This window comes from Megascapheus bottae, chromosome 1 (genome assembly GCF_031878675.1).
Source record: "Megascapheus bottae isolate mThoBot1 chromosome 1, mThoBot2.hap1, whole genome shotgun sequence".
Lineage (NCBI taxonomy): Eukaryota > Metazoa > Chordata > Mammalia > Rodentia > Geomyidae > Megascapheus > Megascapheus bottae.
Window position 1 is genome coordinate 89413229 of NC_143509.1, and position 72089 is coordinate 89485317.

Consider the following 72089-nt stretch of genomic DNA (forward strand, 5'->3'; position numbering starts at 1 on the left):
TATGTACCACAAAATTAAGAAGAATGAGGAAGGGGTGGATTGAAAATGGGCGAGAATATGGAAGGGGGTAATATTGATCAAGATGTACTGCACTGATAAAGTCCTTTGTGAAATGGCACCTTCCTTGTTTGACTACTTATGGGTACTAATTTTTTGAAGAGGAATTGTCATCTATGGTGGAGTGATATTAGAAAGCACTGGAGGAAAGGAGGCTGACGAATGAATTCTTCCCTACTTTCCTTCATCTTGGGGAATAATAGGAGAGCAAAGACACAGGTTCTGTATACACATATTTTTTTTTCAAAGCACAGAGCCAGGATGGAAGGGATAGACAGGGGTTATAGAGGATAACTGGAATACATATAGCCACACTAAAACTAATCGCACTCAGGCCATTTGCAGCCAGTTCTTCAGCTTGATTGCTTTAGCCATCTCAGCCTAGAAGGAAAATATTTAACTTGTATTATAATCAAAAATCATGTTCTCATATATTCTCCAAATTAAGACAGGCTTTGGGACTGAAAACAAATACATCATTTATCAAGTATTTTCCTCATTTCCAATTAAAATGTGTATGCTCAAGTCAAAAAAGAGAGTCTATGGTTTGAAACATCCCACAAATAGATAAGTACTTTAAGATGTAAGCATTGAATGCTCTGTGGTGTTTTGATACTTAAAATGCACATAAATGCATTTCAAATATTCTCTGTCTTATTTGTAAAGTAGAAAGATTATTAATGTTCAAAAATTGAATTAAATTATAGGACATTATTTTTAAACAATTCCTAGAAAGGATTTTTTGGTAAGTGTAGCATATTAATGTATCTTCATTTCCAAGCACTAAATGATATTTGGCAAATATTTACTTAGCTGAATTAGACTGCAAATAGACAAGAGCTCATTTTTTCCAGGTATATAAAGAATGTACTAGAAGATGTTTATTTGAATATCTGTATGTATTTTAGGCATCTATGTAACAGAAGGTGGATATTTGGGTTTATCACTATCCTGCTTTTTTACCATATGAACTCCTTGGACACTTAATATCAATATATTCATCGATTAAATAACTGAAAGGATTCTTTTTACAAACTATCTCATATTAATATGTACATTGAATTTCAAATAATGTTTGGCATTTTGATAGACAGTTGACAGATATATCCAAGAGATTCACATCAAAAACTTTCTATCTCTTGGTAGAATTCCTGAAAAATAAACTGATATATTTTGATTTATTTTCCAGGAACAGATTATGTGGAAACTGTATACAATTATCATTTGTGGAAAATTCTGCTACAATTCCATCCACTAAAAATAGCTCACTATATTTTTGAAGGATTTCACTTTGTCTAGTAGGAAGGCTGTCTTATCTTGTTCTGTAGGAACTGTTCTTCTGAATTCAAGCAGAAACCTATGTGCATACTGTTTTAACGACATATTGCTGGAAAGGATTCTACAAGCTGACAGTGAATCACCTAGGCAGAACAACCCTGAAAAATTGACCACTCCAGAAACTATTCGAACCAACTAGCTGAACAACAAACAAAATGTTAGCAGAAAATTCCTTCTTCAAAACTTCACACTGCTTATGGCATCTGCTTTCTTCTCTTGGAAAAGGAATAAACGTTTGCTCCCTTGCTTGCCACTCTGCCTTTTAGTGAATTCTTCCTTCTCCATGTATCAAGCAAAACTCCAAGCTATAGCAAGGAAGAAAGGAAAACAGAAAAACAGAGAGAGAGAGAGAGAGAGAGAGAGAGAGAGAGAGAGAGAGAGAGAGAGAGAGAGAGAGAGAGAGAGAGAGAGAGAGAGAGAGAGAGAGAGAGAGACAGAGAGAGAGAGAGAGAGACAGAGAGAGAGAGAGAGAGAGAGACAGAGAGAGAGAGAGAGAGAGAGAGAGAGAGAGAGAGAGAGAGAGAGAGAGAGAGAGAGAGAGAGAGAGAGAAAGATGGAAGAAGGAAGAAAGGAAGGAAGGAAGAAAGGAACGAAGGAAGGAAGGAAGGAAGGAAGGGAGGAAGGAAAGGAGGGAGAGAGGGAGGAAAGGAGGGAGGGAGGGAGGGATGGAGGGAAAGCAAGGAAGCAAGGAAGCATTTAAAAGAATCAAGAGTCCTTGAACTCTAAGGAAAAGTATGAAAGTCTCCATAAGAAAGTAGCCACTAGAGGGCAGTGCTGCTCTTTATCAAACCTCGCTTGGAGTCATAACAAATACTGAAGATTTAAAGTGGTCTCAAAGTGGAAATTTAGATTGTGATATGAAATGCTCTAAAAGAGGAAAAATAAAATTATTTAATTTAATATAATTTATTGCATGGCTTAAAAACTCTGAGCACTTAACTTGGCATTTCCATCAAAGTAATTTTCCTAGTTTTTGAGATACACATTTGGGAAAAAGTACATATAAAGGAAAAGACTTTATTGGCATGCCACAGTAACTTTTTGTAGATAAACCCTCAGATATATTCACTGTAAATGTTTCTACTTATCATAATGTCAAATAATAGTGGTATTAGTAACATAGATACCCAGCCTAGAGCTCCTTAAGGTTCTGTGGTATATTTCACAGGCAGTTAATATTCACAACACAATGTTCCTTCGTGCTTCATATGCACAGTGACAAGAGACTTTTGCCTGGCAGAAAATGAGGTGCAGAATAACATCACTTTTCTAAATAACAAAGGAGTTAGGGTAGAAATTTACATGTGTGTATGTGAAAAACGTGAGAACAAAAGTGAGTGATTAGTTTTGTTGTAAAATTAGTACAAGGAAATATTCATGATTAAATATTCCATCATACATACACAAAAGAACATCCATAGGTTTTGAGCAGAAAAGAATTATGCATACTGCTTTATTATTATTATTATTACTTTTATTATTATCTTCATGTACAGGCAACTTAAAACACAGTTGGGTGCTGGTTGTTCATGCTTGAATTTCTAGGAACTCAGGAGTCTGTATTCTGGGAATCATGGTTTGAAGCCAGCCTGAATAGGAATGTCTGTGAAATTCTTATTTCTAATAAACCATTAGAAAGCCAGACATAAAGATGTGACTCAAGTAGTAGAGGTCTATCGTTGAGTAAAAGAAGTCAGGAACAGGATCCAGGTCCTAAGCTTAAGCCTCAGAACTGGCAGCATAAAAACAACAACAAAATTTAAAAATAGAACAAAAAATCCCAGCAACAGTGCAAGTGGTAAAATACTAGCTTTCAGCAAAAAAAAAAAAGTGAGGTAGAGTGCCCAGGCCCTGAGTTCAAGCCCTAAAACTAGCACCAAAAAAGAAGATGAAGATGAAGAAGAAAGAAAGAAAGAAAGAAAGAGAGAGAGAGAGAGAGAGAGAGAGAGAGAGAGAGAGAGAGAGAGAGAGAGAAAGAGAGAGAGAGAGAGGGAGAGAGAGAGAGGGAGAGAGAGAGAAGAGGAAAGAAGTAATAAGAAAAATGTCAAAGAAAAGAGAAAAGAAAATACAAATGAGGGGCTGGGAGTTTGGCCTAGTGGTAGAGTGCTTTCCTAGCAAGCAGGAAGGACTCAGGTTGAATTCCTCGGTACCACATACAGAGAAAAGTCAGAAGTGGTGCTGTGGCTCCAAAGGTAGGGATCTAGCCTTGAGGAAAGACCAAGGACAGTGCTCAGGCCCTGAGTTTGGTCCCCAGGACTGGAAAAAAATGACTAATATCAAAATGTAACATATATTTTCAGAGGTAAAACAATCAAAATAGAGTTAAGGAGATAAAATGATATCCAAAATAGCATGTATTATACAATTCTACTTGAACTTGGTTTTGAAATATAATAAAATTCAGATTAGTGGAGAAAATATCATATGCAAAGAGACTCAAAGGTCTGGATGATTCTAGTAGATACTGTGCCACTCATCCTCTTGATCTGGCAGTTTTAAAAAGATAGAGAGGAACAGTTGGAAGAATTTGAAAAGATAGATTTTGGATGATCATGTGGTTCTGATCTTTCCTTTTGTTGATGTGTTATTATATTCCAGCTTTGTATTCCTGGACTAAATTCTCTTTAATCACTAGTGTGTGGTTTTTTTGTTTTTTGATTATTTATGGAAAGCAGTTAGCTAGAATTTTATTGAGAAGTTTTGCATCGATGTTCACCCAAGAGGTGGGTCTATGGTACTTTTGCTTTTAAGAGACCTGATGTGGTTTTGGGATGAGGGTTACACTAGCTTCAAAGAATGAGTTTGGTAGTGGTCTTTCACTTTCAATTTCATTGAAGAGTTTGAAAAGTATTGGAGTTAGTTCTCCTCTGAAAGCCTTAGAGAACTGGGCTGTGAATTCATCTGGTCCTGGGCTTTTCTTGGATCGGAGGTCTTTTACTGCTGTTTTAGTTTCATTACTTGTCATGAGTCTACTTAGTTGGTTTAAACCTTTTTTAAATTTAGTTTTGATGTATCAACGTTGTCTAGAAATGCTGTCATATCCCACAGATTTTCCATTTGTTATCATAAAGATTTGCAAATTTTCTGAATTTTGCTTGTGTCTGTTGTTACGTTCCCATTTTTTATATTTGGGTGAGTTCTCTTCTTAGTTTACTCAGGATGTCAGATTGTATATTATATAAACTATACTCCAAATAGCTGAAACTGAACAATCTGTTTCATATCACAAACTTGAACTGACAAGAGCTTTAATTAGGACAGGGGTGAGCTCAAGATGTGGCTCACAATTAAAGTGCTGGTCAAACAAGCAAGAGACATTGAGTTCAAACCACAGCACCATAAATACAACAACAAAAACAGCAACAAGGTTAGGGCTGATGAATGAGCAAACTAAGGGACTACTGCATAAGTCATTTGGAAAAACAAAACAATGTTGATTTTGATTAATTAGATGAGGAGACTTCAGAATAGAAAGATTAAAAAATGACCAAATGAATTTAATCCCAGAGGACATAAAACAAAAAGGAGAAAATATTTTTGTGTCATAGAGAAGTGGCACAGAAAAATCTGCTTAGTTTCAGCAATCCTAATATGCATCTAAATTTATGATTAAATTACATGATTTTCCTCAGTTAAATTAAATATATGATTTTCCTGAGAGGTACAGAACAAGGCTGAAGAAAGGAGTGTGACATAATAAATAAATTAAACATAATATATAAATATATTAACATAATAAATACATAAGTAGTAATAAACATAATAAATACATTAATTTAACTGACAGCTAATTAAAACATAAAAAGACAAATTTCTATCTAGGCAAACAAAAAACTGCAAAAAATAGATTAAGGCTAAAATGTGAGGTAATCCTTATTTTAGAGTGAAAATAATTGCCATTGAGATATTCCAAATAATTATCACATATATATTTACAGATACATATATACAGAAAATATGAAGCCAATCACTTGAGCCAAAGACTTAGGTATTGCCTGAATAAAACATTAAAATAAGTCAGGATACAGTGGTAAAAATAATCACAGAATGAGGAAATTAAAAAGGAATAAATTCTATCAGAAAGTGTCATTTGCTCATGATATCGAAGATTGAAGTAAGATGAAATGGGCTTTAAATGGAAATGAGACAGAATGGATGATGGCAAAATTAATTGTTTGATAATATTGACTATGAAATTAAATCAAATAAGAAATTTGGGTCAAATAGTTAACTTCTCAGGTTAAATATCATGTTACAGTATTTAGAAATGGAAATTACAAGTGACCAAAGAATAATAAAAGAGAAGGCAGAGAAATGAAAGATTCAAAATACAAGGAACACAGGACAGAGTGTCAGAAAAGATAGAGAAGGGACTCAGTAGAAGCAATACTTTGAAAATCTTGTGAGAATGCACATTCTTCTAAGTCCAAAGAGATATGTCACACTATGGATTTAGATGGTGATGTTACACACTATCTCAAATCCATCTTGAAGTGATTTTTGAGACAAGTCAATCAACGAAAACCAAGAAAGCTCCAATCATCTTTGTGTTGGAAAGAATAACAATGCACACACACACACACACACACACACACACACACAAGCACACACTCACAGCAGATGCAAATAGAAAACAGAAAGTAATTTTCCCCCTAATATTAATATGAAATCAGAATCCCAGCTATCACATGTAAGTCATAGCTTACCACAAGATGTCCATATTTAAATCAAATAATGAAAGGAGAAAAAAAAAAACCACAGTAACATTGTGTGTGTTTACCAGTAGGCTAAAACTACTTCTATTGCCATTTTAGCCCAAGGGTTTTCTCCATTTTGAATGGATATTTCCTAAAAGACTGCAACAGGCAATCATTCCCAAGAAAGCCAGCAGTGAGGAGCCAGTTTGTACTTGATTGTGGTGAGGGGAAGAAGAGCTGGTAAGATTTGCTGCTTGTCAAATTTTCTCATCATGTGCTGATCCAGGTCAGATGTGTGTAGGACTTAGTTCTGCTCTTTCTTTTCTGATTCCTGACTACATGCTTGCCCTTTTACTCATCCAGCATCTTTTCCAGGTACTGCTTACCTCTCTGCATTTAGTCTTCCTGTCTGTCTAGCTGATTGACTAGTATGCTCTGATCTCTCATACCAATAATGCTGTTGCTGAAATACTATTCACTGTAAGTGCTAAATTGTCTCCTTCAGCTTGATGGACCTCCGTCCATCAAGGCTGTGTAGACACCCTTCTGAACTCCTGTAAACAATCTTCCTCTCCAAATCCTTTTGTCCTAATCTAGACTCACCAACTTCTTTCAGAAAAATAAAGTTTTTCTATGAGTCCTAGCAGGCAGCAGTAAATGAGGATATTAAGATTTTCAACTTAAGGTTTTCAGAGATCATATTAACAGTTTAGGATACAGTAAAATGTTTAATGTTTCAATGTGAGATTTTATTTATAATAGATGTATAATGCCATATTTAATGAGGATGTGCTAAGAGATAGGTCATTAGGTTATTTCTGTGTCCATATACAGTGTCGTTCTACAAATGAAGACAACTACAACATGAGCAGGAGAAAGGATCTTACTGGCCCATCTTCCAACACATAGCTAAACATTGAACACAATTTGGTTATTCCTCTGTGTATAGTATTCAATTTATTCATTAAGAGATTTTAAACACATAAGCTTTTGTTTTACTATTCAGAGAGAACTATGTCACTTAAACTTGTTCTACTATATTAAATATGGTTGATGAGAAATTTATTGCAAGATCATCATCATAGAATGTTAGAATTCAGTACTCTGTGGACATCTATAATGGAACATTCTAAGGACAAAATCACAGTAGACATAACTGTGATTGATCCTCAAACTCATGTGTATTTTACTAGTATGGACTTGGTAAATGGAACGTCTACCATAAAAATTTGTTTGTTGAAAGAGACATGGCATCTTCGATTGGAGCTAATAATTGTTTTTCTTGCTGTTGGACAAATTCTCCATAATATTTCTTCCCAGCCTACTCCTCTGCCACAGGACTCAGGAAATAAACACAGACCACACATTAGAAGAAGTATCTGGGGATTCTCCACACCAGGGGTGAGCTGCAGAGAAAGTCATTTATCCCAGCCTTGCTAATCATGCTGAAATCTCAGGGTGGCACTACATGTGTGGAGCCCTGATCTGTGAAGGTTCTTCATCAAAACACAGAAAACAGTTTTGGATCTCTTTCTCCTCATTATGCCTTGTTTTCCTGTTCTAGTCCAGATAACACTGTTTCCCCAAACGTTGTCCTATCTTGATTTATTTGTGGGTTTATATATTCATTGTGATTGTGGTTGTATTGGGGCTTGAAGTTCAGTTTGAGCTGGCCTATCTCACTTGAGTCACTTTCAAGCCCTTTTATTTTCTTTAGGGTCTTGATCCCTCCTCCAATCCAGACTAATTTTACGTGTGCTTCCCTCATAGCTATGATGCCAGGTGAAGGATCTATGACCAGCCTTTTATTTGCTGACATGGGTCTGGTATATTTTTTTTTGCCTTGAACCATGATCCTCTCGGTCTTAGCTTCGCAAGTACAGGTATGAGACACCATATTCTAAACTCTGGCTGTAACTTCTTAAGTGGACATCTTGATTTTCTGTTGTGGTTTCTCTCCATGGTGTCTCTGTTTAGGACCAGTTATTGAGATTAAAAATCTCAATTTATGACTTCTATTTGTGGCCCCCACTGAATGGAGAGTCTCACTACTTCCTTCCTTGGCTTTCTTTTCTATTGCAAATAAACTTACTCTGTTTACGTTTAAAAAATAATCCCAATTTAGGAAAGGGTCACCTCACTGACTTTCTGATTATTCTTATCTCCATATTAATTATGAGATGCTGACAGTCTGTGTACTTTGGCTGTTCTGTACAACCTTGTCTACATCTGTCATTATAATCATTCAGTCACGCTTCTGGGAACACTTTTCCGATGAAATTCAAAGGTTCTTGAGAGCAAAGAACATACGATATTCATCCTGAGGCTTACTTAATGTAGAGGATGCATTCAATACATACTACTAAATAAATATATTTCATTTTTATGGCAAAGAAAGGTTTTATTTTTATGCTGTTTGTCAGAGAAACAAATAGATGGCAGGGAATGAATAAACACTTGTTTGACTACAGTATCAATAGAAGAGTTTTTCATCTCTCATTTTTCAGGGTTGCTGTGAAAAAGGTCTTTGCATATAGATCTTCCCAATACTTTATATTTTGTGATAAAATTTCAGGGAAATTTTATATAAAAAAGTGGTACAGATAAAGTAAAAAAAATATTATAGATCATTTGGGAATTTCTAAACATTTCTAGATTCTAGACAGCCAACATTGTAAATTCACTAGGATCACTAGAAAACTACATGGCATTTCCATTATCTCCCTAAATGATGATGCTGTACACCATGATGACATATTATACAGTAATATAATATACAATACCATAAAGCATATGATTGATATGATGTAATGTAATTCATTGGAATCTCTCCTTGGACAAAGAGATATTTATGAGGAGCTTGGTATAAGTCAGTAAAGAGATTGATAAATTGCCTCTGTACCTCCAATCATCATTTTCTATTCTGGGAATCTAGAGTTAACGGTAATTGAGGAAGTGGGCAGATGGTATTATTTCAGTTCAATTTAACATTTGCCTCATTTTCTTTGCAATTATACTCATAGCATTCCTAATGTGCGTACGACTTCACCAGACCTCTGAGTGCCTCAAGTCCAGTTTCATGTGTTCCCCACTTATAAGTTGGATACATAACACAGTTGCCAAACCTGTGTAAGGTTCAAGAAATACATTTTATAAGAGGTTAAATCATCTAGAGCTCTACCATTTGAACCACAGCACCACTTCTAGCTTTTTCTATGTATGTGGTACCAACGAATCAAACCCCGTTCTTCATATATGCTAGGCAAACACTCTACCACTAAGCCAAACTCCTGGCCCTAAATCAGCATAATTTTTGACCATTATTGTTTAAGTCACTCTTCTGTTTTGTTTCGTTTTGTCGGTTTTGGGGCTTGAACCCTGGGCCTGGGCACTGTACCTGAGCTCTTCAGCTCAAGACTACCATCCTACCCCTGGAGCCACAGCTCCACTTTTGTTTTCTAGTGGTTAATTGGAGATAAGGTCTCATGGTCTTTAGTGCCCAGTATGGTATTGAACTGTGATCCTCAGATCTCAGCTTCCTGAGTTGCTAGGATTACAGGTGTGGGCTACAGAACTCGGCTTTAAGTCACTTGTACATGTTGGCAAGTGTGCGTGTATAGGAGACATCTCCTCTCTGGAGTTCAGAGGATGAGAAATTGGGGTGTGTATTGCACATGTTTAAACTTGACAAATACCACAGGGATATATGTAATAGTTCAATAAGTTATATGGAAAATTTATGATTTTGTATAGCGTTCTTATTCATACTGACAGGCAAAGTCTAAAATTCCTTCAGTGCAGAGGGGTTTTTTTGTTTGTTTTTTTTTAGGAGGTCATGGACAACTAAACGAGCTTCTGGATTAAACATCAGATTCAAAAGTAATTTGATATGTTGGATCTGTAAGGTGAGTAAACATGTAGCATTTAATGGATAAATAGCAAGTTGTTAGGTATGCAACCAAATCAAATGTATGGTTAAAACAACGCTGACAATATTTTTAATCCTAAATATAATCCACATCAAGGATAACTTAGTTTCTAAAATTTCTAAAATGGCTGCCTTTATTATTCTTTTTCCAATATTAGTTCCAGACAAAGTCAAATAAAGAAAACTCCAAGGAACCAAATCTGATAAGCAGCCAAACTCAAATCTACATTAAAGTGAGCAATTATTAAACAAGTTTCTATACATTTGTTAATCATTAACAATTTCATTAAGCAGATATGTTTTAAGGATGTACCATACATTCCTTTAGGAAATCCTGCAAAGGCAAGGTAAGTTATGAGAAGGCACATGCGTTGTGTTCTTATATTGTAACTACATATGGTGACTACTATCACCAGGCTTGTTTAAGAAAGTCAAAGGTATACAGGGATTTGGTAGAGATAGAGACAGGTAAAGATTTGGTGGACAAAGCCGAGTGGGTAAGTACATATCCTTTAATCCACCCTTTATATATAGATGAATAATTTAACTATGCATTTCCTGTGACCAATGCTTTTTATCAGGGAAGGCAAAGAAAAGCAAAGGAAGGGAGGGGAAGGGAAAGGGCTATAGGAATCAAACAGTCTAATTTACATAGGTGATTGATTTCTCTGAATTTAACTAAAAACATAGATTCTATGTATAGGATATAGATAGTTTGATGATTTCTTTGCAGCTCTACTTTTGTAGTACAGCTTCTAATCAATTCATTCTTACATAGAGTGAGAAAATTAATGCATTATGGCCTATCCTTACCATTAGTCATAAAAATACAGTATATCTTTGGCACAAATATCTTGTAAAGATATTTGAATTTACATTCCTGAGTGAAATCAGAATATTATTTTTTTTCCTTAGGATGTCTGTCCTGTTTTCATTATATCAGGCTTTGTAGTGAGCTGTGGAAATTTCCTCTGTTTCACTCTTCTGAACAAACTTGTATAAGATTGAAATTCTTTTCATGCTTTGGTGTTTCACATTTATAATCCTGGTTACTCAGGAGGCCCAGAGATCTTTAGGAATGAGATTTGAAGTCATCTCTGACAACAAAGACTACAAAACTCCATCTCCAATCACATATGAAAATGCTGGAGTAGAATTTGTGGAGTGCCAGAATTGAGCATGAAAGCTGAGAAATGCTCACATCAAAGAATTCAAGCCTCAGAGTTGAATCTCCAAAATTCATGCAACTTTAGTGCCGAGAGAGAGAGAGAGAGAGAGAGAGAGAGAGAGAGAGAGAGAGAGAGAGAGAGAGAGAGAGAGAGAGAGAGAGGCGGAATAGGTTCACACAACTCATGTAAAATCTCTATAGACTCTGGGCCTCCATTAATTTAGCATTTTTAGTCTATATATGAACAATTGTGTAAGCCATGGAAAACAATTTTTTAATTATTTATTTTTAAACATATCTTTTACACCTTGAAAGAACATAGAATTGCAAGGATGATTATAAGTCAAAAAGAAAATCAAGCAAATTTGTAGCAGATGGCTTTCTTGCTCTATATTAGATTTCTATTGACCTAATTCTGATTTCAGTTGTTCTACAGGCTGTGCATGTTGATTCTAAATTGCTCAATTTATCTCTGTTTCTGTATCTCAGGACCTTCTTGAAAGCTGCAGAGTGTTTCTTAACCTAGAAACAGGGAATTCCTGAATTGAAGAAAATTAACACTAGTAGGAAAAAATCCTGATCCAATGGGGAGCACTGGGTCTGTTGCTTTTATAGCATGGCCAGCTAGAAGTTGTATTATATACCAGTCCTAAGAATATCTCCAGCTGGACACACTTCAGTTGCCAAAAATGTTAACCAGAACTATAATTGATGAGTTTTCCTATTTTCTGTATTTTTGTCTTACTCTTCTTTATCTTTATAGATCCTAGAGTCACTTGTCAAATGTCCATGCAAGCTTTTTGTTTCAGGATCCATATTTAGAAAGCCTGACCCAAGGTAAGACACAGACAACTATGAATGTGATCTGAATTAAGGGTTGGGATTAATTAATCTGTGTTCAGTATTTCTTCTAAAAAGATATTCTTCACACTATATTTAGTGGAAAAAATGAAGTACACAATGTATTATTCAATGTATTATTAATTAACTAAATATAAACAAACCAAAACTACATGTGCAGTGCAGCTAATTTATTAGTGCAACATTGGTGATTGAATTTTGAAAATAACAAATTCAAAAATACAACTGGGTATTAATTTTAAAAAAGATTTACATTAACACTATTGTTTTTAGTGTTCACCAGTCCATATTTTTAATAATAGAACAGGTCAGATTGTTTTAAGAGTGGGTAACTCCTTTCCAGGTATGGTTGGCTCATGTATGAAAATCCTAGCTACTTATATGTTAATTTCTGATTAACCAGTTAAAACCTAGACTGAACCATGTTATGATAGGAAACACTTGAGTTCAAATTTAGGGTACAATCAATAATAAACACACAAAGAGTTGGAAACTTCAGTACCCTAAAAGAGAATCCCCAGTACCACCAGTTATTAGCTGCTAGTGTTAGTGAACTTGTGTGTACATGGAGATTTCCCAACTTAAGAAATTTTTTCATATATTTTTATTGTAATTAATAGAAGGGTTACATTATATTCACCACATAAAAGGTGCATTACTTCACAAACATTGATACCCTTTCTCATGTCTTGGTTCCCATTTCCCTCCCCACACCCCCGCCTCTCATTTTGTTTTCCTCCCTTCCCTATCTTCAAATAACCAAATACGCATATATACAATACATCAGATAACCAAGTGAAATACTGTAACAATATGAGATAACCAAGGGACAGCGAAAGAGATGAGAGATAACATAATACATTAAGGACATCAATCACTCATTATATGGTTTTAGTTTCTATATCCTGGAGGTCCTTTCATTTAGCAGCATACTATATGGCCTATGTATCTTGGTTTTACTCTATTGTAAATCTCTGCTAGGAGAGCCCAAGGTTTCTACTGATTATAACAAATGAGGGAAATCATTAAGCCTATGTTCCTTTGAATCTGGCTTACTTCACTTAGTATGATTTTTTTTTCAGTCTTTCCATTGCCTCACAAATGGGGCAATGTCGTTCTTTCTGCCAGCAGCATAGAATTCCATTGTGTATAAATACCACATCTTGTTGATGCACTCATCAACTGAGGGGCATCTGGGTTGGTTCCATATCTTTGCTATGGTAAATAGTGCTGCAGTGAACATCGTTGTGCTAGTGGATTTCCAACTTAAGAAATTTTTATGGTGACAGAGTAACTCATCATTTGTATTTACTATGCTTAAAACTCAGTAGATTCATAGACCTAGTAAAATTGCCTGCCAAATATGCAGTTTGACCTCAAATGATTACTGAATTTATAGCATTTTATTGATTCTATGAATTCATTTATCTATCTCCATTTCCATATCTTATAGAAATAAGATATATATATATATATTTAATAGCCCAAATTTGGCATACATTTGACTGTATTAGGGTGGTGTCAGTTTGATATTCATGACCTTTATTAGTTTATCAGTATAATTTATGTGTTATGGAGTAGTATATTTAAAATAATGCTGTGAGGAAACGGCAAAAGCTATGTTTCTAAACTTGCTTCTGTCTTTAAGTTAGTAGTTACAATATTTTGGTACTCATTTAATTGATTTCTAGAGATTTTACTGCTGGGTTGTGTTTCATTCATTTTTTGATGCTTTTCCAGATTCTACCTCCTAATTTTTAAACTCCTTAATGAATGGCTAAAGGAAAAAAGTCTCAGCAAAACTATATTTCAACCAAAATACTTATTTTCTATTATTCAGACATTGAAATAATAAAATATTGGAAGGGATATGATAAATAATAAAATCATAATAAGTAAGATATTAAAAAAAATCTGTACCCTTATAGTACTTGCATGCTTTAAAAGTAGCAGTAGGTTAAAATGTTCCATGATTTCTATTTCTGAATTATATATATATATTTAATAACTTAAAGGCTGAACTTTTAAAATGATTCATCCTAAGAGAAATAATCTCTAAAACTGAACAGTGAGTAAAACTAATCTGGACAACAACAGCTATGACTACAGACTAATTTTAAAATTGCATTGGCTTAATAAAATCTCTACTGAATCACCATGATTAACATGTCAGTAGCATCCCCCAAAATGGAAAAAAGGCATAATTTGCAGTAATCTAATCTAAACTCTAGAAAAATAAACAACACAGTCTCTAGTTAATATTATTAAAATGGCATGTTTTTTTTCTCCATCAATGTTCTGATATGAATGTGTAAACGAAAATAACTATCTTCTTTAACTGAATTTGTTTTTCTTGTCACTGAAATGTAGTTTTTTCCTTGTCATTATACTCATTTGGAATTGCAGATATGGAAAGTTTAGAGAAATAGCAATTTACAATCTAAAACATGAAACCAGTGTTAGATTGTTTTTTTAGTGTTTCTTTTCTGTCTGAGGTTCAAATGTGTTACCAGGAAAAGACTCTAAAATAGTTGCACTTCTTTTTATTTGGCTATCACTAGAGAAATTGTAAATTTGTGGATATTAACCTCTTTTGGCTCATAGTCCTTTCTGTAACCCAGGGCGCCCAGCAATAGATTCGGCTTTTAGCAAGGTCAAAGTACATTTCCTTCGCCTTCAACCTCTATATTAGTTTATAAAAGTGAATTTATGACATAACAAAGACCATGTTATTTAAGCATGCATAGCTCATTTGCCACCTTTGGTACTTCATAGTGCACTTATTTTCCAGATATTTTAATTTTCTGCAAATGTCTTATTATACCAGAAGTAAAAATTACAACATCATAAGTATTTATCAAATAGATAGGTTTACAATAGTAAGTAGTAAGAGAGACAACAGTCGAATTTTCTCTTTTGCATCTAAAATTACCTGTTAAAGGCAATTTAGAACAATATTGTTTCATAATTCATCTTTGCAAACAAAATCTTTTGTATCATAGCAATAAAGCCAATTTTAGTAGATTAGTGTATTTTTATAAAGTGAGAGTTTAATTTATCTGATATCTTGAAAAAAATTAACTATAAGAATTAGAAATTTTAAACTTCCTTGAGAACATTGAATCATATGACTTGAATGACTAAACTGGACAGGTATCAGCCTTCAGATAGAAATGGGGAGGAAGTCTATACCATGTAGAGACAGAAGAGCTGGCAGTTGATTCCACTCAGCCTCCTTTTCATGCTAGCTTTTTGACTTTTCTTTCATTTCAAAAACAAAGGGAATTTGTGATTTTATGTGACTTTTTCAATTTCTTAAAAAAGCTATTTAGTTTATTAAAGCAAAGACCACACAACGAGTTTGCAGGCTAGGCTAGTTTAGGCATTGGTACCACTACTGAGAACACAGTTGAGGTAACTGAAGTAGGGGGAAACTCAAACACTCCAGTCCCTTAGTTGAAGGATGGAGACCAAAACTAAGTTACTGTGGACTGTAATGAAGTCCAGAGAGAAGTGAAGACATCCAGACAGAACCATGTTAATCCACTTGCAGAAGACATTCACAAGCATTCTAGCTTGTGCTGTTAATTAGATTACTGTCGGTGACACTGAAATTAATTTACTTGCAATTTTATGGTAACAACTTCTAAACCTCCACCAATGTATACATACATGCCAAATACACACAATCCTTGATAGCATTTCTTCATAATCTTTGCCATTTTTCATCATGTAATAGTTTCTGTTTTTCTCCATGGTTTCCTGAAGAGGGGAGTTCATTTTGGAAGATCAAAAGTCATGTAAACCTGGTATCACTTTCTCCTAACTGAACAGTATAAGCCATAACCAGTTATATAATGTCGTTTTGTATACAAAACAATGAAATGTAGTTTACATGAGTCCTAACAGATGTATAAATGAAGAGTGAATTTAAGTGGCATCCACTTGTTCAGCTTCAGGCTTAGCAGGGGTACATAGTGATCCCCTGTTACTGTTTAAATTGCTCTTTATATGCTCCAGTTTGAAATATACCTCCATGTATAGCAATCCTTGAAAGAGGAAACCAAAAGCGTGCATAGTAGCATTCACTAATTGTCTCCAATCTCATCAGAATTTACCTAATTGTCCCCTGGAGTCAGAGCATCCTAATCTAACTTCTTTGTGGCTCCACTTCACAGTTATGTAAAGTGAAGCCTTCCTGCCATTAATACCCATCACAGGAGCCAACTAAGAGCACTGCCAGGACAAAGTTTGTCTTTGACAATTGATCTCAACCATATGTTGTTGTTTTTTTCATGTTTCTTGTAGCTGGTGTTCGAATTCTTCATTGTCAATTGCAGATTACAGGCAAGACAACACTCGCTCCAGAAAAAGGGTGCACCATGTGAAACCTGCAATTAGGGAACAAGCACAGCTGACAGAACTGAGTCTCAGACACTTCCAGAAAGCATGTCATGGAAACATTGCTACTGGAAAAAGTTAGGAAGCCAACACTTAGCTGACATTGCAGTAGCAGCAAATGTACTCGGATTCCTCCTCTCTCCTGCAACCATTTCATCCTTTATTGGAACGATCAAATTAGCAAGTGTGTTAGCGTGAGTACCATGCTCCTGGGAAGGGGCAATGATTTTCTTCTCCTCTTACTCAAATTCCTGGCTGACAGTTCCCTAGGGGGACAGCAGAAGTAAATTTAGACCTGCCCGGACCGAGGCAAGTCAGCTCATTAGCAGCTGCCATCACAACACTTTACCTTCAGCTCACAGATGGAGACAAGGGCTCTTTGAAGGCGAGTCTGAGGCAGCTTGGCATGGAGCAGCCTAAGTGGGGATTCTGTAAAGTGTCGTTTCCCTGGAAACCAAGTGCAACAAATACCCCGTTGTCATCGGTTCAGGATGTGTCTAGCTTCAACAGAATCGTAGGGCTTGTGGAGAAATTTGCATAGTGGATGCCTGTGTTATAGATACATGTAAGGGATAGGACTTAAGCACCATCCATCATCTCTTTAACGTCTTGAAGCTCCTTTGAAAGAGAAGTGTGTTTAAAAATATATATTAATTACTCGTATATGATGTATGTTATACAGAATTTCTGTGTGAAATACATATTTCCCCTTGCAAATCTGAAATAGTTATCCATTTCAATTGGGTTAGTTATTACTTGGTTACTCCCCTCCCATTCCCCAAATATATTTTCCTTACTTAAAACTCTTGGATTTTAACCATGGAATCACCCATAATGGGATATTTCTTTTTTTTTTATCATACTTGGTTCAATTTTAGCCACACTCATTTGACACAAACTACAAATGCAAGAGGGGGTATTTTTTTCTGCAAAAATTTTTGTTAAAGTTCAGTTGGGTCTCTAGTTGTGCAGCCTCTGCATCTGCAAATTTAACCAACCACAGATAGAAATAGTTGGAAACGTATTTCTGTACTAAACATAGATACTTATATTTTCCCTGTCTTTTTCCCTAAACAATACAATTATTTGTGCCAAGTTTATAATTTATTTGATATCATAAATACTTTTAATGATTATTTATTATACACAGTAAGATGAATACAAGCTATATGCAAATAAATTTCCAAGTTATCTAACAGATTATCCACAGGTGTCTACAAACGGTTTGAGAATCAGTTCCATTATAAAGATCTAGGAACAACTGTGTGTGAATGAAAAAAAGAATGTAAAATATAGGTGCTAGATTTTCAGTGGTGTTTGGCTTTCAGTTCATTGTACTCCTAACATTTGGATAGCTAATCTTACATTCCAATGAAAAGAAAAAAAATTTAACAACAGAAATTTAACTGGATCTTTTGACATCTCTCAGTACCAACGCTGAGGTGTAGGAGCTTCTCCCAATTTTTTAGTTCTTAATAATTTCATGTTTTAACTACAGATCATTGCTGTTCAGTAAACATTCTTGTATTTTTGAAAACATGTCCATGATACTATCATTTTTATGTTGTTTGTGGAGTTATTTTCCCCCATATTTCCAACTCCAACCTTCACTTATTTAATTGACATCTGAATGACACCGCCTTTACTAAAATGGATTCAAGCTACTTGATTCAATGCAGATATCCATTTGGTATTAATACAAAGAGAAATGGACACATAAATAATCTACATTATTCATTCACATTCCCATGGTGAGCTATTAATAGGCTGATCTCCAAATACAAGTTCTTACCACCCAATCACCATTTTATGATGGGCTACAATTCAACTCTACCTAATTAATCTATACTATTTTAATGGTTGATTAGTTAATACAGATCCATGTACTTCACAGTAATTTGATCTACTTAGGTTTGAAATATGGTCTTTTAGTCTAGACTGTCAAGAGAATGAAAGTCTTTCATTTTCATTTTTTGCACATAACATGTTCCCTTGTTCCAACATTACTGGACATGACAGAGTCCAGCCCATGGATTGTCTGTACAAGTTAAGTCTTCATTTTATAGCCTTTAGTCATTCACTTCTAAGTACATTAAGTACATTACAAAAATGCTGAAGTTGAATGTTTTTTTTTCATTCTACTGTGTGTTACTAATGGGATTTTACCAAAGAGCATGACCTCTAATCATATTAATATTTAATCAAGCAATAAACATGCTTTGCTGCGAAGCTCAAAGCCAAAGAAATTCTCTCTAGTGATGATTTTTCTATTAAATTGACAAGAGTTTCTTTTGTTTTATCTCATTATTGCAAAACTGGTGTAAATGTTTCGCAGTCCAATTCCCTGTAAAAGCCCTAAGGCCTCTCCTTAACTCTCCTACCTAACTAAGTGAACTATTCTAAATTGAAATTTGATATATTTCTCCAAGCTTTATTTCTTTAGAATTGACCTAAACAACAGAGATCCATTATATCAAGGGTTTGAGATGAGAGGAAAAAAGGAGTGATAGTAAGTGTTTTCTAGTAAGTGCCAGTATGATAAAACATTGTATTTCAAAGAAAGCATGTCAAGGAAAGTTAGTATAGTTTTAATGTAGTACAAAAGTGTCCGTCAAGTGAAATCACTATTGTTAGGTTGTATTTTGGTATTTAACCTAAGGAAGTTGAACAAAGGCTAGTTTGAACTCTCACTGCATGCTTTGTAAGAAATATTAAGAAACTTATACTCCTCCTCCTTACAAACCCTACTAAAATATCCTTCTGACTTCTCCTCTTCATCCATATTGACTATAAAGCTAGAAACCCAGGAGCAGCCCAGGTCCTTCTGGCTTAGGAGTATCATGACATACTGTAAATACCTAAGGGCTACAGCAGCTTTTAAAAGTTAGATTAATTTTAGCAATTATTATAAAATCAGCTCAAATGAAATACTCAAGTGTAATCCTCTCTAATCATCATCTGGAAGATGATTTAAAGGGTGAATCTTAGTTGTAGCAGAGGCTCATTTTCTTCGATTGATCAGCCTTCGTGTCTTTTATGTTTGATTCCGTCCTCCCCCAAACACACTGAATTTCCCTTCTGAATCATAGTTCAATATCAGGCATATTGGTGTGTGTGTGTGTGTGTGTGTGTGTGTGTGTGTGTGTGTGTGCTCACACGCACATGTGCATTCTTCCAAATGGTTGTGAAGTGAGATGAAGAGATGAATGCTTGTCCTGACAGACTTGATACTGTACAGGACTCAAAAATCCGGATCAATCACTAAGTCTGACAGGAGGTAATCCAGAAGAATTTAGCACTCATGGTGTTCTTCACGTTTAATGTTTTCTCAGAACTTGGGATATTGTCATGACTTCTCCTTCTTTGACATTCTGGAAAACAATGATTCTGTTTACCATCTGTTACTACAACAATAATACCCATTCATGTATAACAGTGAGTGTCATTTTGGTCAAATATTTGGATCTTTTTTGTTTGGCTTGATTAATGTCTCTAGACTAATCTTCTCCAAGATCAACTCTAGAACAGGAGAGGGAAAGAAATTCCAGAAGAACTCATGTAGAAATTACACATTTCTTTGATTATTCTAGCAATGATTCTTTTTGTCCATTTCAAATTATTTCCAAAATGAATACATATGACAAGAGTTTGAGTATTGCTATACTTTGTTCATTTTCTAACCTCTGCTCATCTCTTAAAAGAGTTGAGAAATACATTTCTTGAGGAACTTACAGCCAAAAGACACATAATGAATAAGAAACTAAAACTATTGCTGTAGATTTGTTATGTTCCAGTTGCAAACAACTATTGTGTAGTAGAAGAGTAGTTGCCAGCATTTGTGCTCTTAATTTCTTCAAGAAAGAACAGCTGAAGACAAGCTCTTAAAAATCGATTACCTGTTGTTTAAAAACCAAGTAGCATTTTTCAGAAATTTTTCATCAAGCAATGGGAGGCACAGACTGCTGATGTGTACTGGGGTGTGCGTTAGACTGGCACTGACATTTTATTTCTTCACTTAAATGATTAAAATGTTGCTAAATTAGATCAAGAATTTAATTCTTCTCAAGCCTTTATGAATTTTCTCTAATACAGAAATGAACCTAGACAGAACACTCAAGAAAATTAAGCAAGACAACAGTTTGTAAAAGTCAGCATTGCACCCTGTGGAGGGCACTCATGGACCACAAAACACATTGCTTTGAGTTTTTTTTTTAATCTAAATCTATCCTTTTCAAGGCAAATGCTGACTTATTTTCAATATATTCAAAATGAATCCATGAAGAAGCATTGGATTGCAAGCTAATATTAAAATGGAGGCAGCTATTCTTTCTTAAGGTTTGAAAAGCACATTATCTGCTGACAAGCAAGGCACAATTTGAATTGGGTAATTAAGTGCAGATAAGTTTTTAATTCAGATCTGACATGAGCAGAACTTAAATCGCAATGAAAAAATTTATAATGAAATGATCATATTTCAACATAGGTCACAGTGCTAAGACAAATAAAAGAGGCCTTAGGTTCACACAGTGTTTTTAGATCAGCTAAAGCCTGGTGTCCTTGTATAAACAAAGCAGTCAGGTCTTTCCTTGGAAGTTGAGAGGAGAAATATCCTTTCCTGTCTTTGAAACAAATGTGAAGGAGGCATAAGTCACCATAATTAGAGCAAGCCTGAAGCATAAATCCCTTTAGAACTTAAATAGGGAAGATGCCAAGTGATACGTTCTTAAAAGATTCCAGAACTTTCCAGGAAAGTACGTTGTCTCAATTAGCTTTACAAGAATTTGCTGGAGGAAAAAGCATCCTATTGCACTGTTGGTGGGAATGTAAACTAGTACAACCACTCTGGTTGGCTGTCTGGGGGTTCCCCCCAAAACTAAAAATATAGATTGTCCCTATGATGCAGCCATACCATTCAGGGTCATCAACCTGGCATCCATCACAAGTCAAAATACTGTAAGGACACTTGCACAGCCAGAACAAAGCATGATAAATAAGGAAAGTCAAACTCAATAGAGATCATCAGTGCATATTTTTTCTCGTAGGTGGAAGCTAGATCTCGAATATACTGGGACATGATAACCTCTACAAGATTCTAGGCATTTAGACACAAACAAACTACAAGGAGATACTCTTAGCAGGGGAAATCAAAGATGTAACTCCTCTGAACATCTATAATTCTATTTAACAAAATGAATTCCAGAAAAGAGAAACATGGGGTTATTTTTTGTTGCTATTACTGTTCTTAGGTTTTCTTTAATTGTCAAAATGTAGACATAGAGGGGCTGAGAGTTTGTCCCAGTTATAGAGTGCTTGCCTAGCATGCACCTTCGAAGACCCAGGTTCGATTCATCAGTACCGCATTTGTAGAAAAAGATGGAAATGGTGCTGTGGCTTAAAAGGGCTCTAGCCTTGAGAAAGCCCAAGGACAATGCTCAGGACCTAAGTTCAAGCCCCAGGACTAGCAAAACATATGTAGACATTGAAATGGAGGGGAAGGATGAAGATATTCAATATGCATTATGTAAAAAATGAACTATGCAATTTGTAGGCAGGGACAGGAGTGGGAAACTGGCGAAAGCAGAAAAACAAAAGAAAGAACATTGTCCCCAAAATAAATGTTCATACTGCTTGAATTACATAATGCTAACCCCTATGTGCAACATGTAAATAATAAACACAATAAAGTTTTATTTTCAAAAAAGTTACTAAGATTTTGTTCTGAATGCTGTTTTGGACTGTTCAAATAAATGTACTGTCTAAAATAAAAAGACAAAGTGCATTCCTAGTAACACCGATGGAAAGATTCTTTACAAAACAAGTGCCCTGAGAATTCATCTCATTTCCATGAAAACTGTCCACAGTCACGTGTTTCCTATAAACAGTCTTACGTATAAAATAATCCACAAAAGGAAGAATAAGTTCTTCAGAAAGAAAAGAGAAAAAAAATTAGAGTATATCAAGGATTTTGACATTTTAAACTATAGCATGTACAAATATTTGCAAATTATAGATGGACTTTTTATCTGTGAAGAGGAAGGTGGCATTATCTAAGTGACATACAAGTAGATTTAATTATTAAAAATAATGTAAAAGGTCAGACGTTCTTCACCGAAAGTTGTCACGGTTTCCTCCTTCAGCAGTACTTGAAGGGAACTAGGGGCTTGACCCCATCCCAGGCATGCCACTTCTTCACTGTGTCCTTGGATGGCTGGCCCTGCACCTCCACAGCCACTCCTCTGGGTCTCTCAGGTGTGCCAGAACTACCACCAGGACTGGGAAGCCTCCAGATCAACCTGGAGCTTGAACGCCTCCTACGTCTACCTGGCCATGTCTTACTACTTTGACTGAGATGAGGTGGCTTTGAAGAACTCTGCCAAATATTCTCCTCCCCAGTCTCATGAGGAGAGAGAGAACATGGGGAAAAACTGATGAAGCTGCAGAACCAGCGTCTTTGTGCTGGATACCAAGAAACCAGACTAAGAAGCATGCTGAATGCCATGCCATGGAGTGTGTGTTACACTTGTAAAACATGTGAATCAGTCACCACTGGAACTGCACAAACTGGCCACTGAAAAGAATGACCCCCTGCCACTTGTGTGACTTCATTGAGATGCATTTACCTGAGTGAGCATGTGAAATCCATCAAAGCATTGGATGACCATGTCACCAACTTGTGTAAGATGGAGCCCCCTGAATCTGGCACGGTGGAGAATCTCCTTGACCAGCGGACTCTAGGAGACAGGGATGAGATAGGCTGATCCCCCAAAGCCACAAGTGACTTCTGGTCCCCAAGAGAGTGCATGCGTGTTGGGGTTACTAATACCTTTGCTATAAGTTGTACTAGAACACTCTAAGTTCTTTTTAATTTGTACCATGCCTTCAAATAAAGAAATCCGGTACCAAAAAATAATTATATACTAATCCAGTGCAACTCTACCTACCTGGTAAAGAAAAGGAAGAGAAGCATTCAGGTTACATCTTCCTCAAATATTGGGTTGTCTTTGATTAGATAAATAGATATTATTGAAGTGTGCTAGTATTATAACAAGTGAATACTGAGATTACTTTTGTATTTTCAATTGACACATCCATCTAGTTATAGAGTTAACCCGAAACAGTATTTTTTTTTTGTAAAATGTTAAGGAAGCCAAACGGAAGATGGCGCCAAGACAATAGGGACGCTGCCTAGCTCTCTCCCACAAAAAGGGAGAACCAGGGAGTCCCACGAGCCAATTACCTTAAGAAATCCACAACAACAAACTCAAAAACCAAGGAAGAAGGACTCAAACCAGAAAAGAAATACAGATAAAGCTCACATCCAACTTTCTCAAAGAGTTCCGGAACGTGAGGACCCCTCCCCTACCCCTCGCCACCGGCTCCAAGCCGTGAAAAGCAGCAGCAGAGGGCGCCAGGCCGGGCAGCACGGACCACTGCAGAAACCAGCATAGGACTGGGCCAGCGAGCCGCAGAAGCAACGGAACCCAGACACGGAACTAGAACAGCAAGCAGCAGAACCCAGACGCGGAACACAGGTGGCAGAGGGGACACGAAGGTAGTAAAAGACTCCCCACCACTGTGGAGCACCCACAGAGAATGCAGAGGTGTGAATAGCGCAGCGGGTCCCCAAACCGGAAAAGCAGAGCTGGTGCCAAGCAATAGAACTTAACTCAGACCCCTCCACCCTGCCCAAGAAAGACTGGCAGGAGCAGGGGGGCAAGGAATTTAGAATCCTGTCCCTCCCCCTCCCCCAGGCCATTGACTGGCGACTGACAGGTGAGCAGCGCTAAGACCCAGCACCCCACCAAGGGAGGCAGAGGTGACCCAGCCCCAACATGCCCACCAGGTTCCTCTCCCAGGCCTCTGACTTGAATCAGACAGGCGGGCTACGCTAAGACCCAGCACCCCACCAAGGGAGGGGGAGGTATCCCAGCTCCCACCCGCCCAACAGGTTCCTCTCCCAGGCCACTGGGTCTGGAGAGTGGGGGGCGTTGAGACCCTGCCTTACAACAACGGGTGGGGTGTGTGGGAAAATAGGAGCCAGCATCTGTCCCCCTCAAATCTTGAGTCAGGCATCGTCCATCTGGGAATCCTGAGCAAGATAGCACTGAGGGCCCCCCCACAGTCACAGACTCTCAGATAAAGCAGCAGGGAACTGAAGGGCCAACCCACAGCCCGCTCACCTTCTGAGAATCAAAAAGGCGCGGCTCCGCCCTTGGAGCCCATGTCCTCAGCTGGGCCCCATCCCTGGGAACAGAGCGGACACCTGCTGGTCCTGCTGAGAGCCCCTGGAAACTCCCAAACCCCAGACCCTTGGCCGGGGGCCTGCCCCTAGAAGCAGCACAGGAAAACCAACCATCTGCCCAGCACGCTGAGACTGAAGCTCTCAGATTCATCCCAGCCCACTGTGAGGCCACTGGTTGGGCTGAGAGCTAGTCATGCAGCAGCACACAGCCTCTGGGAACAGGCCAGAACACCTGCAAAAACTGCAAACTCTGACCTAGTCAGCAGAGGAATCAATTTGGCCGAGAACCACAGGTTTACACAGATTCCCAGAACCGCTGGTCCCAATCCAAGTAAAGACCGCTACCTACTGACCACAGAGTGAACTACAACAGTTCTCAATGCCGAGGAGAGTGCAAAATGAATTACGACATGTAAATAATCAAAGTCCCACGCAAAGCCCAAAAGGGAACAAGAGCGAAGGGACGAGAGAGATGTCACCATCCCAAGAAATGACACCTGAAGAGACATGAAACATGACCCTATTCAAGGAGATGATTGTGGACATGACTAAAGAGATTAAAACAGAATTCCAAAAAGAATTCCAGGAACATAAGCAGGAAATCACCAAAGAGTGCCTCGAATTCAAAAGAGAAATGGAAGAAAAGATTAGTACCCTCAGAGCAGACATAATCAGCTCAGTGTCCACACTTCAAGCAAAAATGGAGGCATTAAGCAGCAGAGTGACGGAGATGGAGAATAGAACATGAGAAACGGAAGATAAAACACAAGAGCTGGAACAGAGAATCACCACCTTGGAAAAATCAGTCAGAATCTACCAGAGAGAGCTCCAGGAACTGGCAGATGCAGCAAAGAAGTCTAATCTTCGTATAATAGGGGTTGAGGAGGGGGCCGAATTTCAGGACAAAGGTATGCAACCTTTATTCACCAAAATCATAGCAGAGAACTTCCCCAACTTCAAAAGGGAATATACTCACATTATTGAAGATTTCAGGACCCCAAACAGGCAAGATCCTAGAAGTAACCATCTAGACATATCATAGTAAAGACGCTAGACCCGAATACCAAGGAATTGATCTTAAATGCTGCAAAAACAAAGAAGGAGCTATATTATAATGGGGAGGAAATTCGAATTACAGCAGATCTCTTCATGCAAACCCTAAATGCAAGAAAAGCTTGGAAAAACATCCTTGATGTCCTGAAGACCAACAACTGCCAACCCAGACTGATATATCCAGCAAAACTAGCATTTACATTTGAAGGAGAAACAAGAATATTTCACTCCAAAGAGAAGCTTTATGAATACATGCACACCAAACCAGCATTACAAAGAATACTAATTAATCGAGAACAAATTGTAGAAAATCAAGAACCCCCATCAAGAAGCAAACATCTATAATTCACTAAACACAAAAGGGTAAAAAAGAGAGAGAAAGAAACCTAGAAGTAAAAATAAATAATGACAATGGACACTGACCACTTCTCCATAATCTCCCTAAATGTGAACTGGCTGAACAATCCAATCAAAAGACACAGAGCAGCAGACTGGATTAAGAAACACCACCCATCCATATGTTGTCTCCAAGAGACCCACCTCACTGCCAAAGACAGAAACAAATTCCAAGTGAAAGGCTGGAAACGAATTTTCCACTCCAATGCACCATGCAAGAAAGCAGGAGTAGTAATCTTAATCTCCGACAAAATTAACTTCTCAGTAAAATCATTACATAAAGATAGAGATGGCCATTATATATCAGTAAAGGGTACAATCCATGCCCATAATGTTACAGTTATAAACATCTACTCCCCCAACATGGGAGCACCCAAATTCGTCAAACAAACTCTTAGAATTACAGAAAAAGATATACTCAAACACAATCATAGTGGGAGACCTCAATACACCACTCTCAACAAATGACAGGTCAACTCAACAAAAGTTAAGCAGAGACACCATCGACTTAAATGACACCATAGCCCAGCTAGGCTTAACAGATAGTCACAGAGTCTTCCACCTAACGGCGAAACTTTTTACATTTTTCTCAGCAGCACATGGAACACACTCCAAAATAGATCATATAATAGTTCATACAGAAAACTTAAGCAAATACAAGAGGTCTGATAAAATCCCATGCATTCTATCAGACCACAGTGGAGTCAGACTAATTCTGAACAATGCAGTCAAAGTCAAAAAACATTCAATCACATGAAAACTGAACAACACACTTCTGAATAACTCCTGGGTAACAGATCAGATCAGAAATGAAATTAAAAACTTCCTTGAATGTAATGACAATCAAGAAACATCACAAAGGAACTTATGGGACACAGCAAAGACAGTTCTAAGAGGCAAATTTATTGCACTAGGAACGCATATTAAAAAGACAGAACAAGAGCATGTAAATAACCTTAAAAAAAAACTGAAACACCTAGAGGAGCAAGAAAAAGTTAATTCTAAAACAACTAGAAGGACAGAAATAGCAACAATAAAATCAGAAATTTCAGAGATTGAAATAAAATCTACTATACACAAAATTGATAAATCAAAAAGTTGGTTCTTTGAGTCAATGAAATAGATAGACCCTTGGCAAGATTAATCAAAAAAGGAAAGGGGAGACTCAAATAAACAAGGTTAGAGACCCCATGGGAACAATCACAACTGATTCCCAAGAAATCCAGTCCATAATGAATAGGTACTACCAGGGCCTATATTCAAAGAAACAAGAAAGTCTAATAGAAATGGATGATTTCTTAAATAAATATAGGCTACCCACACTGAACAACGATGAGGTAAACAAATTGAACAGACCAATTTCTTACAACAAAATTGTGGAAGCAATCAGGGAAATGCCAACCAAAAAAAGCCCAGGTCCAGATGGATTCATTGCGGAATTCTACAAGACGTTTAAAGATGAAATAACACCTATACTTTTGAAACTCCCCGAGAAATATAAACAGAAGGAGTAATACCAAACTCATTTTATGAAGCTAATATTACTCTCATCCGCAAACCAGGGAAAGACCGAACAACAACAAAAAAAAACTACAGACTTATCTCTCTAATGAACACAGACACAAAACTCCTCAATAAAATATTAGCCAACAAAATCCAGAAACAAATTTAAAAAATCATACACTATGATCAAGTGGGCTTCATCCCACAAATGCAGGCTGGTTTAGCATTCACAAATCAATCAATGTAATACATCATATCAATAGAGTTAAGGATAAGAATCATATGATAATTTCTCTAGATGCAGAGAAGGTATTTGATAAAAGACAACATCCATTCATGTTGAAAGCACGAGAAAAAACAGGAATAAGAGATACATTCCTCAAAATAGTGAAAGCCATATATGAAAAACCTACGGCCAGTATTATACTAAATGGTGAAAGACTGGAACCATTCACCTTAAAATCAGGAACTAGACAGGGATGCCCACTCTCTGCACTTCTCTTCAATATAGTGCTGGAACCCTTACCCAGAGCAATAAGGCAAGAAAAGGACATAAAAGGGATCCACATAGGGAAAGAAGAAATTAAACTATCCCTATTCGCAGATGACATGATCCTATACTTGAATGACCCAACAAACTCCACTCCCAAACTTCTAGAATTAATAAACTACTTTAGCAAAGTAGCAGAATACAAAATCAATCTTCAGAAGTCAGTAGCCTTCTTGTACACCAACAATACACAAACAGAAGGCCAAATCAAGAAAATGATCCCATTCGCAATAGCCCCCAAAAGAATAAAATAATTAGGAATATACTTAACCAAAGATGTAAAGGAATTATTCAATGAAAACTATAAAAGCCTAATGAAAGAAATTAAAGAGGACACTAGGAAATATAAAGACATCCCATGCTCATAGCCAGGGAGAACCAACATAGTGAAAATGGCTATACTGCCAAAATTGATATAGAAATTCAATGCAATCCCCATCAAAATCCCAAAGACATTCTTTACTGAAATAGAAGATATAATCCAAAGATTCATATGGAACAAGAAAAGACCTAGAATAGCTAACACAATTCTAGGCAAAAAAGAGCAATGCTGGTGGTATTACAATACCAGAGTTCAAACTCTACTATAGAGCCATAATAACAAAAACTGCTTGGTATTGGCACAAAAACAAACCAGAAGATCAGTGGAACAGAATAGAAGACCCAGAAATAGAACCACATACCTATAGGCAACTTGCATTTGGCAAAGGATCCGAAGATATACAGTGGAACAAACATAGTCTATTCAATTATTGGTGCTGGCAAAACTGGTCAGCCACATGCAGAAAACTAAAAATTGACCCTAGCCGTTCGCCATGCACAAGCATTAATTCAAAGTGGATCAAAGACCTCAACGTCAGACCGGAAACCGTGAAACTGCTACATGATAAAGTAGGAGAGACACTAGAACTCATAGGCACAGGCAAAAGATTCCTGAACAGAATCCCAGGGTCTCAACAGATTGGAGAGAGTCTCGATAAATGGGACTACCTAAAAATAAAAAGTTTCTGTACAGATAAAAACATAGTTGCAAAAGTAGAGAGACAGCCAACCAACTGGGAAAAGATATTCACCAACAATACATCTGACAAATGTTTAATATCTAGTATCTACAAGGAACACAAGAAACTAATCCCCCGAAAATCCAATAAACCATTCACTAAATGGGCAAGGGAACTAAAGAGAGACCTATCAGAAGAAGAGATTAAAATGGCAGAAAAGCATATGAGAAAATGTTCATCATCTGTGGTCATAAAGGAAATGCAAATAAAAACAGCCCCAAGAAACCACCTTACCCCAACAAGAATGGCCAAGATTTTGAACTCAGACAATGACAGTTGCTGGCGGGGTTGTGAAGAAAAAGGAACCCTACTACACTGCTGGTGGGAATGTAGACTATTCCAGCCACTCTGGAAAGCAGTGTGGAGATTCCTTAAAGAACTGAATATAGACCTTCCCTATGATCCCGCCATACCATTTTTGGGCATCTATCCTCAACAGCATGACCCAGGATATTATAAAGACACCTGCTCAGCTATGTTCATCTCTGCACTATTCACAATAGCCAAGCAATGGAAACAATCCAGATGCCCTACTGCAGATGAATGGATACAGAAAATGTGGTATATATACAAAATGGAATTCTACATAGCCAACAGACAAGATAAAATAATGGCATTCGCAGGGAAGTGGATGAATCTAGAGCGAATCATGTTGAGTGAGACAAGTCAAGACCTAAGGAACAAAAGGCGCATGGTATCCTTAATATGCAGCTATTAAATCCAAAGAATACAAGAGTGAGGACTGAATAACTGCATACCCAAAGCTATGGACATGGTAATGGAAATACAAACATAACTATATAGACATAAAAACCTATGACTCTACAGACATAATATTTTATTTCATAAATTAATATGTTTCTATGACATACAAACCCTTAGCCTAATTTTAGTTAAGTTCTAACTACTAAGTCCCAGTGATTGTAATTAGAGATTCCCTCCTTGAACACTTGTTTGTTAAACTTGTCATTTAAAATGTGATGCAAACATAAGCCATATAATTAATGATAATAATGTTGCTCTTAAGGTACTATGTTATCACTCATCACTTTTGCTGTCCCTTGGTTATCTCATATTGTTACAGTATCTCACTTTGTTACCTGATATATCGGATGTATTTGTATTTGGTTATTTGAAATTGGATAGGGAATGGGGGAAAACAAGATGAGGGGTGGGGTTGGGGGGAGGGAAATTGGGACCAAGACATGTGAAAGGGTATCAATGTATGGGAATTAATGCACCATCTATCTGGCAAATATCATGTAACCCTTGTATTAATTACAATAAAAATATATGAAAAAAATGTTAAGGAAAAGTATATGAATATATAGTATAACTCCCTAAATAAATACAACCACCACTTCTAACACCGAAACCACAAAGAAGAGGGGTCGCATTCAGAAGTTGCTCTAAACCTCAGTGTTCCGCTCAAGAATGTTTAACTTTGATTTCACTTACTGCTGCTTATATATTAGTTGAGGGCTGTTTTACGTGAAGCTTAATTAAATTGAGGCCACTAGGGGCTGGTTTGCATCAGTACTCCTTTCCTCCAGGGCTCCCATCATATCAGGGCACCTTGAAGCTTTCTTGGTTAATGATACTTGCCAAATGAGAATTTTCTCCTAGTAGAATATTTGGTAGGCAAATGACCAAAACTGCTATCAGGCTCCCCTTGCCACTTTTAGTAATGCATTTTTCCATAGGTTCTTCAATTAGAAACTCATTGGAAAGCCTTCATTTATAGATGAAGCTATGCCCAAACAAATGAAAATGCAATGCATATTTCAAAATATATAATTTAGTCTCATCCTATATGACCTTATGAATCTAGGTTTTGTGCTATTGTAATCATCTCTCTAGGATATGGAAAGAAGAGCTTTATTTTGTGTGATTGTTGTTCTTAATGTGCTATGTTATTTCTCTTCTATTTTGTTTCCCTTTGGTTAATGTCATATTGTTACTATACCTGACTGTGTTAGCTGGTATATTGTATATACATTTGATTATTTGAAGTAGAAAATGGAAGGGGTGTAAACAAGATGATTGGGAGGGGGTAAGGGGAGGGAAATGGGGAAAAAGCATGAGAAGGGGTATCAATGTGTGAATGTAACTGTAACCCTCTACAATATTTACAATAAAAATTATAAAAGAAAAAATAAAAATATGTATATCATTTAGTTGAAATCTACAAAATATGTAAATCATAGTTCATAAAGGTGTCCTGATATTGACTAGCTAATTTTCTGAATGATAATTCACACCTGAAAGCATTCTACATGGAGATGTCTATGTCACTGACAAGGACTTTTCTTCTACTTTTAGGCTGGAGGAGATCTGCCTGCCAAATAATACATCAGTCATTACCCGGGGTGAGTCACACCTCCTCTTCTTGGCCATTGTTAACAATGTGTTTATTGTTAACATTAGCATCTTTGGAAACCTCCAAGGCATTAGTCCAATCCTATTTTACCCAAAACTTTGGGCCAAAGGAAAAGTGTTAACTTTTCTTACAGCTTTACAATAAATCCTAAAATGTTTTTAAGGCTAAAACTAGAAGAGAAATTGTATTATGTAATTTTAAACATGTAAAAAAAACTGAGGGTGTTGTAGGATGATTTCTCATCATAATGTACATTGAAATGTGTGTTTCAATGTATGCTAATTATCTTAATAGCTTAAGCTTTGTATAATTTTTTTCTATAGCAAAGCATCAGGCACTGGGAATTTAAGAAGAGAAGAGGTTTGTACACATCACAGTTTTATAGACTGTGGGTCAAAACAACCTGGATCCTGCTCTGATAAGAATGTTATGACTACGTCACAAATAGTAAAATGGAGTTACAGTGTGACATGAGAAACCATATAGTTAGGAGTTCTGGTGGGAAGGAGTGAGTCTTGCAAAATAGTTTGCTTTTGCAAAATTACTGTGAACAAAAGAATTACTGATTTTTTAAACCAATGACCCTGCCACCTTGCATTAGACCTTAACATCTGAATTTTCCACCACCTCATAACATCACCTCATAGGGACCAAGATTCCATCACACAAACATTAGGAGAGCACAATTAATTGATATGAAAATCCCATTATTTATATCCTTTTCCATTCCTGCTCATGTTTATCTCCATCCCCAGTAGTCTCCAAGTCTTAACTCATACCAACATCTCTTCTAAATTCAGGTCCCATATCTTATCTGGGATTAAAGAGGATACCTTCCAGCTTTGATATGTAAAATTCAAAAGTCAGGTGATCAATTTACATGATACAGGGTATGACAGAAATTAAATAGAGAAGTAGAAAGGAGTAATGGGAATAATAAAAGCCTGAAATCAAGCAGAGCAGATATTAAATCTTAAAACTTCATTAAGCATAATCAAAATAGGGAACCTCTTGGCAGGTCACAGATCATATAGCTTCTTACTCTGGCTTTATGTTGTTTATGGGGCTAAGTGGATGTTCTACATTGACTGGTGTTGGTAAATATTTGGTCATCTACCATTTTGGATTGAGTGCCCCTATATTTTCACTATTTTGATATCATTAGTGTAGAATCTGCATTGGGTTTACTCTTCTGAGCTGCTACTCAACTTCTTAAGCGTTTCTTTGAAATCCTATTGGAAGTTTATCACTTAAGATTCTTCTATGTTGCTTCAGAATTAGCATGGACAACATAAAGGTCTGATGTTATCATGAAAAGTGTTTGAGATTGAATAAACCACAGTTAAAGGAGTCAGATCTTGCTTTACCATCAAGTAGAAAGTAGAATCGAGGTGTAACTCTGGGCTCTGAAACCAGAGCAAATGTCTCTGGCTCAATCCTTATAATAAATTTGTGTTTGTAGACCCCTGTTCCTGTGAGGAGAGAGGTGACTTGTAGTTTCTGAGACACATCTGGGTCTCTCTTTCATTGTCCTGACAGAATACAACTGGCTCACTTCAGTCAGTGTCAATCTCTTTAGCTGAGTTATTTTATTCTGCTGGGCATATTTTTCCCAACTTTGCCTACATAGGCTGAAAATATTCTCAATCTTCCCACTGTTTGTTTGTTTTCTCAAATTGAACTGAAGACTGACAAAATTATAGCAACTCCATGCTCTATTTTGTTTAGAAATTGTATTTTATTTTTCAAATAGCCTTTAGGCCTTGGACCTAAGCCATTTGCAACCTGCACAACAAAATGATAAGAATAGTCATTACCAGTTTCCACTTGGATCTTGATTTCCTTCTGACAAAAGTTCTCCAGTATCTTTGTGTTTTCATTTCTTGCTACATGCATTCATAGTTTATGTAAAATTCTCTAAAGCTCTTTCAAACTCTGCCTTTTAGTTCCAAAACCACTTCTATATTTTCTAGCACACTTAGATTAAAAATGAATTCTTTGCTGGGGTGCTGATGGTTCACTCTTGTAATCCTAGCTACTCAGGAGGTTGAGATATGACCATCAAAGTTCAAAACCAGCCAGGACACAAAAGTACCTGAGACTCTTCTCTCCAATTACCCACCAGAAAATGGGAAGCCACACTGTGTCACAAGTGGTAGAGCCCTAGCACCGAGCTAAAGAGCTTCGGAACAGAGCCCAGGCAGAGTCAAGACTCATGACCAACAGCAACAACAAAAAGCAGATGAAAAAGGAATAAATTCTCAACACAAATTTTAAGTATTAGTTTTCGACATAACATAATATTAAGACTTGATATTTTATAAAGAAAAGAGGACTATTGAGTTTAGTTTTGGAGTCTGAAAATCTCAAATTAGCCTGAATTACGTGTTCATTTTCAGTGAGGGTTTACTGGTGAAGGACAACATCACAGCAAAATGTGTGATGCAATGGAATTCTATGCTGCCCTCAGAAAGAACGACATCGCCCCATTTGTAAGGAAATGGAAAGACTTGGAAAAAAAATCATATTAAGTGAAGTAAGCCAGACTCAAAGGAACATAGGCTCAATAGTTTCCCTCATTTGTAAGAATTAGTACAAATCTTGGATTCTCCTAGCAGAGGATTACAATAGGGCAAAACCTAGATACATAAGGCCATATAGGACGAGACTAAATGAAAGGACTTCCAGGATATAGAAACAAAAGCCATATAATGTGTGACTGTTCTTAATGTACCATGTTATCTCTCATCTCTTGTTGTCCCTTGGTTATCTCATATTGTTACAGTATCTTACTTTGTTATCTGGTATATTGTATATACGTTTATTTATTTATTTGAAATAGGAAAGGAAGGGGGAAAACAAGTTGAGGGGAGAGGGGTGGGGGAGGGAAATGGGAACAAAAACATGAGATGGGGTATCAATGTGAAGTAATGCACCTTCCATCTGGTGAATATAACTGTAACCCTTCTATTAATTACAATTAAAATGCATAATCTAAAAAAGAAAGAAATATGAGTGATGAAGACTAGAAATGGAGAAATTGAATTGTGTTCAGTCTTACTCTTTTATGATAATCCTCTCATAAGCAGTACCTGTACTCCATGAAAGCCACGGAAGTCCCTTCCACAGACATGATCATAGTGACCTGACTGCCTAGTCGGCCTTGACTGTTAGAGGTTACCCCAACATCTTAACCTTGACAAATCAATGATCACATTTGTAGCCTCTCTATCCTGCATACCTATCCTTGGGGGAACAACTAACCTTTCATTTGAGAAGGTTTAAAATTATGAAAATAATTTAGAAGCATTTACATTAGTAGAAAACACTTAGGAACTAGAAGGTTTAAAGAGTCCTCTGCAGCAGATATTTTCTCTTTAACAACTTTCTATAACCTAAGACTAGAAATAGTTTTTACACAATATTCTTATAGAAGACATTAAATGTTGCTCTGTATTAAACGTTTTCATATGTGTTTTGTGATTCATTTTCAAATGTAGGATGAAAATCATTGAAAAATTAGTGATTTCTACAAATCTTAAGATGTTATAACCTTATGCTAAGTATAACAGCAATATTTGGTGCTACATTTCAAATACTTTATAAGTCTAAAGATATGTAATATTTAAGTTAGCTCTTTAATACTTTGAAATATTTTTCCTGCTAAAGTAACAATGCTTAGAATATCAATCATGGAAGGGCACTTAACAGTTCAATTCATTAGATTAAAATTTAATTAGTAGTCAATAATGAGTTCAAATTATTACATAAATGTTAATGCTTAGTACCAAAATAGTGACATCCCTTCCTTAGCAATTATTGCACAATCTATTGAATAATATTTAAATTGATGTGCTATGTGCGGTCTTTTGAGTGAGAAACATTCACACGTATATTCATAGTCTTAAATGTCTACAAGAGGATGTTTGATCTTCTTAGTTGCTAATGTACATGAAAGTTTTGACTGATGTATGTGAGAAGACACATACATCAAAACCGATCAAAGATTACTAAAAACCTCAAACAAAATTAGTCCCCTCTCTGGAAATGTGATATATGTATATATATATATTTAAACCAGAAAATCTGCCAAGAATATAAGAATATATTGAGTATTGCAATATATCTGAATATATCTTAATAATAACAAATATTACAATCACTCTGTCAGAAAGGTACTGGTTCTGCAGAAAGAAAAAGCAAATGAATCTGACATATCAATCAATTTACACATTTAATAATCAAGTTATTTGATAGTTTTCCAGTTTTCAAAATCAAATATTTATATTTGATATAAAATATTATTTAAATAAGAAAGACCTTTTGGAAACTTATATAGTGAGCACCTAGTGTGGGCAGGAGGAATTGTACATTTCCTTATAAAGTAAAAAAAATCAAATGTGAGTCGACAGTGTAATTTTTTAAATGAAATAAAATTTAGAGAATTTGATACTTTATTAAAAGTGAAGATGAGGGTAATATATGACTTTTCAGTGGCTGACTTCACACACAATCATTACTTCAAACATTTTTCCTATACAAAATACTTCCACCAGAGCTAAGAAAACCACATGAGAGATTCTAATACCTAGTTTGGGCAGGATAATAAGGAAAGAATCACTGAAAAATACAAGAAGAAAAGGGTTGTGTCTACTGACCTTACCCTACCTCTAAGCAATACAGGGTAGAGAGGCATGCCACTGACAGAGAAGGGTGAACTCCCAAGACCAGTCTAACATGGATTCAACACATCCTCAAAGATACAGGAGTATAGAACTATTACCTATCATCATTCTTTCCTTCTCTTTCTTTTCCTTCCTCCTTTCTTTTTCTTACTTTATCTTCTTATTTATTCTAGACCATTCTGCCAATTGAACTTAGAGCTTCCTACTTAGTAGGCAGGTTTTCTACTGCAGCTGCTCTAATAAAATTTCAGAAAAAAAATTAGCTCTTATTTACCTATAATGTTTTACTTCATTTGGTTACAGAGCTGTACCATCATGCCTAGCTTATTGGGTGTGAGATAAGAATTTCTAGCTTTTACCCTTCAAGTCATGACCTTCCTGATCTCCAATTTTTTTTTCTGATCTCCAATTTTTGAGTGTGGGAATACAGGAACATGCCACCCATCTGACATTTACCATCTTATATATCTTCTCTGTGAGCTTGGCAGTTTCTGTCCTTGTAATGAACAATAATTTTTTATCCTTGTTAATGAACAACAAATTGTGTATTGTTTGCATTGTTCTTTCCAACTTGTTTGGGACTTCACAGGACTTTGAGCTTACTTTATTGGGGATTCAGACATTGACAAATCCGTTTTATTTCTCAGACTGGAGAAGTTCTTTTAGGGTCAAGTCTACAGAAAGAAAATAGGGATACTAAAACATACATTACTCAGAAAGAGAGGGACATAAAACAGTTGTAAAGTAAGAGACCAAGGGGGCCATGGTACTGGGAATAGCAACAGTCTATTTTCCTATCCTAGCATAACCTCCTCAGAATTCGCAAGGTTGTGGAGAACCTAAACTTTCGTTGAAACATCTTGCATGCATTTTCTCAATGCTTTAAAGTCATAAACAGCTTGTGAATTTTGGAAGACAATATCCATATCATTCTAAATTTCATTGCTTAATGCAAACATACATCCTCATGTATAGGAGCTATTAAAGAGTGTTATAGGTTGTCCTAATGGTTATCTTCTCTTGCTTGCAGTACCTAGAAATTAATGAAGTGATTTTACACTGTAAATCTAAAACACAAAATGTTGATCTACACCCTGTTATTGAATCCATCCTTAAGTACCATGCATCTTTTTGAGAGGATTTATTCAGTCTTTGGCCTAGCATAGTTGCTTAGACCAATTGTAACCCAGCTTCACAAGTTACAGAATACTAGGCCTTTATAGAGTTAAGTGGACAGTAATTATCTTTTCCCATTTAAATTGTTATCTACTGAATCGCTTTTGCTATCTACGTATATTCTATCAGGATGGTTCACTATACTTTCTACTGTTTTTATTTCTCAGTTGAACACATTTCCTGGCATTTGAACTGCAAAAAAAGTAAAAAGGCAAAAAGAATGAAAAGTTAAAGAAATAAAAACCTTCCTGTATTATTGTCTATGAATTGAGATAGGCAATGTTTTATTGCCTATATCCCAGAAAGAATTTTTCTCACTTACCTGTAGCACAATGAAAATTTCGATTCTATGTTAAAATACCATATCCTGCCAATAGCTCAATTATATATACTTTTACTGTTCATTACCCAAACCATCTCCCTCCCTGAGAAATCCAGAAATTTAGGCACGCCTCATTGATTCACAGTAGATAACACCAGTCTGGATTTTTTTTAAGAAGAAAAATTATAGAATTAAAAACAGCTATGCTTATTTGCATATGTATTATACTGTGATCTTGTCTACTAGTTTATGGCACCAGAGAGTCTGTTAGCCCATCTAATGATGTACTATATTGGTTTAAAGAAGTTTTTAAAACCAAGTTCAGAAACTGATCCTTTCACCCAACAATTGCCCTTTCTCTAAGCTAGTTTATTCAAGTCTCCCATCTCTTCAGCAGAACAGAGCTATAAATTGGCAGGAAGTTTTATACATTAGAATAATTTTATTTTCATCTGTGTGACCTTGTCCTTGAAAAGACTGTGTGGGTGTAACTGAACATAATGGTTATTAACATAGGATACTATTGCATTAGCACAACAGCAAAGGTTTCTCCAGAGTCCATGCCAGGAGAAACAAATATTGCTATTATTGTTCCTATAATTATTACAGCAAAATTTGCACTTACCTGCAAGCTGGAAAAGTGTTTTTAACTTCTTTAACACTAAACACAGTTGAGTCTAATAGCTCATCTTATTATATCTCATAGATTTCATTTTATTTGATCCCAAATCAAAATGCAGTATATGTGATAAGCACCTATAAATATGTTGTGGACATCATTAATACCCCTGCATTACATGGGCATTCAATTGGTTTAATAAAAAGTGTATCATTGGTTAGCACAATAACTAGTCCCCTGAGACATTATCTCTGTTTGAATCTCAGCTGCAGGACAAAATATATGTAAACGGGTTATGAGGCTTGCAGGAAATCCACATAGACTCTTTTCTAAATGACTGCTTAGCTGGTCTTAACAAAAATCATTTTAAGAAAAGTAATTTAATAAAAATTCTAGTAATCTTTGATTTAACTTTTTAATACATGTTTTATTTGTTTTCCTCTATTCAAAATTATATTGAGAAAATGGAAATTTTGTCAGATTTTCAAACGAAGCAAAGCAGTTACACAGGATTTTGATAAAAATGAATTAGGTTAACCTTTCAATTAAATGAATGAGTTATATCATTAAAATGGTCCAATATTTACTTAGAAAAGCATAATAAATTCTGTTGCTCAATTTTGCTCGTAAAAATACATTTTGTCAAATGTCTACTCTTTCCTACATGTATCTGAATAGTACCATGACTCCATTTTGTCAAACTGAATGTCAATATTTTAAATGCTGACATCAATAAATTTTATGTTATTTTAGTGTTATATTATTTGACAGATATTTTAATAGTTTCTATTACATATTATGCTGTTTTCTTATCCAGAATTCTTGATGGCTGTCAGTTTTATAATCATCCTTCATTTTCAGATTTTTTTGTTGGTCATGGGCTTGATCTCAGCTGAGCTCTGTCCCTGAGCTCTTCAGCTCAAGGTTAGCACCCTACCCTTAAGCCAAGTCCCAATTCCCGTTTAATTGACTGGCTTTGAACCTTGATCCTCAGATCTCATCCTCCTGAGTAGCTAGAATTACAGTTGTGAGCCACCATTCCTGGCTCATTTTTTTCAATTTTAACTTTTTTATAATAATAGTAGAAAATTTCATATGGAGTATTTTACAGATTGGTTGGTTTTATTTAAATCTTTCAAATGCATGTAAATCTACTAAATATAATTTAAACTAAAATCATTAAAATACAATTTATCCAGAATCTGTTAAAATTTAAATATATTAAAATTGAGGCCATTCAACAGAACATTGAGGACTTAAAAATATCAGCATACAGAAACAGAAGACATAACAAACAAAAACCAATTTCCTTTGAAGGAAATTAGTATTTTACTCAATCTGAGGTCTGAATAATCAAGAAAGTTCACTAATCAGAAGATTGGAACAAGCTAAAACAGGAATTCTTTTAGAACTGTCAGTGCCAAATTATCTGTATCAGGATCATAATAAAAGATACAGAAAGCTCTCAGTAGTAGGTTAATTACCTTTCTCAGTATGACATAGAACAGTTCTCAGTGGAAACAATTAAGATTAAAAATCTTTATTGCAAGTTCCTGTTTCACATCTAAAGTGTTAGAAAACAACCATTTGTAATATGTATATACAAAAATATAATTATGGGATTAATTGGGAAATATATATATATATTCATCAGAAACTAAATATACATGTGCATATAGACATATACATATATACATATATTTGTGGGTATATACATATATATGTGTATGTACATAAATATGTATATGTATATTTCCTTTCCTTCTACCTTTCACTTTGTAAAGTTCAGTTTACCAAGGCTTATCCTTCCAAATTCTTGTTATTTTCTCAGCCTTTAAGCTTAACAATAAAATTGAGAATCATTTCATAAGTTACCTAATTTTCAACTAACTGTTACATGTTTTCAGAGATCAATCATTTGAAATCTTTTGATGCAATGAGAAAGCACCATGTCAAATCATTTTCTTTCCTATTCATTGTTTTGGTGTTCATGCAATAATTTGTTTATAAAAATCATGTAAGTAGACATGTTCATTGAGTTCTGATTTTAGCATCCTTAAAGAATGTTAAAGATAGCATTTTTTAAATGAAAGAATTGGAATTTGAGAAAATCAAAACCTTGATAACAGTGATTGCATTCCTGAAAAAAAGTCAGTTTCAGCACTCATACTTTATGTGTGTGATACACTGAGAGCCAGATAAGATAATTTGTGAATGTTTTACGAGAGAAGCATCAAGATAGTGCATGATAGTGCCACTAACAAATACACCTTAAATCCATCCTGTTTTGGATACCAATAGAATAAACATAGGCAAAAATTTATTACCTTTCTAGGAAGGATTGCTTTCTTATTTTTCTTTTTTGTTTCTTATCCTTGGCATAAGAAATTGGTACATTAATATTGCTTTACTATAAAGATATGCAGGTTTATTATCTGGAAATTATGTATGAAGTTTCAATTCATTTGTAAAATATTTTTATTGTAATTAATAAAAGGGTTACATGATATTTGCCAGATAGAAGGTTCATTAATTCATATACAGTTTCAATTCATTTTTATAAAACATCTGTGTATGTGTGATATCCAAAGAATTTACAGCTAGTCCTAATCCAGCCAGTGAAAATTCCATGTAAAATTATTTTTTCTTTACTATATGACCTACCATAAATTTTATTAATGAGCTCAATCTTCCAATAGTACAAAATCCTTGGACAATGACAAAGAGCAAATCCTCTATGGGCTGGGCATTTAAAAATATTTTTGAAAGGTCAAACTAATATAAAACACTTGTTATTCCGTTCAGCTGCTTTGAACCACAACTATTTATGTGTCTGTTTGCCTAGTGCAGAGTACATTCTCTAATAAAAGATGAAAAGTAGAGTAATGACAGTCACTGCCAGAGGTCAGTGCTGAAAGATTTTAAAAGTTCTATTAATAAAATTAAATGAATCCGAATTTAGTAAATGCTGACAGGCAGTACTTTGTCAACTACTCTTGGAACACCTACTACTTTTGCATGGGAATTTGAATTTCTGTGTCTGAATAGCATTGCTGAGAGTGCAATACTATGTTGTTCCATGTCTAATGTGATATTTCAAATAAGATGACAGCTTTCCTCACGTCTAAATAGATCTAGATGGATGGGAAATACCTGCTAAAAGTCAACATGGCAGTATCCCAATATACAAAACTGTTGACAAATTTTAATGTATGAATTGCATTATTAGGCTAAGTAAATAAACTGATTAAAACCTCCTTTTTCTAAAGATTTATGATGAAATTCTCCTTAAAACCAAACTTGTGATAGAACCCTGAATATGGGATTTTATTAAAATTAGAACATATATGTGTCCTTATTAAATTTGCTAGATGTTACAAACAATATCATGTATATACAGATGAAGACATAACCACATGAAGTTTCACCTTTTGGCAATTTTGTATGAATTTTATTATGTATTGCCATAGGAAGGAACGCAACATATTTTTGAACTCTTTATACTATAGAGATACTTTATTGAGGGTATACTTCTTACCCAAACTTTTCTTCTAACCAAACTTACATGTCTAATTCTCCCCTTTTTAAAAGCACTGTAGTATAATCAAAAAATCTGAGCTGAAGTGAATAAAATCCTCTTGAAATTGCTTCTTGTTTCCAGCCCAATTGAATGGGTTACATTTTTGTCTTTTAAATCTATGATGAATAGCAAATAGAGTCATTTAAACCCAGATAGCACATAGGAAATTCATAGGAATCTAAAGGCAAGGAGGCTCATTTAGTGATAATATACTCAGAGTTTCATCAATCTTTTACAACAGTTAATTGGTAAAGGATGGAATAGCTTCACAATGTGAAAGAAAATGCTCCATTCCCACATGTAGTTACACCAATCAAACTAGCCCTTACGTTTTAACAAAAGTTCAAATAAATTCTTCTGAGGAGTTACTTAATCCCAGGACAATAAAGGGATTGAGTGTTACTTTGCATTACTGAGAGAAAAGAACAGGCCAGTAGGGACTAGGCAAAGAAACTAATTCTAGCTGAGACAGCCCTGCCACTAGACTATCTTGACACAACATTTGTACTTACAAACTATAACATCGCCTCAGTTCTTGTTCAATAAATCCCTGTAAGGTTTAAAGATTCCTGAGGTCGAAAAGACTTTGAAGGATATATTCCTGTAGTCATTGGCCACAATTCACAGGTATAGTTAGAAAGAGTGATCACTTTCCTTTGCAAAATTTACTAGGAAGTAACTAGGACTCTACATATTTATAAGCTCTTGTATTTTGATACATTTATATGATCCACTTAAGGGGGGTTGGTCATTGGGTGTATAACAGTTTATTGAGCATTTGACTTAGTGTTCTTAGAGTTCTTGCTGATGTGTACAAATGTTGGTGATCAAACTGAAATGATTTCAAGAAAAACATTACAAATATAAAATGCTAGCTCGTGATTAGTACATCTCTCTAAAGAAACAGACCCACTAGTAAATTGATCAGCATCAGTACTTCATCAACACATGTGAGAAAGGAGGAAAGTTACCAACCAGGGATCAGAGGAAGAAACACACATGACCAATAAATACATGAAGAAATGGTTAACAACCCTGACCACAACAGAAATGCAAATCTAAACAATACTGAGAACTCTATCTCACTCCAGCATAAATGGCTATCATCAAAACCACGAGCAACAACAAATACTGACATATTCAGGAAAAGTCATATCAATACAATGTTGATTGCAATGTAACAGTGATATCTCTATGGAAATCAGCGGATTCTTCCAACATCTAAATACAAGATTATCCTATGTTCTAGTTATACCCCTCTTGGTCATTTATCAGAAAAATTACACATCAAAATATAACAAAGACACCTCTATCCCCATATTCATTGTAGCACAGTTTTCTGCTTATGGTATTCATAATCATAGGAAATAATTAAACTCCTGCTATTGAAAGGAAACTAAGTAGTGAGAAACAGAGAGGCCATCACTTTGAATCTTTGTTGGAGAGCCCGAGGACTGCTGGTGAACTCTTGTCTCAAAGACAACTTTGAACAACAAATCTTAGAGGCTGTGCCCAGACCAAAAAATAAATGAACGAATAAAAAAATGAAGTTTAAAGGGAGCTATTATTAGGCATGCACAAATTTGTAAGTGAACATACCTATACAAAAGTACATTACAAAACTATTGTGTATAACAGAAGCACCAGTTTTGGGGATTTACCATTACGTTGTGTCAGAAAAACTAATAGAAAGCATCAGTGGCTTCAGCTGCAGGCACAGGCAAGAAAATTTGTTGGGGTGAAAAAGCCTTGCAAGATGATGAAATGCTCAGGAACCAGTGGGTAAAAGGAAGCCCACAAGAAGTAATCAGGAAGGGACAGGAAGTAGCCAAGAAAGGATATGACCCACCTTGTACTTTATGTCTCTAATTAGAAAATAACTGCTAGGTACCAATGCCAGCACCACAAAAAGTTAGAGACTGGATTACAAAGCAGAAAAGAAATACTTGAAAGACATGTTTAGTAAGTGGCCCGTTTTTGTATTCCAAGTCCATTCACGTTTGAACTTCAATTTCCTTCACTCTTTTGCCATGTGTTTTCTTTTCTATCCTCTGTCTTTCTTCCATCGCTCCTTCCTTCACTTTCTGTATATTAATCTTACAGGTTTTGAAAATCATATTAATTTTTAAAAGTAGGTTATTGTCATAAAATGAACAGAGGAATGAAAATTATACATATGAGTTCAGAGAGTTTACATATTCATTTAAATAAAATTGCAGAGTGCTGTGCATTTTACAAGGTCTTACTCATATTATTAAACTTTCTGAAAGACAGGGCTAATGGCAGGTTTGAGATTTGAACCAGCTTGGTCGGATGTTAGTTTTCATATTTAGTTTTTCTCTGTCTCTTAGATTTCATTTCTCTTGGATAATTAAGAATGAATAATTCAGGCACTGCCATTCAAAGCAAGTAAAGCTCAAAAGAAGATGATCCTGCTCAATAAATTGGAAATCAGAAGAATTTTTAACACTCCCAACTTTATAAGCAAATTGAGCCTAGAGCAACAAGTGCTCTGTAAGAACAATAAACTGAAAAATATATAACTGCAAACTTAACATTAATGAACATAATTTGTTGGAATAAAGAATGAAAATTTCAGTATTGATATATGTATATGTATGTGTATATATGTATATATGAGAGAGGATTATGGAGAATAAATGTAAAAATACACTAGATGCTACATACCAGGATATAGATTGTAGTTAATAAAACTATACTATCAAATTTGAAGATACTTTTTTTAAATTTTTTATTGTAATTAATAAAAGGGTTACATGATATTTGCCAGATAGAAGGTGCATTAATTCACATCCATTGATACCCTTTCACATGTCTTGGTACCCATTACCCTCTCCCCCTCCCTCCCCACCCGTCTTTGTTTTCCCCCTTGAAGATACTTTTCTAAGGTTATTAGATTGGTCTTTAATTTCCCTGTTGATGGTGATTTTAAAAGCACATTTTATTATCTAATATGAAAAGACTAACAACTCAGGTCTGTTCTAGTAAATAACATGAATTCAGAAACATAATCATGATTATGATGATTGGTCATGAAAACAAATTACTCACCTTTAACAATTACATTAAAACTTCCATAACAATCCATCTTTTACAATAGTGTCCTCTTACATTTGAAAGGTTTAGATTCCATGTGTGTGGATCATTTCCTCTTCTTTCAGTTTCTTTTTCTTCCTCATCCTCATCTTCCTTCTACATCAATTTCTGAAATGCCACAGTGGGAACGATTTCTCTAGAATTCAGGAGCAAGTCATGATTTATATATCTTAGAATTGATCACTGTTCAAAAGTGCTTCCAGGGATAGTATTAGTTTTATTTACTATCAATGAATTATGTGGGTTATTATCAGATCCTTAAAGTTTTAAGAAGACAGAACGATACATTTTGGCAAGGCAAATGCCACTAAAATTTAACCAAATAACCTTCACCACTTGTTAGATAATATGCAGACTGTTCCAAGAACCATGCAGACATCCAGGTACAGGGAAAAAAGGAAAAATTTTAATGAGGGGTGGAGGTGAGGGTGGGAAGCGAATGGCAGACCGCTTCTCACATATGCGTACAAGTGAGAAGAAGTACTAGCTGTTGTCTGGCATGACATATATTACCTGTAGGGTTTAGGGGATGGAAAGGAGATGGAACACCTAGGGTGGATGTGAGGACTAAGGTCTTCATCATGGAGTACTAGGATTTATGGATACTGTCCAAATGGGGGATAAGCACGTCCGCAGTTAACCCAACCTGAAGGTCACTCTGGGGGGATCTTATGGCCCAAGTGGTTTATGACTACACAGGGGATTGTCATCCTGAGGTAAAAGGGTGGGAACTAGCTCTTTACTGCACCAATCTGGGCATGGTGTTGATTGTGTAGGGCATGGTAAATGATGAGAAAGGAGGCCCTTGGCCTGCACTATCACCACCTAAATCTCTTGTATCGTGGTCTCTACCCCAATTCATATCTTTACCTTCTGGCTAGCTATGCTTAGTCTTATTTGTTTACTTACTTACTTACTTTATTTATGTTTTTAGGACTACTGGGTTTTGCAGTCTGAATCTCATGTTTGCCAGAAAGGCACTCTACTATTTTTGTCACATCTCAAATCCTCTTTTTTATGTCTCCTTATTGCTTAGGATTTCAGGTGCTCACTACCATATCTGGTTTATCAGTTGAATCGGAATCTCACTAACGTTTTGTCTGGGCTGCCTAATCTTTGTTTCTTATGATGTGTACCACCATTCAGCCCTGAAGATTAAGTCATCATGATAGTATGTGATAAAACAATCTATAGCTACCCAAGTGCTTCTCTAAAATAAGAGACAGAAGGAAATGATCTAAGTAGATTATGATTGGCATAGCTGTTAAATATGCATGCCTCTGGGTAATTACAACTTTTGGATGGGGGGGCTGTAAACTCAGAATCCTGGGAGATGGAAAATTGAGAAATAAGGACAAGTTGTCTCTAAATGGTCACAAAATGTATGCTTGTGATTCATGTTAATGGTTGGTAGTACAGAAGTTGTAAACCAGATATTTCAATAACTCTCCCATTAGTGGAGTCACTAACGAGGTAGTGATGGGTCCAGGAATGGAAACTATTAATGTGTAATATCCCATCACATGACCATCCTTTTACCAATGGTTTGAACCAATGCCAGAACTACATACCTGATTCTCAGCATCAGAGAACATCTCTGATACGCTATTTCAATCTGTTACCATTCCTTAAAGATAGCCAATGTTTTGGGGCTGGGAGTTTGGCCTGGTGGTAGAGTGCTCGTCTAGCATGCATGAAGACCTGGGTTCAATTCCTTGGTACCAAGTACATAGGAAAAAGCCAGAAATGATGCTGTGGCTCAAGTGGTAGAGTTCTAGCCTTGAGAAAGCCCATGGACAGTGCTCAGGCCCTGAGCTCATGGCCCAGGACTGGCAAAAAAAAAAAAAAGATAACCAATGTTTTCACTGTGAAGAGAAGACTGTATCGTATTTTTTTTTACTGTATTTTATTGTTAGGATCTTGATGAGGATAGTGATTAGGCCTTATTAGAATTGACAATGGTATATGCTTCTTGTCCTGTCCTTAATGCATTTGCCTGTACTCTGCAGGTGATACATAGTTTGCCTAATTTTCCTAGTAAGGATCTTTAATACATAGACATAGGTTAAGGGCCATTTTGAAGGCCAAGAATGTGACAACAAATATAAGATTGTATTCACAGATCAAATGCATTATCACTCAGAAGTTACTAGACTAATAGAATGTTAAAATGACACTTGTGTGTATACATATGAAGTCAGGGTCAAGCATTTATTAGGTCACTCACATTTAGCCACTCGCAACATGTTTTCAAACCTTTACTTACTTTTCAGATAAAGTCTTGTTAATATTTGGACCACACATCCTACATCTTTCAAGTGTCTAGGATTACAGATATGTGCTACCTTGCCCTGAAAATTATTTCTTAAGTATAAAAGATACTCCAAGGCATTTTAGATGAGTCCTTTAGGACTAAATTTATCTATCATTCTTAAAGAGTCACTTGCAGAATTTGTATGACCTGGTTTCCATCTGCAGGTTTGTTTATTTGATCTCCTAGTTCCTGAAAGAACATGGTGCTTCTATAAGAGAACATAGTAATACTCACATTCTCATGAATGTGATCCTTTTTCATGTGAGTGAACTAGTTTATGTTTTGATAAAGTTTGAATAACATCAACAGTATCATTTGATACTGTGGGGAAGTAGCAAACACAAAAGTCTGTTTCTGAGATCCAGGGCTTTCCCTTGGATACTTGGTTCTTTCCTAGATCAGAGAAAATAGCAAACAAAATGACTAAACACAAGGATTGATAGGGTATGGTTATTTAGGACATAGAATTTTCTATTGAATCCTATGTTGAAGCTTTATATCAAAACATTACAAATTCAGACTACTAACAGTGTTTTGTAAATGAGAATTGTTTCTAAAGGAGTGAAAGAAACCTTAATCATGTGAGTTATATTCATAAAATTAAATGAAAATTGTTGAAACTCTAGTTTGACTAGTCTGCTTTAATGTTATTTTCCTTGAGATTATGACAACCTATTGCCTTCAAGAATCTGTGAAGGTGATCAGTGCAGTGACTTTAATTTCATCCACAAAGGTGATACTTACGCAGCACCCCTCGATTTCCTTCAGCCCATAACAGAGGAAAGTTAAAATTGTGGTTTAGCTTAATATTTCTACACTATGCTGTTATCTCTGCCTTAATGGCCTGTTTCAGATGCATGAGAAAAGCAACATGTCTGTAGGAAAATTTGGAAGTGCCATGGGGTTAATGATTGTGAACATAAATACTGGTTAATAACCAACTCACCCATCCCTGTGGTCAAAATGACGAAATATTTCCCATACGCTATCTCACTGGCATTGAATTCTAGTTCCTACAGTGATGACTGGCTATTGAACATATTCTTTATTTTTCTTAGCTTATCTAACTTTGTTCTCTCACTATGCTTTTGGCTGTTTCCTAAATAGAAAAATAGGGGGAAAATTCCACAAAAAAACAAAAACACTTATTCTGGCTGGGAACTATATCCTATGCAACAATTTTTCATGTATATTATATAACCTATTACTGGAGATTTTATCTACCAAATTTCTATCCAGAAGAAATATAAGGATGGAATAAAGTAAATTATGATAGAAATAATATATTTATATGTAAGACATAAGAAATTAGCAAGGAAGGGAAAATATCCACATACAAGAATTGACTGATAATCAGAGGGAGACTCATGGAGGAGGTCAAATCAATAAGGTCATGAGGAGACAAAAATAAGCATTTGATAAAGAAAATGAACTGTTTAAATGAACCCAGAAATGGCACAATTCTATAAATGCTTAGTCTTTTAAGAGCAGTAAGAGGACTTTGAGGTCACAGAGCCAACTACACATGAAGAGAGCTTGCTCTTTGAGTTATGTCTTCAATGGTTTAGTTGCATTTACATGGTGTATGAAGCTGGATCTCTGGAGGGAAGGAAACAGCTTGCTGTGAATAGAATGGAAAGCTGGTTCCGGTGGAGATCAGGGTTACAACTTAAATTTTTTTCTTTGCCTTTAGTACCTGCTATGTCTGCTTTTGTTACTTGACCTTTGTCCACAGACTCAGTTCTGCCCACAGTTCAAGATCAAACACAACTTCTAGTCTGGACAGATTTTTAATTCAGTTGCTCAGGAGGTCAGTGGGAAAAGCATGCTCACTGTGCGCCTTTGGTCTGACAACAGTTTAATTCTGTCTCACTGCACTACCTATCTCTGACCAGCATACTAACGCTGCTCTCCTAGGGACTAATGACTCTTATTTAAAGCCCCATGTTCTCTTCTCAGTTCTCCTCTGCTATGTCCTGAAGGCATCTGTCCACTCTGCTTTGCTTGAAACTTGTCTTTTGCTGTCTTGCTCCAAACCTTAAGCCTTCTATCATATCAGAGAAGTACTATTCCTTCTTTTTGCACTACCCTTTTTTAAAAAATATCCTAACATCCCAAATTGACAGTAAATGGTGAGCAGTAATAAAAATGCAGCTAATAGTAACCATTAAAGGAATGATAAAACAGAAGAACTATGTACAAACAGACAGTATAGCAGTGAAAAACAAAACAAAATAAGCCAAGCCCATGATATATGGGGGAGCATTCTGTGGTTTTACTATATTTGTGACTATAATTTTATCTACTCAGGTGTCTCAATTAGTTCCATAATTTACAATTTGGGGTAGTAGGCCTCTGGGAAGGGAGCTCTAGGGTCTTGCCTTCTCATTTTTAGCAGACCCCATGATTTATTCAGTATTTTCTGCTCACATCTACTTCACAGGAGTCAGGCAGGTCTCCTTAATCCTGGTTTTGACAAAGCCTATTCCTGAGCCATCAGCCAACAGAGAGAATTAGAATTTGTGACTTAGAATTTTTGAATTCCTAAACAGCTGCTATTAACACTCTTATTTTATTCTCACATACACTTCATTATACAGATGTTCCTGTTGGTTTCATTTTATATATGATGATACTGAACCAAGACATACTAAAACAGTTTCACCATGGGAAGTAGTTAGGAAACTTCCCACTTAGAACCCAATCGTAGAATACTTCATTCAGCAATTCTATCCCGGTGTGTTGGTCAAGCCTCAAATAAGGCTATGATCTTTGTTATAAAGAGGCCTACAGTGCTGTCACTAAGAGTCGGGATGTGGGCACTTGTGAGTCCTATACCTTGTGTCTTTACGGGCTTGATCAGCCCACCTAGGCCCAAAGTGGCTGCTTAGAACCTGCCATGTTTGATTTTTCTTTCAGGCACTGTTCTTTACATTGATTTCTTAACTACTTTTCATGTAGGAGCGGTTGAGCAAACAAAAATCTTTAAAAGTCTTTTTTGAAGCTGATCGGTCTAGTCAATAAGATGTCCAGATGACTGGTTTTCTTATTAATAGTCACCATACTGTCTGAGAACCTATGACGAGGTTGACTTGGGACCATGTGTAGCAAGAGCAAGTGCTGGCCAGTGGGAAGTGATACCTTCTGAGTCTTGGACACCAAAGAGCACACTGGAGACTTGCTGTTTGAGCAAAGGTGTAATTTGAATGGTACAGTTATGCCAGTAGGCCATGTGGATTAAATTTTCATGTCTTGGTTTAACTCAGGCCATTTTATCTCATTCTGCCTGAGAAGCATCTATTGCCTTACTTCAAATGTCACATCTCCTTGACCTCGAGCAGAAAGAGAAAGTCCCTCAGAGTATCAGTGCTACAGAGACACTATACCCAATTATAATCTGTCCCTCAAATCTGTATTTCACAGTCAACTGACTCATCACAGCTGTATGTCTTTGGGAATCTATTCTGTGATAGAATGATCAACTCTTATTTTCTGAAGCCTGGACATTCAGAAATGCTTTCTTTCAAAATCCTGGAGAGAAAAACTGAGTGCTGAAGACTTGTGCCTACAACCCAGGCTACTCAGCAGTCTGAGATCTGAGTATGATGGTTTGAAGATGGCCTGGACAAGAAAGTCCATGAAACTCTCATCCACAATTTACTACCAAAATGCTGGAAGTAGAATTTCTGAGTGGCTTATGTGGTTCAGTGCTAGCCTTTAGTATAAAAGCTCAGAAACAGTGTCCATACCATGAGTTCAAGTAAAGGACCAATGCACATGCTTGCACACACACACACACACACACACACACACACACACACACACACACCTAAAGGGTGTAAAGGAAACATATTACAATATGGTTTTCCAGCATGCTTCCCATAATCTCGGAAGCCTTTATGTTCCCTCTAGTAAATGGTCATGGGTTAGGAGCACGTAAGGTTGCTGAAATTATTTGAATGAGATCATGAGGTACCAATGTACTTCACAACAATTTTGTAGTCAACAGATTTGTTACCCTCAGGAAACAAGTTGTTGCAGTTATTTTAGAAATATATTGATAAGAAGCTCTCTACAGAGTTCTTTAAAACACCATTAGTAAAAATTCACTAAGGAAAAAAATCACAAAACAATTTCTGAATAGTGTTGTTATAAGCCTTATAAAAGTGAAACATAATACTATATTAGTAAAATGTTCAAAAGGTAAATCCATCATTCTTGAATTTTCACTCAAATAAAAGGACTTAGGAAATAAAATGGGGAAATGCCAATATATGAAGGAAAGAAATCATCTTGGAAAAACAGTGTGACTATTATTTCCAATTAACTGTCAGAAAACTGTAAGTGAAACTGTGGCTCAAAGTGGTAGCGTGCTAGCCTTGAGCAAAAGACCCTCAGAGAAAGCATCTAGGCTCTGAGTTCAAGCCCCATGTTGTTCAAAAAAACAAAACAAAAAAGCCCCAATATTCACAGGACAGGGAGCATAGTGCATTTGGAAAACTGTGAAACTTACTTGTAAAATATTCACAATCTTTTCAATTAGGGTTGCCTTTGTTGGAGAACAGTAAAGATAAATCTCCACTACTTGCATCTTTGCTTATTCAAATGAAGCAATTTTTGATATTGAGGTCAGGCTCTTATTCACCTGGGAAGAAATCCCCTAATCCATATGCACATCCCAAAGTTCAGTAATGGTTTAAGCTATGAGGAAGAAGTGGGAAGCCTGAACAGGTAGGAAGTAAAGAATGAAAAAGAAATATGGGGAATAGCTTTCAATCACAGGTAAGCACAGACAATCTGACTGAGGTATGTTGAAAGTTAGTAATTTTTAAAGTTGTTAGGTCCAAAAGTCAAACTTATAGCAGAGTCAGGCTTAACCTGGTGTGACTCTTCTTCTAATGAAGTCCTGGTCCAGACCTGCTCCCTATCCACTTCTACAATCCCTGAATGCCCATTAAAGGTGAAAGCAGTTACAGCCTCAGGTAAAAATCTGACCTCTGGAAATTGAAGCTGGGACAAGTTTTTGATATTGCTGTTCCACTAATGGCACCGGTGTTCTCAAATTCCCAAACTAGGATCTTTGCTTGAATGACTTTTGCTTTCTCTATGTATATATAATTACCCCTCATGTTTCAACTTTGCCACATCTCTTGCATCTCTTTTATTCTATGTACCCACATACTCACTAAGGGAAATTTATTGAATTAATATTTATGGTGAATTGATCTCGGTATATTGAATGAAGTAAGTGAAATACAACTGCAATTCTACTGGAATAAGTGGGAAAGAAACTGAAAGGGAGGTAAATAGATTTTTAATTCTTAATTATTGCCATTAATTGCTGAATTTTCACCTATAAAGTATGTGTAACATCACTGACTAAAGAAACATTTTTTTCTCCATTTCTCTGCTTCTTCCTTTCTTCTTCTGTGCCATTGCTCATGTTGTTTACCTCATTGGTAATTTATTCTGCAGCATGCACCCACAGTGACTAGATCCCCTGTGGCTCATGAGTGCCCTCAGATCCATCAGGTGTCTCTGGAATCCATGCCATGCCCCAGAAAAAAAAATCATTAAGATTGTCATCTGAGGGAGTTCTGCAAGCAATCAAGAACCAGACTATTTTCCAACTAACTTGTCAATATTGTTTGTTTAAAAAGTAGATGCTTTTAAATGGTCAATGGTCTACGTTTGTGAAGCTTATCATATAAACACTTACCTTCTGCCATGGAGTAGAGAAATCCATTAGCTTTACTGCACCCTTGCCCCAGACATATCTTTGTTAAGCTCCAATAAATTGCCATTTGTCTGTTGTAGTTCTCTCCCCTCTGTCTTCAGTCTCTCTGCCTCTTCCACCATTGTCAATCAGTTCACAAGATTAAGCTTCTCCAAAGCAGCATGCAATGGACACGATAAGCCCAAGGTGCGGTTTATTCACTTGTGGTAGACTCTGTGATGGATCACCTGCAGTCCTGGTCAGGTGTAAATAACTTATTTTTTTCATTCAACATTTTTTCCCACCTGGGAATTGCAGTACGGACAGCTCTCAGATATCATTCAGCTTTAAGGATTACTTCACCTGAAAGTGAAGCTTTGCCCAGCAGTTCATCTTCTTCCCTATTGCCAGCACTAGAGACTGATTAATGTGAGGATATGAACAACCAATCTTGTTACTCCAAAGACAGCCAAGTTTTAAGTGTCACCAGAACTTAAGAGCTCCTTTTAGACCAATTTCTTAGCACTTTTATTGAAAGTGTAGCAGAGCACAATTCTTGTAACTTTCAAAGGATTCTGACTTCCTTCTCTTCCACTGATGTTAACCCCCCAAATTTTAATCTCCCTCTCCCAAATTTATGTGCTTCTAGAAGAAGCCAGACTGGTTGTCACTCATTTATTCAAATCATTCTAGGGTAACTAGGGATGACTATATTTGATGTTTTACATGGAATACATAGATATAAATGAGATTGAAATAAAAACAATTTTCTTCTGCTGAAGAATGTGAGATGAAAGATTAGTGAAATGTGTTTGGAAACAACACTAAATGACATGAAAGTATACAAATCAATGGCAGAAGAGTTCTAAAATCTAAAACCATGTTTATTATGTCCCAATGTGGATTTCTTCAGTTCCCTTAAAGTGAGTATGCTTTTGTAGATTGCTTACAACCTTGCAGCCTCCAGGAACTTGAACAAAACCAAAACATTGTGTGCAATTGTTGAATTGATAACATGTTGAGATTGTTCTTTCGGGAAGAAGCCCCATGAAACAGTCAGCAGAGGCTCCCTCACACAATGACTTAACATAACTACAAATTAATTTGAATGCCCAGGGAGTCATTTTATTCCAGGGGTTGGTTTATTGCTAAGAACAAGAATTATTGTTAAAGAACTATGAGGTAGAAATGTCAGTTCTGAAACTCTAAAAAAGTGCTGAGTTTCACGCTGAATGGAGGCCCATGTGTAATTTGAAAAACTGATTGATTGGCTCAGCTTGCTAGACAGGTAGGCCCTGCCCTCATTTGCAGTCATGCAGAAGCTAATATATTTTGTATTTTTTCATTCTAAATTGGCTCATCTCAAACGCAACCTCTCTGCAGGGCTAATGTACAAGACCATTATTTATCCTTTTTTTTTTTTGTAATAGCAAGTTGTTTAGGCAATTTAAAAATGGTTTTATGGGTCACTAAATGCTTTGTCAGCAGGAAAGAGAGTTGTGTGTCTATGCTTTGTGGCATTACATTTTTGAACTTCTCAAAATTCTTATTTTAGAAGAAGCAGAAGTATGATCCAATAACCAGCATAGGGAAATAAAGAACTAATAATAAATCTATTGTTCTTCACCTGTTTTTTTCAGTATTTTATCAAAAATTACATAACCAAAGTAATTTTATTAACATTAATTTCTCAAAAATTTTATTTCACTAACTATTGGCATTTCCTAAGGACACTGTTCTCATATGACACTAAGTACCAGTGTGACAAAGGGGTTATATGAAGGAGGAGGTAATTGTGTAAAAAGAAATGCACTCATTATCCCCTGTTCATAACCTTTATTGTTCATAACAATAATTATATGTATATATAAAGAGGATATAAAGGTATTTATTTATGGAACTTAATATATTTAATACAAACTCTATGCAAGGAAGTAATGGTGATTACTATAAGTCTTCAGGAAATCATATTCAGTGATAAAAGGGAGCAATTAAATAATTAAGGTATGTTTTGACTCTACTGCAATGAAAGGATGATTTTGTAAATTCACATACAGACCTAACACTTTCCAAACACTTGAATTCTATTCTCACCTTTACCATCCATAAATGATTGAGGGTCGATCAATGTGAGACTTTGTTTCTATTTCCTGCTGTCTCTTCAGTTACTTTTCTAATTTCTTAACTAAAGAACGGTTGATTAATTGCTCATAAGTAATTTATATATCAAGAAATGTCAAAACACATCATTACAAAGAGAAGTTTTTATCAGCTTAGATAGGGCGCCTACATTTCTGATTCCTTCGGAGAGACTTGGCAGGCACTTTGTTAAGGAAAGTTTTATTCCTTTCATCTAGAAAAATGAAGACATCAAAAGCTCAGTGTTCCAAAAATGTAAATAATTATCACATAGACCCTATCTACATTGCTACTTAACATTTTGTTCTGGAAATTAACAGTTTGTATAGGAAACACTAATTTTAAAATTCTTTTATATTACTTTTAAGTAGTTGTGACAATTGGTAAGTACAATGTCATCCCTTCTGTTGTTCTCCCTTATCTCTCCAAATCCCACTTAGCCCCTCAATCTACTTAGTTCTATTCTCACCTATTAATATTGAATATTACAACCATATTTGCCTCCATGAGATATGATCATTTTTTTGCTTTGAGTTCTATCAAATGGTAATATAAAAATAGGAGTAGGGAGAAAAATCCTCCCCCCTCTACTATAGGGCCTCTAATGAAAGAAAAATAAATCTTCACTGTATACAGACTTTTATCATTTCCTCTTGCTTTGAATCTTGAGTCACCTGATTAAATGAGTCAACAGCTTTCCATTCCTTCCTTCCTTCCTTCCTTCCTTGCTTCCTTGCTTCCTTTCTTTTTTCTTTCCTTCTTTCTTCCCTCCCACCTTCCCTCCATCCTTCCCTACTTTCTTTCTTTTCTTCTTTCTTTCATTCATTTTTTCTTTCTCCTTTCTTGTGCTCGCCTTTCCATTACCTATACATAACTTTTATCAGAGCTACAACCACACCTTGTGGCTTTCATGAAGATTTTCATTCTGAAATCACTCTAAACCTCTACTACTAAAATTCAAAAGTTACCAGTAGCCTTAGTGATCCTTCAGATCACTGGGGGCACTCAGTATCTTAAATTTTACCCTCCAGTACTCTTGTTCTCTAAACCAGATAGTCTAGATGATCTATCAGTCTATCCTAATTTTTTACACTGTTCTAAAGTGTTACTTTTAATAACTGAAACATTTACTCCACTCCAGGTTCAATTATACATTCATCCCTGAATATCATCTACTCTATTTTCAGAAAAATCTCTGTAATACCAAATTTTTCAGTCTCCCCCAAATCTACAGCTCAATGAGTCTGCTGTATTTTCAAGCAGATTTTTAAACTTCATAGATGTAGCATCTAAATATATTTATGTCACCTCTTTTGTATTACTTACTGGATAAAAATGAAACATTTCATTTATTTCTGTTGTAGGCAGAGGAAATCACTAAGCAAGGAGCTCAGCTCCCACATTACATTCATGATGGTTAGTATTGTGATGGTTGTTTATGTCCCTGATCCAGTCATTATCATATCTTAGATCGCTGTGTCGTTGTCTTTCCTATTACTTTCAAACTTCCAGTCCTACTGAAATATGTGTAGTGCTTTCACTTTCTTATACATGAAGATGAAAAATACAAATATTACTGTTTAAAATGTAACATTATCTTTAAGTAGTTGAATAAAGGAGTTGCCATTTAACAAGGCAGCTTATGAATACAATACATCTTCTACTTTCTTTTCAAATATACTTTATTGTTGTAGAGGTGTTACAGTTACATCAATCAGTACATGTCTTTTGGAACCAGGTCTCCCTGTCCCTTGTTCTCTGCCAGGGTTTCCCTCTGGTCCTCACTGGCAAGTGGCATAGTTCATTTTGCACATATTTTCTAGTATTCACCCTTTTCCCACCTTTTCTGTGCTCCCCTCACCCCATATCCATAGACAAGCTAAAACAAGGACAACCAAAACAGTAGCAGTGACAACAAAAAAATCTCTTATTTCCATTTCTTGGAGCTCATTTTGTAAGATATGATTTTATATGTTTGTAGGCACAGAGCTATCGAACCTTTGTGATCTGCACCTCTGAATATCCTCTTCTGGGTCAGAGTCACCTCTTCCCATGTTCTCTTCCATCCTTCCCCTACCCACCTTCTCCCACACTCTTTTTCATTTTGAAGGGTGTACATTGGATTCTTGCCTGCATTTTCTCCTTCTTCTTCTTTTCAGTTACTTGCCCCTGTCTACTTGACTCCACCCCATCCTTTTCAAATACCTGCTTCCTGGTGTATAATTTTGCTGAACTGTGATGTTTCCATTCTAAGGAATTATACTATTTTAATTCTTCCTCAAAGCTACTGTATTTCAGCCCATACACTTGTATACACTTGCATATCATCCAACACATTTACTTATCAGTTTCTAAGCTAAATCTATCTAAACTTGAAGTTTTAAAGCCAGAACAAAATATTCCATTTATTGTACTCTCTTAGTTCCTATATAAGATAGCATTCCTTTTTGGTGCCTTTCTCATATTATCAAGGGTATCCTTGTCCCCAAAACAATTTTACTCTTCTCTATTTCATCATAGCCTATTCAAGAAGTGAAAGGTCCCCAAGTGGGACATAGTTAAAAAAATTAGATATTTTCTTCCTGGATCTGCCAAGTAACAGGGCATGTTACCTTCCTAAGGAAATGAATAATCAATGCTCATTCTCTTCTTTGTTAACTGAAAATTCCCTTGAACAACTACTTAAGGATAGTAAAATATCAAAAAGAAAAATAAAATATGCTTATTTGGTTATTTGAAAGCCGATAGGGAAGGGGGAAAAACAAGATGAGGGGTGGGCGTCAGGGGAGGGAAATGGGGACCAAGACATAAGAAAGGGTATCAATGTTTGTGAAGTAATGGCACGTTCCATCTGGTGAATATAATGTAACCCTTCTATTAATTACAATAAAATATATATAAAAAAAGTAAAAGAAAACTTTTTAAACACAATTCAGCTTTGTAAATTTAGAGTTTTGAAAAACAGTACATAAAAAATCTATAGTTTTCAGATTATTTTTATGGTAATTGTTTCCTTTTTGTATTAATAGACATAATTAATGCAGTGAGAATTATTCACAACTTAAATGTATTGGGGTTGGGGTTGTGGAGCTTGAACTCTGGCCTGGGCACTGTCCCCGAGCTCTTCAGCTCAAGGCTATTGCCCTACCCTTAAGCCAAGCCCCAATTCCCATTTCTAGTGATTAACTGGAGATAAGAATCTCAGGGCTTTGTATTGCCTATGCTGGCTTTGAACCATAATCCTCAGATCTAGGCCTCCTGAGTAGCTAGGATTACAGGCGTGAGCCACCTTGTCCAGCTTGAATGTATTTTTTAACATACTTTTTTTATTGTAATTAATAGAAGGGTTACAGTTATATTCACCAAATAGTAGTTGTATTGCTTCACACATATTGATACCACTTCTCATGTTTTTGCCCCCATTGCCTCCTCCAATCCCCTCCCCTCATTTTGTTTTCCCTCCTTCCCTTTCCTATTTCAAATAAACAAATAATCGTATATACAATATACCAGATAACAAAGTAAGATACTGTAACAATATGAGAATAACCAAGGGACAATGTAAGAGGTGAGAAATAACATAGTACATTAAGAACAACAATCACATTATATGGCTTCTGTTTCCATATCCTGGAGATCCTTTCATTTAGCTTCATCCTATATGGTCTTATGTATCTAGGTTTTGGGCTATTGTAAATCTCTGCTAGGAGAGTCCAAGGTTTGTACTAATTATGACAAATGAGGGAAACCATTGAGCCTATGTTCCTTTGAATGTATTTTTGACCATGGTTTGGGGGAAATTTTTCAAAGATGTTATTTAGGACATATTCCAGCTGTTCAAATTTTGGATAATGCAACTCAATATTCTTAGAAAAGTCAGTAAATGAGAAAAATATTTTTACAGATATTTTCACTTGTTCTGAGGTAGATTTACTACTTGCTTAAATTAGTATATTATATATATATATACCCACACACATATATGTACATTTATATGTAAAGAGAGATTGTATATTACTTTGTTTCAAGATATTGACTTGTTTCCTTATGAAAATTCATTTCAACTACACAGTCCTCAGTGATGTTAATAAAGCATTTGAAAACTTTGAATAATATATTTAGCATAAATGAGACTATTGTTTTTTGTTGATTTGGTGACTGTAATTTTAAGGGGCAGATGGTGTAATAGGCTCTAATGTGGTTTATTGCTCACACTGTCTCTGGAGTTTTAAGTTCCAATTGCACCTATAAAAAGGGGCAATTACTTCTTCCTACTTTATTGCTGTTAAGGGAAAGAAAGCTATTTCAGTTAAGTGCCAAATAGATCCTATTCTAGATTAAAAATTTGGGTATCAGTTAATTTATTCTCATTTTTAGATTCCAAGTCAAGAGTTCAAAACATGTGAGAAATGTCACCTTCATAAATACAATAGGCTATTAATTATGACACACCAGTGAAGTCTATTGATGCAATTATCAATGGGTAGGAGATATCATTAATCATAAACTTATATGTGGCAGGGACAAGGTTAATATTAATTTAATATGCATAATCTAATGGCATGATTAAGGGCCATGATGAAAGAGCTGTGATCTTTTTGAATATGTCATGATCTTTTTTTTAAAAAGTTTGAAAATACAGTTGCACACAGAAAGTTTTTCTTCACAAATCCCACACTGTTGGCAAGATGAAAACAGAAAATGATAATTATTTTCTACTTAGATGTGCATCATTTTGACTGCAACTTTCTAGTCATTCCAAATATAATTCCCCAACACTAGGAAATAAATTCATTTTTCCCCAACTTCACACTCAGCTATTATATTAAAAGAATAAATATTTTATTTTAATCAAATGCACAAAGAAAATATTCTTAGTTTCTAGGATAATGGTTAAACATATGAAGAAAATTAATCTCAGGTACTTACTTAATTATTTAGTTTTATCTTTGGAGCCTTATAGGCAGCATAGCTTAATTCACAAAAGCTTAATGGTATTTCTGCAGGACATTTCCCAGTTTAGAAATATGAACACTGAGAAATCCAAGGAAGATTCATAAATTGAAATGATCAGCATGCTTCATAAACTAGCAATAGCTTTAGCATTTGTTTATGGATTAACTATATTAATGCTTATAATTAGAATAAAGCAAGCTTTTGCATTCATATAAGTGTCTTTGTCAGATTTTAGTTTATGTTTTAATTCTATCAACTGTGAAGTGGAAGAAAATGTCACTAAGCAGAACAAAGCATAATTTGCATAGGAATGGGAACAGCTACAACATGACAAACATATCTTGAATTAGCTCAGGAGCTGAATACAGTCATGCATTTTTGTGCTCCACAATTCATTTTTTAAATCTGTATATGACATGAAAGATTGATTAAAGCAGCTGGATTTTTTAATTCAAAGAAGATCAGCTGTTTGGCAAAGTAGGCAGAGCTAAGAAAAACTGCGACCTTGATTTAAGTGAAGTGAGAAAATCAAAGACAAAGTTAAGCAGAATAAAAATCATCTTGCAAAATGCACATTCAATGGAACTTCATTTCTGAAACTTGCCTAATTGCTTTCCAATTTCTAGTTGATTTTCTTTAAATTAAAAAAACTTGCCTAAATATGGCTTATTGAGATTATAAGAAAATTAAAGGTAATTGTTCTTCAGTTTCCTATTTAAGGAATGTTAGTCCTTTCATTGCATTGATAACCATTAGGCTGTTATCACAATGTATTTGGAGCTATGGGTTCTCTTGTCATCTTTCATGACTAAATTTCTACTGATATATAAATTCCTACCATGTTTCTCTGTGATCCATTTCCCCTTGGTGAATGCTGTACTGCAGACCAGAAATCTGCACTATTAAGATTTGATATTATCTATTTTCTGTTCAGAATTACAATCAATATCTTCTCTACTTAGTCACCAGTGTTAAAGCCTGTAGTTCACTGGCTTGCCCAGAAATTCCAAGTTCATCTAAAGAGCTGCCTAGCAAATTATTTATCGAATTATCAAAAATGTCTATCAAATTATTTAGACAATTTTGCTAGGTTCCTTTCTGCTTTCGTTGATCTAGTGGGTTTTCATTTTTTCTCCCAGTAGTTACCTCACTCATTGCTTACTGAAACTCACTTCTACCTTTAGTAGCCCTTCATTAAAAATAATTTTGATTTTCTTTTTAGTCAGTGTTTGGTAACAATTATTCAATGCTGTGCAAAAACATACTTGTTCATTTGGACCTTAGAATTTGTGTAAATCATGCATTTAGAAATAGGTAAATACATATGCACCTATGATTTGGTATGATACAAAGATCAAAACCAGGATTATGTGATTGAGATTAAGAGAAATAACCTAATTATAGAAGAGAATTTTTGAATACCCACACTGAACCAAGAAGAACTAAGCCAACTCAACAGGCCTATTTCAAGCTCTGAAATAGAAATGGCAATTAGAGAACTTCCACCTAAGAAAAGCCCAGGGCCAGATGGATTTACAGCTGAATTCTATAAGGTCTTCAAAGCAGAGCTCACACCAATACTCCTCAAGCTCTTCAATGAAATTGAAAATGAAGGTTCCTTACCAAACTCATTCTATGAAGGCAGTATAACCCTCATCCCCAAACCAGACAGAGATTCATCAAAGAAAGAGAACTATAGACCTATATCTTTGATGAACATCGATGCAAAACTTCTCGACAAAATACTGGCCAACCGTCTACAAAAACTCATCAAAAAAATTATACACTGGGGCCGGGAGTTTGGCCTAGTGGTTAAAGTGCTTGCCTAGCATGCATGAGGACCCGGGTTCAATTCCTCGGTACCACATTTATAGAAAAAAGCCAGAAGTGGTGCTGAGGCTCAAGTGGTAAAGCTCTAGCCTTGAGAAAGTCCAAGGACAGTGTTCAGGCCCTGAGCCCAAGCCCAGGACTGGAAAAAAAAATTATACACTATGATCAAACTGGATTCATCACAGGGAGGCAAATCTGGTTCAACATACGCAAATCAATTAATATAATTCAACACATCAACAGGAGCAAGGACAAAAATCACATGATTGTCTCAATAGACGCGGAAAAGGCATTTGACAAGATCCAACACCCCTTTATGTTAAAAGCTCTGGAGAAACTAGGAATCCATGGAACATTCCTCAAGGTAATAAAGGCTGTGTATGAGAAACCTACTGCTAGTATTACACTTAATGGTGAAAATCTAAAGCCATTCCCTCTAAAATCAGGAACGAGACAAGGATGCCCATTCTCTCCACTACTCTTTAACATAGTACTAGAATTCCTAGCCAGTGCAATAAGGCAAGAAGCAAGCATAAAGGGGATCCAAGTAGGGAAAGAGGAAATAAAACTATCCCTCTTTGCAGATGACATGATTCTGTATTTAAAGAATCCTATAGACTCTACTCCCAAGCTCCTTGAGCTGATTCAAAGCTTTGGAAGAGTAGCAGGCTATAAAATCAACCCTCAAAAATCAACTGCCTTCCTTTACGCCAACAGTGAGAGGAATGAGGCAATAATCAGGAAAGAAACTCCTTTCACAATAGCCTCAAAGAAAATAAAGTACCTAGGAATTAGCTTAACTAAGAATGTAAAGGACCTTTTTGACGAAAACTTTAAAACCCTAAAAAAGGAAATTAAAGCAGAACTAAGGAAATGGAAAAACCTCCCATGCTCCTGGATTGGAAGAATCAACATTGTGAAAATGACAATCTTGCCAAGAGCTATCTACAAATTCAATGCAATACCCATCAACATCCCAATGTCATTCTTTAAAGAAATAGAAGAGGCAATCCAAAATTTCATATGGAATAATAAAAGACCCCGTATAGCAAAAACACTTCTTAGCAGAAAGAACAGCGCTGGAGGAATTTCAATTCCAAACTTTAGACTCTATTACAGAGCTATAATTATCAAAACAGCTTGGTACTGGCACAGGAACAGGCCTGAAGACCAGTGGAATAGAACTGAGGACCCAGATATTAAACCACAGACCTATAGCCACCTAATCTTTGACAAGGGAGCCAAAAAAATAGAATGGAAGAAAGACAGCCTCTTCAACAAGTTGTGCTGGCAGAACTGGTTAAGCACCTGCAGAAAACTAAAGTTGGATCCTTCTTTATCACCTTGCACTAGAATTAACTCCAAATGGATCAAAGACCTGGAGGTAAAAGCTGACACACTGAAAACTTTACAGGAAGGAATAGGAGATACACTAGGCCTACTTGGCACATGTCGAAACTTTCTTAATAAGGACCAAGAATCACAACAAATCAGAGAAAGGCTGGATAAGTGGGACTGCATTAAACTGCAGAGCTTTTGTATGGCAAAGGACATAGCTAGTAAACTAATCAGGAAGCCTACAGAGTGGGAGAAGATCTTCACCAACCAAACAACGGACAAAGGCCTCATATCTAAAATATATCAACAACTCAAAAAATTGAATCACTCCAAAACTAACCTCCAAAGTAACATCCATCCCATTATAAAATGGGCCAAAGACTTAAAGAGAGTCTTCTCTGAAGAAGAAACAAAAATGGCCTATAGACACATGAAGAAATGCTCAACATCAAAACAACTCTAAGATTCCACCTCACTCCAGTTAGAATGGCCAGAATCAGGAAAACTAATAACAACAGATGCTGGAGGGGATGTGGCCAGGAGGGATCACTACTACACTGTTGGTGGGAGTGCAAACTCATTCAACCACTATGGAAAGCAGTGTGGCAGTGCCTCAAAAGGCTAAACATAGAACTCCCCTATGACCCAGCAATTCCACTACTTGGCATTTACCCAACCATCCAGAAACAAAGACATACTAAATCCACCAGCACAACAATGTTCATTGCAGCACTATTTACCATAGCAAAGATATGGAACCAACCTAGATGTCCCTCAGTTGATGAGTGGATCAACAAGTTGTGGTATTTGTACACAATGGAATTCTATGCTGCTGTCAGAAAGAATGACATCGCCCCATTTGTTAGGAAATGGAAAGACTTAGAAAAAATCATATTAAGTGAAGTAAGCCAGACTCAAAGGAACTTAGGCTCAATGGTTTCCCTCATTCGTCATAATCAGTAGAAACCTTGGGCTCTACTAGCAGAGATTTGCAATAGAGCAAAACCTTGATACATAAGGCCATATAATGTGAAGCTAATTGAAAGGACCTCTAGGATATTGAAACAAAAGCCATATAATGAATGATTGTTGTCCTGAATGTACTATGTTGTCTCTCATCTCCTTTGCTGTCCCTTGGGTATCTCATATTGTTATAGTATCTCACTTTGTTATCTGATATATTGAATTTGTTTGTATTTGGATATTTGAAATTTGATAGGGAAGGGGGGAAAACCAAGACGGGTGGGGGGTGAGGGGGGGAGGGAAATGGGTACCAAGACATGTGAAAGGGTATCAATGTATGTGAATTAATGCACCTTCTATCTGGCAAATACCATGTAACCCTTTTACTAATTACAATAAAAAAATGTGCCCCCCCGAAAAAAAAAGAAAAGAATTTTTGAAACATACTAAGTTTTTTTTAGCCAATTTTCTCTGCACACACCTATAACTACTTGGGATGCCAGGCCAAACTATGCTCAAACCGATTCCAATCAGTTGGGTGTAGTAGAGGTGTTACAAAGAAAGATTGTGGTGTGAGGCAGGCACTCAGTAAAAGTGAGATTCTATCTGAAAAATAACTAAATCCAAAGAGGGTTTGGCATAGATCAGATGCAAAGGCTCATTCCAGAGTACTCCAAAGAAACAAACAAACATCAGGAAGAATTAAAGAGTCTAATATTCTAGGCAATGAGCTGAGACTTGAATAAAAACATATGGGAAAATACAATCTATTTATGTGAATTGTTAATTAGCATAAGAATTGCTTTAATGGGGTTAAGCAGATACACCAAATACATGTTAGCCTTTTGAAAGTAGCAACTTGAAAATCTTTTTTCAGTTGCATTATTCATCGTGGTGGTTGTGGTGATGATGATGATGATGATGATGATGATGATGATGATGATGATGGTGGTGGTGGTGATGGTACAGATAAAAGAATATTGGGTAATTTGGAGAAACTGTAAAAAACAGCAGAAGAGCCAGGCAACAGATGCAAAATGAATACAGAATTGAATCGAGTTAAGTTTGAAAACATATGAATAGAGTAAGCACAAATTTGTGATAAGAAGTGAAACTTAAGGGAATGTGACTATATTTTATAACCAGGTCTAATGAATTTCAAGTAAATAGATTCATATTTCATTAGTGAAGGTTAATATTAAATGAAAGATCTCAGTAGAAATGCAGTTATTTAAAAAGCACAGAAAATATAATTAATATGAAATATTTAATGAGAAAATTTGACTCAAAATAATCTAGTGTCACTTGTAACTACTGCATATCTTTCATTTATAGTAATAATGGAACATTACTCATAAGCATTCAAAAATAAAATAGTCAGTCATTTTCTTCTTTCATTTAATATATCATTTAGTAATTCATTCAGTTTAACTTTTATTATGCTAGGGAAATATTCATGCCAATAGACACATAAAGTCCTGTTCAATGATGTCAACATGTACATATACCTTGACAAATTTTATTTCTACTTTATGATTAACAATATAAGGTGAAGATTTGTTGCCAATTGATGAGCAAATCCTTATAAGGCCTTCAGCATACACAAAGCTTTCACTGCAATTGCAAACTTATCAAATCCCATTTTTCCTCTCTCCTTTGAAGAATAATGCCAGAGCAGGTGTTACATTATGACTGTTGCAAAGCCATTTTGTTTAACATGAATAATGTCACACAGAAGGTTAGCCATCTGTTGGCTGAGTGCTTGTCAGACTTACACCTACAGCAGCATAGAAAGCAATGCATGAGAGTTCCACACTCATGGATCTCTTAAGAAGCACTGTCTCTCACAAAAGTAAAGTGAAATGATTCTGCAACTCATTTTTGTTAAAAAGAAAGACAATCAAATGCCACAGTTTGCCACTTTATATATATCCTAAATATGGAACTATGAACACTGAACTTACATTTCTGCATGTAATGAGTTCAAATAAAAGATACGGACCAAACCAATTATAATTAAAATGTGTGTTGTTAAAATGTAGACAATTGTGCCTACACTACTTACCCTTTATGTCCAATTTTAAAGTGTGATTTTTCTATAATATGTTCATTTTTAAAATTTTATATTACCTGCTTGAAAATTAAGTGAAGAATATCTCTTCAGAAACAAGAGCCATAATTATAAAAATAATGTGTGATTGTTGTTCTTAATGTACTATGTTATTTTTCATCTCGTTTATTGTCCCTTGGTTATCTCATATTGTTACAGTATCTTATCTTGTTATCTGATATATTGTATATATATATATGTTTATTTGTTTATTTGAAACATGATAGGGAAGGGGGAAAACAAGATGAGGGTAGGGGGTGGGGGGAGGGAAATGGGGACAAAAACATGAGAAAAGGTAGCAATGTTTGTGAAGTAATGCACCTTCTATCTGGCGAATATGTGTAACCCTTCTATTATTTATAATAAAAATATTAAAAAAGAATATCTCTTTATATATACTGAAAACATTCTCAAAATGTTTTCCCAAAAATGAGTCAAAATGAATGTTTAATAAAGAACTAAGTGAAAGTAAAAATTTTCTGCTAGACACAAGTCCTTAAGATCTTTTTTTTTCGTAATTGTAAGGGTGATATACAGAGGGGTTAAAGTTACATTAATAAGGTAATGAGTACATTTCTTTTCCAACAGTGTTACCCCCTCCCTCATTTTCTTCTAATTTCCCTCCCCCCTTCACTAAATCCCTTCTACCCCAAAGTGTAAAGTTCCTTTTCAACATAGTGACTAGTGAGTACTGCTGTTTTGTTAGTTTGTCCTTGTCCCATTAGTTCTGTGATTTCCCTTCCCTTCCCCAAATCAGATACATTTATATACAAGACAAATGGCCCTGAAATCAGAAACAGTGATCTTGGGGAATAAACCAGAGAAGAAAGACAAAAGAAAAAACTGCAAACAATACACTAAAGAAACAAAAGAAAAGAAAAACATCCACCAACACAAAAAAAAACCCCCAAAAAGCTCTTATTTTCATATCATGGTGATCATTTCAATGAATATCATTTATGAATCTTGAAGGAGGCCTAAAGAGATGTTCAAAATAAAACTGGTGAAAATCATCTGGTATATCGCATATACGACTATTTGTTTATTTGAAATATGAAAAGGAAGAGGGGAAGAAAAGATGAGGGGAAAGGGGGGACAAAACATGAGAAGGGGTATCATTGTGTGTGAAGTAATGCACCTTCTATCTGGCGAATACAACTTTAACCCTTCTATTAATTACAATAAAAATATATGAAAGAAAAAACACTGGTAAAAATCCTTAAAGAGGTCTTCATATGTGAAATATGCAGTGAATTCTGCAGATACTAAGGAAGTTTGAGGAAAAAAGAACTACCTTCTCTTTTATTGGGATGTTACTCTCTAAGACTGACTTTTACTGGAGAGAATTATAAATGAGGATTACTCACACATATTAAAATTTACTTTTAGTTGTATTTTCTGCAGAGGGAGAAAGAAATTCTATAACATGCCAGGCATGTCATAGATTCAAGCAATATTTAGAAATCTGTTCTTTGTAGACTAAAAATAGTTTGAAGATTTTGTGAGAGTAGAATAACTAACTGGTAATCATAATAAACCATTTGAGAGACTGCATGCACATAAAAGACAATATTTTTGGAATATCAAGCTCATCACCATGAGCAAATTAGTATTCAGTTTTTAGAAAAATAATTGTATTACAATGGTGCAAATTGTGGAAAATATCTTACTTACATTTTAAGTTTAATTTGTGTGTGTGTACATGCTGGCCATAAACTTCATCTTGCATGCTCATGCATGATGTTCTACCACTTGAGTAACACACCTACTCTTGCTTTTTGATAGTTCATTCCAAATGGAGTCTTTCTGCCTTTTCTTAGAATGGGTTTAAACTGAGATTGTTCATGTCTCAGCTTCATAAGATTGCATGTGTTGGCCACTTGTGCCTCGTTAAACTGTGACTGTTTTGACTTATTACATATGAGTATATTGTACTTTACTAAGCCATATGCTGCTATTTTAACAAAATTATCTCTTCATTTTAAAAGAATTTGAAATAAAAAAATTGCTGCATAAACTACAACAAAATTATAACAAATTAGTTGCTTGTGAAACAAATGATTTTCCATGATGCTACACGTAAGTACACAAATATATGATAAAACTATTATTATTTCTACATTACTATTGCTATTGTGTTTCTCCTCACATCCGGAAGGACTAGATATAAAACTTCATACTCTTAGTCCAGTAGTGCTTTGATTTTAAGAACAGGTAAAAGAAGGGAATGATTGGCTTTCTTGGAACTTCTAGGTCTAACCTGAGTCATTAGACTCACTAGATTCCAGGCTTAGTGATGTTTCATGAAAGCATTGTATCAGGCTCACATTTCTAAAGATCTGCTATCCACTCAGCAGGAAATTTACAAAAATGCAAAAATTATAATGTGCATTTTTATGGACTGGTTAGGATAACATTTATCCTGAAACAGTGGAAATGAGGTTTAGAAGTTGTTGATTCTAGAATCCTAATTTATTGCAGTTCATAATTATCACCAAATGTTTTGCTTAATTCTGGTTTTGTTTCATATTTCATTCTTTAAGTTTTTGCCAGTCAGAGACACAACACTGCCCTTGAACTACTTTTGCTCAACACTGTACCACTTGAGCCACAGTACCATTTCTAGCCTTTTCTGTTCACATGGTACAGAGGAATTGAACTCAGGGCAGCATGCATGCTAGGCTAGCACTCCACCACTAAGCTTTATTCCTAGGCCATAATTTCACTTACACCTGATGAATGATTCAAATATTAGAAATTATTCCTTCACTGAGCCATCTAGCATGGGGTTTTAGATTTATGATTAAATTGTGAATTAAAAAAATCTTCTAATGAGTGACATATGTAGAAGTAGATGACAAATAGAAAACATGTGGTGTCCTAGTTTAATTTTAAATGATCTATAGAAGTTAGTATTTTAACATGCACACAGGACAGTTTATTTGCTGCAATGATTACTTTGATAGTTTTATAAAGTCTCAGATGTCTCTATAATTAACTTATTTTTACTCATTTATTATTATTATTAACTTATAATTGATATGATTACCTTAATTAAAATTAACTTAAATTTTTCACAAGAAAATTATATCAAAATTATCAAAGTATAAAGGATTTTGTGTGCATTGGACATGTCTTATCATTTTTGATTAGCCCTGCTAGCAAAAGCAAAGATATGGCATCAATTATTTCCTTAACAAGCATGTCATAAGAGAAGATTTGGGATGAATATTTCCTGTTTAAAAGGTGCTTATAAATTCTCCATCATTAAAACCAGTGACAATGACATAAAATACACACACTACAGGGCAGGAGTTTGTTCTTAACATGCACGAAGACCTGTGTTCAATTTCTCAGTACCACATACATAGAAAAAAGCCAGAAGTGGTACTGCGGCTCAAGTGGTAGAGCTCTAGCCTGAGAAAGCCCAAGGACAATGCTCAGGCCCTGAGTTCAAGGACTGACAAAAATACGCATATCTACACACACACACACACACACACACACACACACACACACACACACACACACACACACAAACACATTAAGAAAATATGTGACAAGGCTGAGTGTTGGTGTCACATTTCCATAATCCTGTTAGTGGCAGATCTTAGGCATTTGGTTCAAAGCCAGCTGAAGTAGAAAAGTTGGAGAGTCTCTACCTCCAGTTAACCAGCAGAAAATTATACTTGAAATCTGGATCAACAGCCATGAGTGAAAAAGCTTTTTCAGGCAAGAGCATGAGGCCCTGAGTTGAAGCCCTAATATAAGTATAAAAAAGTATCTGTGATAGTAGAACTGACTAGAAGAATGAAAATGAAACAAAATATCAAGAAGTAGGAATTAACTCAGTGAGTCAGGGAAATCTTAGTTTGAGACAGTATTCAGAGATAGACTGAGTCCAGACCGAATATGATAAGAAACTTAGTAAATGACAGTGTAGAGTCAAACTGGCATTATTTGACAGAATATTGGAGAAGGGAAATACTATCCTGGATGATCTTTAGACCAATGAATCAGAAAACAAATTGTTAGTAAAGTGTCATGTGTTTGCTCCTTTACTTCAACTTATAGGCATGTTCGTACAAAATAATCTCACTGGAAATACAGCCACCTTTATAAGCAAAATAAGAAGAAATGTTAAGTTCCCTAAGGGGTGTGAGATTGTACAGTATTTGTGAGCAAAATGGCTGGACCCATTCTTATGGGAAAGTACTGGGTGAAAACAATGGCCAGAAGCAAATAAATAGAGATAGCAGCAGTTAGTGAGTCTCATGATTTTCCAGTTCCTTGAGTGCTGATTGTAATGTGCCCATAAGAAAAACTGTGCCATCTGCTCATGGGATGGCTTGCATGATAAGAGAGGAAGTCTGAGATTAAGGAATACATATATTTTATGAGGAGAGTAAATATGTCTGCCCTTTGGTCTAGGAGGATATTTTGTCTTCATTATCATGTATATCCTTTGCTTCACAGGGAAAATAATATTTCAATACTCTTTGCTTATACCAACATCCTTGAGAAATAAAGAAGCATAAAACAATTGATATATTATGTGCACAGTATGCAGAGAGAGCCACATGGATGAAAAACTTCTCAATAGAAACAAGGTCCCAAAGTTCAAAGACTAGGAAGTTCAGATGAGGCAACTTCTTGACCAATTCATGAGGATCTGGTGAGACATGACATCCTAATGCCTAGAGTTGAGGCACAAGCGATCCCATGGATGTAAGCAGTCAGACCTTGTTTCCAGGAAAGAGCTTGTTCCTTTATAAATCACTCACAATGTAGGCTCTCACTAGGGTTCCCTGAGAATTTCATTAATACTTTATTATTGCATTGGCAACTCCTTAGTCCCGCCCCTCCCCCCCCCCCCCCCCCCCCCCCGCAAAGACCTAAATTCCTTACCTCACTCCCACCCCTTAAAAGTTCTATTACCTTTCATTAGCCTCAGACTGAGATCCAGGCTTGTAGTACATGAATCATCATTGAGGGACACAACTCATACCAACTACAAAGCATAATACTGTGTATAATGTGCTTGAATCCAGAGCAAATCATTAAAATGTGCCCCTGTGTCCAGAGAGGGGAGTATAAGAAGTCTGTACCTTCAGTTGAAAATACAATCTCCTTTTTCCTATACTTGTATTTTACTTGCCTGACGTATTGATTGTTGTCCTTAATGTACTATGTTATCCCTCATCTCTTTTGCTGTCCCTTGGTTACCTCATATTGTTACAATAATTAACCTTGCTATCTTATATATATTGTATATATGTGTTTTTGGTTATTTGATATCAGATATCCCTTGAAAGGAAAAGGATAAACTGTGAGCCAACTCTGCACAAAAGCTTTATGAGCAATGAATTATCTGACACTACGTTTTTTTCTTCATCCATGGTGCGTAGCAAGTTCTAAATCCATCGTACAGAATCTTGAAGGAAGTAGTATCAGACAGAGGTACCATCACTATCACTGTGTTGTATAACTTTTACAGATCACATCTTATTGATTTAATCATCTGACATTTGGGCCACAGTGTCATGGAATAGTATAACGTGTCCATTTACCTATGCTGACACTATAATT

At 35.7% G+C, this 72089-nt stretch overlaps 1 long non-coding RNA gene across 1 annotated transcript; it reads left to right on the plus strand.

The window, feature by feature from the left end:
• Nucleotides 1-7254: 7254 nt before the first annotated feature.
• Nucleotides 7255-44443, plus strand: LOC150069576 (uncharacterized). The gene is made up of 6 exons (XR_016535555.1): nt 7255-7493; nt 9922-9997; nt 11952-12025; nt 16358-16644; nt 31578-31624; nt 44369-44443. It is a non-coding gene; the product is annotated as an uncharacterized LOC150069576 (long non-coding RNA).
• The last annotated feature ends 27646 nt before the right edge of the window (nt 44444-72089 follow it).